At 54.2% G+C, this 68,398-nt stretch overlaps 3 protein-coding genes across 53 annotated transcripts in view; 2 read left to right on the top strand and 1 right to left on the bottom strand.

Moving 5' to 3' along the window:
• Nucleotides 1-13,837: 13,837 nt before the first annotated feature.
• SPI1 (Spi-1 proto-oncogene) lies at nt 13,838-29,041 on the top strand. Of its 2 annotated transcripts, none has more exons than XM_082747960.1 (5): nt 13,838-14,162; nt 16,704-16,803; nt 26,695-26,882; nt 27,721-27,883; nt 28,315-29,041. In XM_082747960.1, the coding sequence occupies exons 1-5, from the start codon at nt 14,118-14,120 to the stop codon at nt 28,632-28,634; spliced, it is 816 nt and encodes a 271-aa protein (XP_082604086.1). In that variant the 5' UTR covers nt 13,838-14,117; the 3' UTR covers nt 28,635-29,041. The 2 variants fall into 2 exon arrangements, with proteins under 2 accessions (XP_082604086.1, XP_082604087.1); XM_082747961.1 differs by having other exon boundaries at nt 13,844-14,162; nt 16,707-16,803.
• Nucleotides 29,042-31,076: 2,035 nt separating this feature from the next.
• On the top strand, nt 31,077-46,600 carry MYBPC3 (myosin binding protein C3). Its single transcript, XM_082747991.1, has 32 exons — nt 31,077-31,170; nt 32,204-32,470; nt 33,015-33,134; nt 33,214-33,306; nt 33,395-33,543; nt 34,319-34,436; nt 34,558-34,606; nt 34,767-34,796; nt 34,954-35,007; nt 35,927-36,090; nt 36,320-36,452; nt 36,850-36,974; nt 37,068-37,173; nt 37,306-37,472; nt 37,784-37,949; nt 38,658-38,764; nt 38,856-38,885; nt 39,998-40,137; nt 40,368-40,448; nt 41,352-41,511; nt 41,840-41,944; nt 42,033-42,221; nt 43,033-43,167; nt 43,305-43,472; nt 44,148-44,236; nt 44,373-44,568; nt 44,652-44,791; nt 45,004-45,163; nt 45,279-45,415; nt 45,702-45,888; nt 46,120-46,153; nt 46,297-46,600. Exons 1-31 carry the CDS (start codon nt 31,146-31,148, stop codon nt 46,128-46,130), a joined length of 3,801 nt encoding a protein of 1,266 aa, XP_082604117.1. The 5' UTR covers nt 31,077-31,145; the 3' UTR covers nt 46,131-46,153; nt 46,297-46,600.
• Nucleotides 46,601-47,896: 1,296 nt separating this feature from the next.
• Nucleotides 47,897-68,398, bottom strand: part of MADD (MAP kinase activating death domain) — a 39,792-nt gene continuing 19,290 nt past the window's right edge. For 10 of the 50 annotated variants that reach the window (XM_082747483.1, XM_082747505.1, XM_082747462.1 and 7 more), the window contains 15 exons: nt 67,814-67,905; nt 67,172-67,255; nt 66,654-66,812; nt 63,504-63,612; nt 62,801-62,921; nt 62,593-62,698; nt 59,689-59,799; nt 57,969-58,076; nt 53,843-54,007; nt 53,541-53,613; nt 53,301-53,407; nt 51,112-51,181; nt 49,188-49,234; nt 48,227-48,874; nt 47,897-48,191 (listed from right to left, as the gene is read on the bottom strand). In XM_082747483.1, the coding sequence (XP_082603609.1) occupies nt 48,770-48,874; nt 49,188-49,234; nt 51,112-51,181; nt 53,301-53,407; nt 53,541-53,613; nt 53,843-54,007; nt 57,969-58,076; nt 59,689-59,799; nt 62,593-62,698; nt 62,801-62,921; nt 63,504-63,612; nt 66,654-66,812; nt 67,172-67,255; nt 67,814-67,905 (1,457 nt within the window). In that variant the 3' untranslated portion in view covers nt 47,897-48,191; nt 48,227-48,769. Of the gene's footprint in view, nt 48,192-48,226; nt 48,875-49,187; nt 49,235-51,002; nt 51,088-51,111; nt 51,182-53,300; nt 53,408-53,540; nt 53,614-53,842; nt 54,008-57,968; nt 58,077-59,688; nt 59,800-62,592; nt 62,699-62,800; nt 62,922-63,158; nt 63,222-63,503; nt 63,613-66,653; nt 66,813-67,171; nt 67,256-67,813; nt 67,906-68,398 lie in introns of those variants that run through there. The other 40 variants (XM_082747470.1, XM_082747480.1, XM_082747481.1 and 37 more) reach the window with 8 other exon arrangements.

Below are 68,398 nucleotides of genomic sequence, written 5' to 3'. Positions count from 1 at the left end.
CTGCCTCAGCGAGGCTTGGGGATCAGGCCCTGTCAGGGTCTGAAGGCCAGGCCCGGAGTCCTCCAGCACCAGCCTCCAGGTCAGATGAATGGCTTCCCTATGACCCCTCACCCCGTATTCTGATTTAATGATGACCAAAGCAGGCCTAGCATAGGCCGGCCTGGGACTAGGCTGAGAATCCAGAGTAAGGCATGAGGCGTGAACCCTAGGAGACCGCGGTCTCCTCGAGGCCACAGCTGGACATTCACCCTGTGGCCTGGCCCAGGGCAGTGAGGGCTGGAGTCCTTCTGTCCAATTTTTCAGGAGGCCTGGCGGCCAGAGCGTTTCTGCCCGCCACTGTGTGGTGCCTGTGGTAATGGGGCTGTTGGCGTTTTGCAATGGGCCGGGGGTGGGGAGGCTGCGCACACACGCTTCCTGTGGTGACTGGGCGCTTCCTGTTTTCTCAGGCGCCGGACTTGCTATTGCCGATGTGGAAACAGGGCAGCTGCGGCCCCGGGTGGCTCTGGGCCGGGCACCCCAACTCTGCCCAGAGGGGCCTAAGCAGGCCTGCCATCCCGGGGCCCAGACCTGGGGGATGGATGGTCCAAGGTGCCCCCACACCAGGTCCCCATCCCTCCCATCCCCAAGAGCGTTGACCAAGTGGAAGGGGCTGGGCGGGGCCGTCACGCAAGGCGAAGCTGGGGCCCGGGAAGTCAGAGGTCTGGGGGTCAGAGCTCTAGGCCAGGAGTCAGGGTGCATCGTTTTGGTCTCAGCTCTGTCCTTTGCTCACTGAGTGCCTTTGGCCATCCCTGACCCACGCCAGGCATTAGCTTCCTCTTTTGTGTAGTGATTGTGGCACCCCCGATCTAAAATCTGTCACCCATTTCTGCTCCAATTCTGACATGACCCTTGAATTTTATATTTCAGGAGCCTCTGCTTTGGAGACAGGCGAGCACTGAGGCTGGGAGCCCCAGAGCAGGGCTTGGCATAGGCCCTGACAGAGAGGGGTCTTGGAGAGACTCGGGGGAAGGAAGGGGCATGCCAGGCAGGGGGCCAGACTGGAACAGGGCTTGGAGATGGGAAGGCCGGGACGAACTTTGGGAGACAGGGTGTTGACGGGACAGAGAGCAGTAGGTGAAAGGGTCGATCAGGAGGATTCAAAGCTGTGTGTCGCGGGGGAGATTTTAGGAACCTCTTTATTTCTGCAAACCTTGGGAAGGGGACTAATGGTGCCCTCAGGTTCTTACTCAGAAGAAAGATAAGTGGTCTTTTGGAGCGGGGGTGGGGAGGTGCGCAAGGCCAGGGCTTCCTGCCCAAGAAGGAGATGGGTGGGGCAACATGGGAGCCTCAGGAGGGCCCCACGTCTTTCCTCCTCCTCTGTCAGCCTCCACCATGAAGGCCAGGCCTTGGGCGCTGGCATTGCCCTCTTCCCGAATGTATCTTGGTTTGTTTTTAAGCCCAGCGATTGCAAGAAGGGGTGGGGAGATGACTCTGCTTCTTGTTGAGTTTGCTGACAGCGCCCGACTTCTGGGCAAAGAGTTGCTTTGCAGGCCAAGGGAAGAGTTGCTTGGAGGCCAAGGCTTGAGCCCCCGGGGAACTGACCAGTCCACTGACTGAATCGCAACACCCTCTCAGTCTAGGAGGTTCTGAGACACCCACCTTGCATGTAGAACCCCTAAACCTCGAGGCCTGGGCAGCCCAGAAAGGACAAGGACTGGTTCCAGCCAGCAAGGCCTTGGGGATCGCAAGACCCTGCGGCCCAGTTGGAGGGGCCTTCAGGCCAGCCTAGCCCCCACTGCTCTGTCCCCTGCCTTGGTGGCCCGGGCCAGCCCAAGTGCTGAGTTGGCGGCTCAGCAGCTGCTTCTGCCCACGGAGGCCCAGTTATAAATAAGCCCCGTGTGGCCAAGTCATCAAGTTCTGTCCCAGCTGCATTACCTCAGTGACCACAGGTCGGGGCTGCCCAGTGCTGGGCCCACCAAACCTGCCCACCCAGGCCAAAAGCCAGGCCAGCCTCCCTGCCTCCTGGGGTCCTCAAACCCAGGGCCTGAGCATCGGCAGCTACTCAGACCTGGGCCTCCAGGACTCAGGCCACAGCTGGGGCAGGGCCCATCCCGCCTGCTTGGGGCCAGCAGCTATTTACAAACCGAAACCGGGAGAAGTGAAGTGGTGGCGCCGTGGCTCCAGGCCCCCAGCCCCCACCCCCACTCCATCCCCGGCAGTCCCACCCCCCTCTCCCCATGGCTTCCTCTTTCCTTCTCCACACAACTCCCCAGCCTCCCGAGGCCTGGCCAGCTTTGTGTCGACAACCTGCAAACACCTCTTGGTGACCCCCAACCCCACAGTCACTGGCCAGAGGGTCCCCTTCTCCTTTTCACCCCCCAGGACCCAGGTGGTCTGGAGTCCTGGGAGCAGCCCCTCCCTCCTGCACCCAGCTCCCCCGGGCTGCGCCAGGCACATTCCCACACTTCTCAGTTCCCCTTGCTCTTGGAAGAGCTCCAATGCCAATGGCCGCCACCATGCTGGCCGTCCATCCTCCTGAGGCCGGCTTCTCTGGGCACCCTTACCCTCCACAGGAACCAGAGAGCCTGGGCGCCTCAGGGACACTCTGGGCACCTGGGATCTCAGCGGGCATCCTTCTGGACAAGGGGACCCAGCTGCGACTCTCCTTGTGCTGAGTTTCCCGCTCACTCTTTGGGCTGGTGGGGGCACAATCCCTCATGCGGTGCAGAGCAGACTGGACTGGGACAGACGGACACTGGGCCTGAGGCCACAGCACAGCCTACTTAGGAACCGGAGGGCCCTGCAGCCGGAGACTGTCCCCAGGAGAGACGACAGGCCACATAATCAATGCTCATTACCCGTAACAGACAGACTCCCTCCCACTGGTGCAGAGCTTCACAGATTACACTAGCTCGTTCCTTCTGACCCTAGAAACAAGCCTGTTCCGCTCTGCCTCCACCATTAAGTGGAAAGCAAGGCTCAGGTGTGCAAGGCGACACAGCTAGAACATGCCTGGATTCAGATTCAAGAGCAAGCCCCTTGTCTCCCTGCCTGACTGCTTGCAACCTCTCCTACCCCAGTCTCCCTGGTGGCAGGACAGACAGCTCCCAGCGCTGTGACAAGGCAGGAGTAGGGCCGGCCTGGTCCTTGAGAGAGGAGCAGGCTCTGGACCGGCAAGGTTGTCAGAAACGGCCACCCGTGGCCACCTGTGCTCTGAGGGAAGAGCCTGTCCTGTTTCTTCTCTCCCACCAAGTCCCTGGTGAGGCAAAAACTACCCCAGATCAGTCAGAGCCGGCTGGCTAAATGCGTTTCTAACCTTCCTGAGTGTCAGAGTCCTCTTCTGTGGAACTGTCATTTCATAAACACCGAGCACCCACTCGGTGCCAACTCTAAGCTGGGGGGCACGCTGTCTCTAAAGCTAGGACGGGGCCCCCTGGCCACCGCCCTGTGGAGAAGGCAGCTGAGTTACAGAATTCGGAGAGCTCCCAGAAGGAAGCTGGGGCCTTGGGACATGAAAAGGGAGAGATGTCGCTTCCTGGGGTGGGAAGGGGTAGCACTTGGGATGGGCCCCGAAGGACAGGAAAGAGTTCCCCAGAAAAAGCATGGGGGACAGACTCTCATGCTGAGTCACACCCCTATGCTTTGGTGCCAACAGTTCCCACGGCCTGAGTGCCCTTCCTTCCTCTGGGCCTGGTGAACTCCTACCCATCCCTCAGAGCCCATGGGCACTCCATAGAATGTCCAGGCTTGGCCTGGTCTGGAGGTTCCTCGCCACCCTTTTCCCACCCAGGGCCTAAGTAGAGCCTGAGGCCAGGAGTCTTTGGTCACAACACCCTCGCCAGCCCCACCCGGCCAGGCGTCTGCTCCCGGGCTCCAGCCCCCGCCATCCCCTGCTCCGAAAAGCACCATTTCCCTTTTCTGGGTGACCACACGCCATGCACAGGGAATTTCCATCGCAGCCTGCGGAGCCTCTGATTCACTCAGGCCCCTCATGCAGTTAACTCCTTCCAGGCCCCGTGCCTTCTGCTCTGCACCCTGGGTTGTCCACACCCCCACCCGAGACCCCTGGACATCCTTAAACCAGCCTTGGGTCTCAGAGCTCTGAAGTCCAAGTTGCCCCCCACCACTACGCCCCCCCAGGAGCCTCCCATCATATGCATAGAGACCCCCTTCCCAAGGGCTCATGGCATATACACTGGGTAGCTTTGGGCTGAGAGCGCGGGCTTTGGGGTGAGACAAGCCTGGGTCCAATCCAGAGTCTGGCCCTCTCTGCCCTGTGACCTGGAAGAGTGTCCACTCTGAGCCCCATTTCTCCTCTGTGAAATGGAGATCGTCCCCATCCTATAGCCTTGCTGTAAAGATCCAGTGTGCTGGGCCCACGATGGCTGCTGTATAATTATTACCTTTCCTTTTTCTTTTCAAAAGGCCCCCTCCCCCTATCACAGGGTCCCTGCTCCAGACCTGGGCTGCTTTTCTGTCTGGATTTCTCTTCCTAGGAGCTGGTTGCTCGCTCAGGGGGGGTGAGAGCCAAGTGTCTTGGGGTAGAGGAGGGAGGGGCATGGCTATCTTGGGGCTTAGCCCCATCGGCTTCCTCGTTCCCCAGGCCCCCACATTTCTGTTTTCCCAAGGAGGCTGTGGAGGAGCTCTGCTGGGATCCCGAGCCCTCAGGGACAGGGCTGAGCCTTCCTCCCGCTGGAGGGACGCCGGGCATGCACAGGGCCCGTGAACATCATACTTTCTATCCGAATTCTCACACCCCTGTGAGGTGTGGCCAAATATTGTCCCCATTTTACAGGTGGGGACACTGAGGCCCTGAGAAGTGACTTGCTCTCCGCCACACAGAGAATGAAGGGCAGGGACAGAATTCCTATCGAGGTCTCCAGAACCACACTCCTAAGTGTGTGTGGAGGCCAGTGTGGGGAATGGGAACTGAATGAATCCTTCTGTGTATCAGGTAAAGACTGACACAAATTCTTTCAGTGCTTTGGCCAGTTCTGGGAAGTGGGTCCTGTTGCTCCCTCTATAGAACTGAGTTGTCGGAGCTTCCCTCTGGGGAAGGAACTTGCGCAGAGGCCGCAGAGCCAACCCTGAAGAAGGATCCGGGGGTACCTAGATAGAAGAGGACCGTGGAAGGGGCTCCACTGAGGAGGGGGCCTGCGCCTGGAGGGGAAGCCGTGCCGTCCTCAGTGAGCGAGCAGGGCAGGGGTGTGGGGGGGGCGGCCCGTGGTGAGCAGAAGGAAGTCGCTGTGGGTGGCGGTGGGTTTGAGGTGCCGGAGGCTGAGTGATGTGGCCAGGAGGTGAGCTCCCGGTCTGCAGCCCTGGTCAGCAGGAGACGGGGTGAGGAGAGGTGGCCGAGATTCAGGCCTCGGAGGAGGTTGGGCTACTCTAGAGAGCTGTGCCTCTTGGCTGCTGGGGCTGGGGAGCTGGCCCAGTGCGGGGGACTGGCACAGGGTGAGAGGAGAGACTGGCAGGGGTGGAGGTGGGGGTGAGAGTGGGGAGAGATGGAGGTAAACGGGAAGGGTGTGTCTCGGGGGGCACAGGAGAGACTGAGGAGGAGGAGAGCCCATGAGAGTCTGAGGCCTTAGGGTGTGGAAGGGGTGGGCCTGTGAGCAAGGTCTGGGAGATTGAGAAAGAGGTTCTGGGAATGTTGAGTCGTGTCTTCTGGCTGGAGGTGGGGGTGGGGCTGGCCCACGTGGGTGGGGGAGGGTGGAAAATCAGGCGGACCCTGGGTGCTAGGGGCTCCCGCAAAGGCCTCAGAGCTTTGGCTTGCACCCTGTGGACAAGCGAGAATTAAGGATGATTTTTAAGTAGGGAAATACCCAGGGGAGAAACTTGAGGTAGGGACAGTGGCCTGAGGCCACTGCAGTCACCTCCCACCCACTCACCAGCTGTGTGTCCTTGGGTGCACCCCCAGCCACCTGAGCCTCGTTTCCCCCGTCTGTGTAGTAGCCCCGGGAAGAAATGCCTGCCTAACAGGACCAAGTGAGGGTGGGCGGAGTGAACGCCAGGAGACCCCAGGGGCTCAACCCAGGCCGGCTCTTTCCCCTCTGTGGGGGCCCACGAGCACCTCCTGAGCGCCTGCTGTGGCTAGGGGCTGGGGTCTCGGGCAGCCCTGGGGGGGGGGCCTCGCCTGTGCCACAGGGGGGCTGAGCCAGGACGTCCCGGGCAAAGGCCACTTCGGGGCCTCACTGGCTTCATCTGCACCCGAGGGAAGATAATGGCACCAGCTTCAGATGCGAATCAGAGAGAAGATATCCTGCCTGCCATGTCCCCTGGGTCTCACTCAGTCCAAATGGAATGTCCACAGGGTTTTCCTCTCGGGCCCCACCTGCCCCAGCCACCAGCCTCTCCCCTCCCCTTCCACCAGCGCCCTGCTGTTCCCCGGCTCACACTTTGTGCAGCCCGGGGTCCCTGCCTGGAGCTCTTCGCCCAGGTGTCTGCTTAGCTCGTTCCCTCGCTCCCTTCCAGAGTTTCTTCAAATAGCCCCTTGTCTGCGAGGCCTGGCCGGCCCACCCTCCTTCTCAGCAGGCCCGTCACTCTTCCTAGAGGGCTCGCCCCCGCCAGCCTGCAAGGAAACACTCCTAAGTACGAGCTCATCCCTGTCTTTCCTGCTCAAGAACAGGCCCAGTGAGGCCAGGGGTCTTGCCAGAGGTCCTCGTGCACTCAAGAGTCGGCCCAGTGCTCTGCCCAGAGCTGCAGAGCTCACAGCGGCCCAAGCAACGCAGGCTGCGGCCCAAGGAGCCTCTCCCAGTGTCTCAACTGTGAGAGGAAGTTGCAAGACGGCCATTTCTGTACACGGGCTCAGCTCTTTTTGGTCAACTTTCCCAGCTCTGGGTCTGAGGCCCGAGTTTTCCCACACCTCTGTCACTCCCCGTGAGGGGCCGGTTGCTGGGAAAGTGGGGGGTGGGGTGGGGGTATGTGTGTGTCAGTCCCTTCTTTTCGAGTTCTCTGAGGCAGAGGTTAAGGGGTCTGCGAGGTCAGGGGTCATGTCTCCCTCTGTGGACTCAGCTTCTAGGACTCAGCCCCCACGTTTCCTGTTGCCTGCTCACCCTGAGATTGCACTAGCACCATGCCTACCCCCTCGGCAGCCCGCCCAGCCCAGTGAGGCCACAGGGCTGCCTGACCATCCACTGCCCAGGCCTGCCTGGCCTCTCTGTCCCTCCACAGAGCTGCCCACTCGTCCAGCAGCGTGGGGAACAGCAACGTCATATGCTGCTGGTGGGAAGAGGGTAGGTTGGTACAATTTTGATTAGGACGATACAACAATATGTCTATCTATCTCAAGACTTAAAATACGGTACCACGAAAACTAGTATAATAGTATGTGTCAGCTATAACTCAGTAAAAAAAAAAAAAAAAAAGACAACTCCTCTGACATCAAAAGAAGAGAGTCAAAAATTCCTGTGCACTTATGCTATAAAATCCAAATAAATTGTCTGGTCTTTTTTCCAATGAGCTAAGATATGAGAGAGGCGTCATTTTCAACATTACTTATAATTTAAGGGCTTTTAAACCTTTTTTTTTTTTTAAGACTTTTTTATTTATTTGACAGAAAGAGAGAGAGAAATCACAAGTAGACAGAGAGGCAGGCAGGGGGGCGGTAAGCAGGCTCCCTGCTGAGCAGAGAGCCCGATGCGGGGCTCCATCCCAGGACCCTGAGGTTATGAACTGATCCGAAGGCAGAGGCTTAACCCACTGAGGCACCCCAATTTAAGGGCTTTTAATGTCAATTTTAGGTAATTACTTTAAAAAATTTTAAAAGGATTTTTGTATATTTATTTGACAGAGAGAGGGAGCAGGGGGGTAGGGAGAAGTAGGCTCCCTGCTGAGCAAGTTTAGGGTTAGGGTTTGGGGAGTCCAATGCCAAGCTCGATGCAGGGCTTGATCCCAGGACCCTGGGATCATGACCTGAGCTGAAGGCAGACGCTTAACTTACTGAGCCACCCAGGCATCCCAATTTTAGGTTATTATATGACACTATTTATTAGTGTCTATAGGGGAGTCACAAGGGTTTTTGACTCAGTGTGTATTTAGTTGTGGTGACTTTCTTTTCAGAACCAATCTTTTTTCATTATTTATTTATTTATTTTGAAAGATTTTAGTCATGGATTTGTCAGAAAGAGTGAGCACAACAAGCAGGGGGAGTGGCAGGTAGAGGGAGAAGCAGGCTCCCTGCTGAGCAGGGTGCTGGATGATGGACTGATCCCAGGATGCTGGGATCATGACCTGAGCTAAAGGTGGATACTTAACTGACTGAGCCACCCAGGTGTCCCCCAGTCTTTTTTTTTTTTTTTAAATTAGATGACTTTTTTCTTTAAAGATTCTATCTATTTATTTGAGAGAGAGAGAACAAGCAGGAAGAGGGGCAGAGAGAGAGGGAGAAACAGACTTCCCATTGAGCTCAGAGCCCAACACGGGGCTCTCTCCGAGGAACCCCAGTCATGACCCAAGCTGAAGTTGGGCATTTTTTTTAAATTTTATTTATTTATTTGACAGAGAGATCACAAGTAGGCAGAGGGACAGGCAGAGAGAGAGGAGGAAGCAGGCTCCCCGCTGAGCAGAGAGCCCGATGTGGGGCTTGATCCCAGGACCCTGAGATCATGACCTGAGCCGAAGGCAGAGGCTTTAACCCACTGAGCCACCCAGGCGCCTCCGAAGTTGGACATTTAACCAGCTGAACCACCAGGCGCCCCTCTGGTACCTATCTCTTAACCATCAAAATTAACCTTGAAAAATTAAGTACAGGAAAAAAAAGAATTTATAGCATTTTAACTTCCCATCAAACACTTGCTTCCACAGCAGTAGGTCTGTCTCCCACATTGTTTTCATTTAAGGCAGAAAAGTGTGTTTTGTTATTTGCTGTCGAAAGGTGCTTTTTTAGAGACAAGCAAACATAAAAGCATGAGAAGAGACATCCCGAGCCAGCATTACAAGCCCATCCTGCCCAGGGGACGTGTAACTCAAACCTTCCCTATATTCCCCTCTAGCTTTCCCTAAAAAAAAAAAGTAAATAAATAAAAATACTGCCTTTGACCCAGCATTTGAACTTTTGGTGAATTTATCCTAGACAAACGCTTGCATGTGTGTAAACTAGCCAATGTTATTGATTGTATTATGATTTGTAACAGGAAAAGACTGGAAACAGCCAGAATGTCCATCCCTGAGACTGTTTAAATCAATTTTTTAGACAATGGGATACAATACAGCAGTGGAAACGGACCGCAGCTACCTACACGTAACACCCAGACGGTGGGAAGAAGGAGGAGGACCCCAAAGAATATTTACACCATGATTCTTTTTTTATGAGATTAAAATCTGTTACAATAAAACTAAACTCTAGAGATGTTTACCTAAGTGGTAAAACTATAAGGAAAATTGAGGAAATAATGACTGAAAAAGTTTAAGGGTAGTGTTATTTCTAGAGAGAGGGAGAGATGTGGAAGGGGACATTTGGAGAATGCTTCTGGAGTGCTGGGTATGTTTTATTTCTTGACCTGGATGGTGGCTATGGAAGTGTTAGTTTTTTTTTTTTTTTTTTTTTTTGTTTGTTTGTTTTTTGTTTTTTGTTTTTTGTTTGTTTTTAATAGGCTCTACACCCAGTGCAGAGCCCAATGCAGGCTTGAACTCACAACCCTGAGATTAAGACCTGAGCTGAAATCAAGAGTCAGATGCTTAGCCAACGGAGCCACCCAGGCACTCCAAGGGTTAGCTTTATGATTTCTCCTTAAATTCTACAGAAATATTTTGTGTCCTCTTTTATATGAATGAGATCTCTCCTAATTAATGAATATCACTATCTAGGGGCATCTGCCTGGCTCAGTGGGTAGAGCACATGACTCTTGCTCTCGGGATTGTGAATTCAAGCCACATGTCAGGTGTAGAGTTTACTTTAAAAAAAAAATCACAGTCCATTCAAACAGTGAAATACTATACAGTCATTAAAAAGAATAAGACAGCTCTCCTTGTCTGGGCGTGGAATGGATTCAAGGGAAAAATAAAACCAAAGGGAAGTGCCATGTTTTTAGTGTGCTACCTTCTGTGTAAAATTTTAAAAATGATGTATCTGCCTTTACTGTGTCAGAATTCTCTAGAAAAATGCACAAGAAGTAGGTAATGGGGAGGAAGCCTATGGCCCAGGAACTGGGCGGCCCTTCCTCTTTTCACGTCTTTGAATTCTGTACCATGTGCATATATTATCTATTCAAAAATAAAATAATTTCAAAAAATGTTTCTTTTGTCTCTCACTCCCTGGAGCTCCCAAGTTTTTTGTTTCAAGTCCATTTCTTTTTTAAAAAGATTTATTTATTAGAGAGAGAGAGGGAGACAGCAAGATGAGGGAACACAAGCAGGGATTGTGGGAGAGGGAGAAGCAGGCTTCGTGCTAAGCAGAGAGCCTGATGCGGGGCTCGATCCCAGGACTCTCTGGATCATGACCCGAGCCGAAGACAGACGCTTAATGACTGAGCCACCCAGGCGCCCCTCAAATCTATTTCTTACTGATAATGAGAGCCACAGCCCAGGCCCAAGACACCGTGGACCCTCTCTGGTCCCCTTTCCTTGGCTGCAGGAGGAGGAGGCTGTCCCGGCACCTCTCTCCTTCCCCTTTGCCTTCCCCTTCCTCCACCAGCCTTGCTTGTTTTCTTTCTTCTATCACCTCTCTCTGCTCCCTTCCTTGACTCTTTCTCCCGCATTTTTTTTTTCTTTCTCTTCCTCTCCAATCCTCCTTTTCCCTCCCAACTCTGTCCACCTTCCCTTCTCTGTGTTTAGTTTCTCCTTCTTCTTCTGCTTCCCTCTCTCTCCATAAGGACCCAGGAGGCAGATCGGATGCCCCAGCTCTCCATGCACACGCTGGACCCTGGGCAAGTCACTGACCTCTTGGGCCTCAGTTTAACAGATGGTTGTCTTGGTTACGTGAGATCTCAAGGGTAGAAGTACCCAGCACGGGGCTGGGCACTCAGAAAAGTATTGCTCACCCCCCTCCCAACCCGCTTTAGGATCTCTTAGCCCTGGGGTGGTGGATTATCAGATTATCAGACCCTTCTTGCTGCTCTGAATTGCTTAGAATCTGGGTGCTAAGATTCCAAAGGCTTTCAATAATAGTGGGTCCCTGGAGGCGGGGGTAGGGGAAGAATCAGGAAGAGGCCCCCCGGTGCATTTTGGGAGGAGGGGAAGTGGAAGGGAGGGTAGGGAGGGCTTGCTGCTCTGTGAATGGACACAGTCACTGGTACTTACTGCACAGAGAGCGATAGACATTGTGCCCATCTTCAGAGAGGGGCGGCCCTGGATCTTTTCTGGGGCTTCATATCCAGGCCCCTTGGGCTCAGCCAGACTTGGGATAATGGAACCTCTTTCTTCTCCTGGGGCGCCTGGAGACTTGGGCCCTGGGAACACATCACTGGTGGGTACGTTGTCTGCATCACACTCCCTGCTCACAAGCAACATGGGCTCCTTGTCTGCCCCAGGGGTGCAAGCTTTGCTTTCGTGTCTTGTCTTGTTTCTTGCCACAGGATGGGGGCTCCCTGTTGCCTTGTTTTCTTCCACCTTTTTGCCTTTGTTCAGGCTGCTTCCTCAGCCAGATGTTCCCTTTTCCTCACATGCTTTCCTACCTGGGAATCTGACCAAATCCATCGTTCCCTGGTGCACCTAGCACCGCTCTCTTGTCCCCTCACCTCCGCAGAGACCATGCTATCTGTTTACATGCGTGTTCTCCTTGCAGGCCCGTGAACTCCGGGGGACCAGGACACACCTTATTCATATTTGTGCCCCCTCACCAGGCCCAGCCCACAGAAGAACTTCAGTAAAGAGTTAGTGATTAAATGAATGAATGAATAGATAAACATATAAACAAACCAAACTAAGATAGGAATGAATGAATGATTGAAGAACGAACAAATGAATGAATGAACAGAAGAAGCAGGACCTGGGTCTCATGAAGTAAACCTAACCCATCGACAGGCAGTCAGCTGGGACATGGCCTTCTTGGTGGGGAGTAGGGAGCAGGGATGGAACTGATGCCAAGTCAGCGGCCTCGCCCCTACCCTGGGAGGGGCATCGGACAGGTTCCTAGGGAGTCCTAAGGGCTTATGACCTGGACCCCTTGGAGAGTCCCAAGTGCAGATGCAAAAAAACCAGTGAAGATGGAAGTGAAATAGATCTAACGGTGAACCCAGACCTTGTGGACCAGAACCATGGGGTTCTGGGATTCCACTGATGGGAAGGAGGCAGGCTAGTCTTAGTGGGAAAGGGATATAAAACAAAAGGTTAGACTACACATGGAAGGAAACCGAATGCTCAAGAAGTTCTTCCCCAGTGGAGTAGACTCACCAGAGATCAATGGATCAAAAAAATGTCTCTAATTGGGGCTCCTGGGGAGGCTCAGTTAGTCGGGTGTTGGCCTTCAGTTCGGGTCATGGTCCTGGGATCCTGGGATGGAGCCCTACATTGGGCTTCCTGCTCGGTGGGGAGCCTGCTTCTCCCTCTCCCTCTGCGTGCAGGTCCCCATTCTTGTGTGCTTTCTTTCTCTCTCTCTGTGTCAAATAAATAAAAAAAAAATCTTTTTAAAAAAGTCTCTATTCATCCCTGTCTTCCAGACTAGATCAGGAGCTCTCTGAGGGCAGGGATCTTGTCCAATACTTATCTATTTTCCCAACACTCAGCATAGAACGTGAAGCTCAGTTATTGGTAGGCTGCATAGATGGATGGATGGTGGATGGGTGGATGGATGGATGGATGGATGGTGGATGGGTGGATGGATGGATGGATGGGTAAGTGGATGGTTGGGTGGGTGGAGGGATGGATGGTGAGTGGGTAGATAGATGGATGGGTGGATGGATGGATGGATGGGTGGGTAGGTGGATGGATAGGTGGTGAGTGGGTAGAAGGATGGATGGCTGGATGGATGGATGGGCAGGTAAGTAGATGGATGGGTGGGTGGATGGGTGAGCCAATAGATGAACAGATCGAGAGCTGGATATACAGCAGATAAGCAGATGAAGATATAAAGTGATAGATCAATAACAGGTGGGTGGGCTAATATATGAGCATATCAATGGCTAGATGGACAAGTAGATGAACAATAGGCGGCTGGATGAATGGGCTAACAGATAAATGGATGAAGGAATGGATGGCTAAATAAAACGATAAAGAAATGAATGTCTGATTGGCTTGACGGGTGAAGAGATGGATGGATAAATAATGGGTAGGAAAATGAATGGATGTGCCCACAAGAAAGGTTTGTAAACCAGGAAGACTAGATTGATTCTCAGGTATCGTTAAGGGGTGGGGAAACTGGGAAATCTGGGTTGGGAATAGAGCTGCTAGGGATATGGAAGAACCAGCGGTCCTTGGGAAACTGGGAGTGGAGGGTGTAAGAACCCAGGATGCCCTGTGGTGGCAGGGAGGCTCTGAGGGAGGGGGAAAGCAGCCTGTGCTGAGCCCCAGGCTGCACAGAACATAGGTGTTGAGGATCCAAGTCCCAGAAGAGCCAGGCGTGGGACTCTGCTAGATCAGAGCTCTCAGCCAGCCAGGCTGAGCCCAGAAAGTGAAGTCCTGGAGAAGGCACCCCGCTTCTGACTCGAAGAAGCTACCGGCTCTGACCCCAAGCAACTGACTGTTGACCACATGGGGATCTCAAGAGCAGTGGGCATCTGTGGGGTTAGGGGGCCTCAGCAGGGCCTGGGGGCAGCATTGTCCCCCTGTGGTAGGGCTAGGCTTCCTCTGTCCCCCTCTTTCTCTCCCACCCCAGCCTCCAAGACCGCCCCTCACAGTTCCAGCTTCCTCTGGGCAGGGGGCCTGGCCCCCATAGCCTCTCAGGCCAGCCCTCTGAGCACCACCTGCCCCAGCCGGCCTGAGACTTCCTGTATGTAGCGCAAGAGATTTATGCAAACGGGCTGGGGCGGTGATGTCACCCCAAGGGGACTATCTCCCAGTGGCAGGCCCTTCGATAAAATCAGGAACTTGCGCTGGCCCTGCAATGTCAAGGGAGGGGGCTCACCCAGGGCTCCTGTAGCTCAGGGGGCAGGCCCGAGCCCTGCGCCCGCCCTGAGTCCGTCCGGCCCCTGACGGGGCGCCCCATCCTGAGGGGCTCCGCACTGGCCCCCACTGAGGCAGGGGACCTGACCGGCTCGGAGCTCGGCTGGATGTTACAGGCGTGCAAAATGGAAGGGTTTCCCCTCGTCCCCCCTGTGAGTACCGGGACTCCTCTACTAGCCAGACCCGCGGCCCTCAGACGACCGCCCGCTGCCCACCAGGCCACCGACCAGCCAGCTGCCCTCCCAGGCTCGCTATCAGTGGGAAGTTGGTGTTTCCTCCCTGGAGCTCCTGGCCTGAGACCCAGCGAGGGGGCCATTAGCTTCTTTGAGCGCGCCCCGGCGGGCTGAGGGCTGGGCCCACGGTGGGGCTGTGATCGGTGGGGCCTGAACAGTTATTTATAGATGGGGCTTGGGTGGCAGGCTGAGCTCCTGGGCAGGGTGCTGGGCTGAGAATGGTGAGGACGGTGGCGGAACGGTGGCGGTGGAGGGGCTGGGGTGACTGGTGTGGGGGGAAGCTGGTCCCCGGACGGTGAAGGCTTGAGGGCAGGAGGCAATAGGCCAGAGGTCTCAGCCCATGGCCTGGGTGCTCCTGGAAACAGAGGCTCATTTATGTCTGGGTCCCCAGTGCCTGGTCTGGGGCCTGGCACAGGGGACAGGGTTGTTGACTGAAGGGTCTGGGCCTGGGGCCGGTAGGTCCCCAGGGGCTGGACGACACCAAGAAATGGAGCGGAGACTAGGACGGCAGTTTTGCTGGGGCACTGGCCAGGGGGCTTGGAGGGGAGGTCAGGGCCAGAGCTGGGCCCATCTGGGGCTGAGCTCAAGGGCGGCATGGTAGGAGCCAGTAGAGTAGAGGCAGGAACAAGGGCGGGGGCTGAGGGTGGGACAAGGACCAGGGCTGGACGTGAAGCCGCAGGAATCCCAGGGGAGCCTCGGAGGCAAGGGCAGCAGCCTGGGCGATCACCGCTGCCCCTCGCTCCGTGACAGTTGCAGCCTCGGGCAGCTGCAGACCTGCGCCCCTCAGAGAGGACCCCTCTCTCTTTCCCGCCCCATCCCCACTCAGCAGGGGTGGGGAGCGCTGGGGGAGCCGGGCAGGGCTTGGCAGGGCCTGCCCACCTGACTCAGCTTTCCTGGCCTAATGGCAGCTCCCTTCCCCCGCCCCACCCCAGCCAGGCCTCTGAGCCCCAGGAGGCACCCCAGGCCTGACATCCCGCTGTTGGAAACCCGGTGCTGGGTTCCTGGCCTTCTTACTGGTCAGACACAGACAGCTCCAGCCAGCCGCCCCAGCCCCAGCCTTGGTCCATCACCAAGAAGCTGGGGGAGGGGGCAGGGGATGGAGGTGGTCCCAGGAAGAGCCAAGTCTGCCTCAAGAAAGCCACAGGCCCAGAAGCTTGGCCACACTGTCTCTGACCCTTGACCTCTCAATCCCTGAAATCCAGACACAGCTAGGCAGGGGACACCAAACCCCTCAGGGACTACTCCTGGGAAGGTGGGCTCCCAAGGGCCCTCGCCCAGCCCCCCCCTGCCCCCCCATCCCGCCCACCTAAGCCCTTAAGGGCCCAGTAGCTGTTGTGCAATCCCTGGGCACACACTGTGGGGGTGGGGAGAGGCCTGATGACTGTGAAGACTGGGTGTGCTGTCCCTCTGCCCCGGGACAGGGAGGAGTGCGGGCTGGAGGGGGCGGAGGGGGAGAGGACAGGGAGGGGTGAGGGGGGCGGAGGAGGAGGAGGAGGAGGAGGAGGAGGAGGAGGAGGAGGGCAGAGGAGAGCAGGGAGGAAGAGGAGGGCGGGGTGGGGGTGGGGAGGAAGAACGAGGGGTGAGGGCAGAGCAAAGGGAGGAAGAGAAGGGAGTATCCCAGGGGGCGTGTCAGGAGGAGGCTGGAGAGCGAGAGGACCAAGGCTCTGGCAGGCCCATGGCCCCCAGTCCTGCCTGGTGACCACAGTGGAACCCATGAGTGTGAGTGGCCATCGGTCGTCATGGGCCCTGAGGGTGCCTTGGGCCCCGGGCACAGGCTGTGGAGACCCTGGCAGGAGGACACGTGTGTGTGCTATGAGGGTGGGCATGCAAGCGATGTGTGAGGGGCCTTGATGGTGTGGGCCTGAGCCTGTGTTTAAGGTGCCTGAGAGCGAGCGTGAAGAGATGTGTGTTCATTCAAGGGGCCATATGTGCCTACGGTGTGAGTGTACAGCTGTGTGTACACACGTGGCCGCAGGTGTGTGGGTGCGAGTGACCTGTGGAGTGAGTGTGGGTGGGCACGTGAGTGTGAGTTCATGTGTGGGAGTGTGGGTGTCACGGGGAATATTTGTACATTGGGAGGTGTAGGTGTGTTGGTGTGAACGTGAGAGTTCGTGCATGAGATGGGGACCTGGGGGTGCAGGTGTGAGTGGGAGTGTGGCTTCAGGAGCCGCTGTGAGGGGAGGGGGTGGAGGGAGCCATGCTCTCCGCTCAGCCTGGGTCCTCTTTTGACCTGTGACCTTTGGAGTCCCTGTCAGCCCCATTCCGCAGGAGCCAAGACTCTGCTCTCTTGGGTCCCCCGTCCCTGCTGTGGCCTCTCGCAGTTTCAGGCAGAGAGAGGGCTGTAGGCCTGACGCAGTCCCTCAGTGCGGGAGGGTGGTGTGGCCCCAACATGCGGGGGGGCTGCCAAGCCGGCTGGGGTCTTCCCGCCACCACCTGAGCCCTGACAGCCTCCTCTCTCAGCAGCCATCGGAAGACCTGGTTACCTATGACACGGACCTGTACCAGCGCCAAACACACGAATACTACCCCTATCTCAGCAGCGATGGAGAAAGCCACAGCGGTGAGTACTGGGCCTTCCCACGCCCCACGCCCCACACCCCCGGCCTGCATTTACCGAGTATCTCCGGTGTGCGCCGGGGCCCGAGGTCCGCTTCACCCAGGTTTATCTTCTGGTCCAATCCGTGTGGCTTTTCACAAACGAGGAAGCAGAGGCTCAGGGAGCGACTTGTGCAAGGTCACACAGCTGGTCAGGGGAGCCCGGTCTGTCTGCTCCAGGCCGGGGACCTCTCCTGCTTTCCTCCCCTGCTCCCCTCACCCCCTTCTTCCTCTCCGGTGTTGTCACCCCTTCACCCAACGTGAATTCCACGTTGGTGTCACCCCCGCTCCCTGCTGTGTTCTCAAGCTCTCTCAGCGTTTGGGGCTGGACAATTTCTTTGCCAAGGGGCCTGCCCTGTACCCTGCAGGATGTCACCCCTGTTTAAGAACCGCTCCCTGAGGGAAAGGCTCTGAGGCAGAGTGGAGCCCTAGCTTGCAGGGGTAGGAGTGAGGATAGAGTACGAGCCAGGTGAGCCTTCAGTCCGAGCTCACTGCCTATCCCAAGGCCCAGCTGCGATGATCCCGGAGCGCATTCAGGGTTGATGGGGACAGGCAGTAGGGGCCTGGGACCTGGGCAGGGCAGTCAGAGAGGCTACCCAAAGGGGATCTTGGTATATTGATGGGGCACCCCGGAACCAAAGGGAGAGGGCCTAGGTAGTAGGTCTTCCCTGAGGAATTCTCCAGGAGTCCGAAATCTGGGCAGGCCAGATACCGGGGTGTCTGCAGCCCCAGAGAAAGGTTTCTCACAGTGAGGCCACACCTGGGGGCCAGCCGCACCTGTCGCTTCATCCTTCAGGCACACCTGATGGCAGTCTCAACCTGAGGGTCCTGCCCGGGGATGGCACAGGCCCCTTCCTTATTAGGAAGGACTCCCACATCTGGATGCCAAATCCTATGAACGGTGGCCCTGGGGTTAACAAGGCTGGCAACGTTGATAAAGGCCAGGCCCGGGAGCCACGTTCAGGGTGTAGGTGCTGGAGGAGCCTCAAGTCCGCATGTGGGAACACAAAGACGTCTCCCCCAGTCCGGGGGCAGGTTTGGCAGGAAGGTTTTAAACATCTGCTTTTTCATCCTTCAAAGCTTATTCATGATTCGGCAAGCAATGTGTCCTCTCTGTGGAAAAAGCTGGACAATTTAGAGAGAAAGTCTCCCTCATCCACCTGTCTTCTCAGCACCCCCAGCCAGGATCAGGGATGGGGTCTCCCTGACCTGGACACCAGCCGTTGGTGACCCTTGCACATAGCCGGTCAGGACCCGGCAAGGTCCCTCGGGACGTAAGGACTGGCTCCCCCTGGTGGCTCCAGGCAGCAGGACAGGCAGGTCCCTGCAAACTCAGCTTGGCCTTGGGCTGCTTAGGGGCGCTTTCCCCTCAGGCCTAACCTCCTCTCACTTTCACTGGGCTTGGGGGCATTTCCTTTGGGCCTGTTGCAGCCTCAGTTTCCCCTCGTGCAATATGAGGGTGTGTTCATACATCTAGAAACCAGTTAGACCGGGGACTGATGGAGTGAGTACTTTAGGGAAACCTGCACTTTCCTGGCCCAGTGCCCAGGCAGGTCCCTTACATCTGGGCTGGGGCTCTAGCAATGACTCCTAATCAGATGCCTGAGTACCCTGTTTTGGTCATGCCCCAATTTCTTCAGAGACTCCTCTGGCATACCCAAGTGTCCCGGCCCCTGCTCCCTGCACCCCTTCTCCTATCATTTCCAATTTGGGCATCTGTGCTGATCTGGGCATCTGTTCATTCTTCCTTTTTTCTTTCTTTCTTTCTTTCTTTTTTTTTTAAGATTTTATTTATTTATTTATCTGTGTGAGAGAGAGAGAACACAAGCAGACAGAGTGGCAGGCAGAGGCAGAGAGAGAAGCAGGCTCCCCGCTGATCAAGGAGCCCGATGCAGGACTTGATCCCAGGACCCTGGAATCATGACCCGAGCCAAAGGCAATGGCTTAACCAACCGAGCCACCCAGTTGTCCCTCTTTTTTCTTTCTTAAAGATTTTATTTACTTATTTGAGAGAGAGAGAGCAAAAGAGCAGAGGGAGAGGCAGAGGGGGAAGACTCCCCACTGACCAGGGAGCCTGATGCGGGGCTTGATTCCAGGACCTCAGGACCTGAGCCAAAGGCAGATGCTTAATGGACTGAGCCACCTGGGTACCCCGTTCTGTCCTTTCCTAATACCTCTTGGAAGGTACTATCTGGAGACTCAAGAGTAGAGACACCCCACATTTTCCAATCAGTTCCTGGACGTCCTCTGTGTCTGCGTTTTCAGATGGTGGTTGAAACTTACTAAGAAGACACTGGGGCTGGACCTGGGGCTGCTCCTGATTTCATCACCCACCAGTGTGTGATCTTAGAGCAAATGACAGCCTCTCAGAGGCCCCGGTCCCTCATATATGGAAGTTAGAGCATGGAAACACTTACCTCGTCATATTGTGGCGATTCACTGAGGTCATGCATGAGATGCTCAAGCTCCTGAATCCAGCAAGGGCCCAGGGAGCTTTCAAGACGTAGTATATTAGCTTTATGACCTCGCCAGGCGGGAGAGAGGAAGCGGCTGGGAGAGTGGGAGAAGCCGGAGGGGTCTGCAACAGACTCACTGCGTCAGTTTCAGCCAACCCAGGTGCCAGGCAACCAGCCAGCCACCTACCCATCACCACCCGCCCTTGTAGCCACCCACTCAACCTTCCAACACGAATCATTTTTCCATATGTCCACTCATTCCTCATTTGTCCGACTACCCAACAGCTCCTGATAAGATGCTGTGTGCCAGGCACTGTTCTAGACACCAGAGGCTCCATGATAAACGAGTTAGATGAGCTCTCCTGACAGCTTACATTCCAGAGAGGGAAGAGGCCATGAACAGTCACATAAGCAGACACACAATACTAAGTCCTATGAAAGGCAAAGTCATGTAACACAGAGCGCCGATGACTACTTTCCCTTGGGAGGTCAGGACAGGCCTCTGAGGAGGGGGCAGTTGAGGTGATTAGGCCAGTGGATGCAGAGGAGAAAGACGCACCAGGCAGAGAGAACAGCAAGCGCAAAGCAGCGCAGACTTCCGACAGAGGGCCAGAGTGGCGGGGGCGGCCCAAGGCGGGGGTCTTGGGGGTGGAGACTGAAGCAAGCCGGAGGGGCCTGCCAAGGACACAGTTTGGGTTTTATCCTGCAAACAATGGGAAGGCATTGCAGGGTTTGAGCAGAGAAATGACATGATCTGAATCATCCTCTGTGTGTGTGTGTGTGTGTTGAAAATCTAAATACATTGTAAATCGTCAATTTTTGATTGTTAGGATAAACATTGCAAAAATTTTAAAATACTTATCACGTAAGATGGTTCCCTCTTCCCGAGCTCCTTCCCCTCTGATAGCACCTTCATCCACCCAGGCAGACGTTTTATTCCGTGTATATATCCTCTTGTATGTCTGTCAATGTGTGCACACACGTGTGTATATTCTGTTCCCGCCACAACGGAACAGTAGCATCACGCCGTCCCGCAAGTTGCTACCTTTTTCCCAAGCTTATCATAGACATGTCTTTGTGACATACATGGCACAGTAGAGACAGAGGAAAGCTATTTTCCCAGGCTTCCTATTCCAATGCCAAGGAATCTAGATTGAATCTTCAATTTGAGATACTACCGAATGGGCCATCTTGTTCTGTGTAAGATAAGACTCTAATTAGAGTCATTCCGAATGCACACACACACACACTCTCACACTTCACAAATTCCCAAATGCTTCTACAGCAATGTTTTCCAGTTTTACTGATGGAACTGACATAGGATACTGTGTAGGGTTAAGGTGCAGGACCTAATGACCCGACGGCCACAGACAGTGCAAAATGGGTACCACGGTAAATTCGGTTAATATCCTTCACCTCATAGAGATTAAATAAAAAGATTTTCTCCTTGTGGAAAGAACATTGAGGATCCAATCTCTTGGCAACTTTCCAATATACCGCACCACATTGTTAACTGCAGCACCACATTGTACGTCGTGTCCTGGTACTTATAACCATAGGGTGTCCCTTTTTTTTTTTTTTTTTTTTAATTTTCCTTTTTGACCACATTCCTCCAATTTTCCCAACCCCAACCCCAGCCTCTGGCAACCACAAATCTGATTTCCTTGTCTATAAGCTCAGGATATATTTTTTTTAAAGATTCTACATACAAGTAAAATAACACAATATTTGTGTTTCTCCGTGTACTGACTTTTGGACTCAGTATCTACATTTTCCGGTATGAGGACCATGTGAAGGTTACTCAGCTGAGCCACATGGGACACTTTGATTACCTGTACTTGCTCGTCCCCGAAAAAGAGGACAAGGGGCATGGTGACAAGGAGGTAGCGTCCTCGTCTGGAGCCAGGTTGATGAGACTCATGCCCCATCGCCCTCCCCACTATTCTCTGGGGTGACCAAGGGCAAGGTGTTTTACCTCTCTGTCTCAACTTCAAAATGCTACCGACTTTTCAGGATTGCTGCAAGGGTTGAGTGAGTCACTGTATGTCCAATCCTTAGAAAGGTGCCTGGCACATGGTGAATGCTACGTACCGCGGACAGGACTTGTTACTCTTCTCGACATAGCGTCCTAAGAGAGGGTGTGTGGGAGGTAGGGTTTTGCTGTTTACTTGTTCTCATGTCTTCATGGTTAACAGTTGGTCGGCCGTGCACAGAAATCTAGGTTGAAACCCACATTTTCCCTTAGAAATTTGAAAGCATTTCTCTATCTTCTGGTTACTGGAGTTTTTTTCTTCGAAGTCGGATCTCTTTTTATGTCCTCTTTTTGGAATGTAACCTTGTTTTTTGTTTTTGTGGGTTTTTCTGCTTGTTTAGTTTCATTTTGTCTCTCTGGAAGTTTTTAGTACCTTCTTCCAATACTCAGGGGTTCCAATGAATAAGCTTTTAAAAAAATCACTCTGGCTGCTGTAGGGGCCACCGTAAAAAAGGGAGAAAGTACTGCGAGGGGAGGGAATAATCCAGGAGAGAGATGACAGTGGCTTGGCCAAGGGTGGTGGCCCTAGAGACAGAAAGGAGTGGACAGATCTGGGACAGATTTTGAAGGCAGGGCTCCTAAAATTTAATGATTGTTCATATTATTTTAAATTGTGGCCAAATATGCATAATATAAAATGGTAGTTCTATTTTAAATTTTTGAGGACCTCCAGATTGTTTTCCACAGTGGCTGCACCATTTTACCTTCCCACCCCCAGGGCAGAGGGATTCCAATTTCTCCACATCCTCACCAACACTGGTTAGTTTCTGGGTTTTGATAGTAGCCATCGCAACAGATGTGATGGGATTTGTTCTTTGTGAGGGGACTGGTGAAGGAACTAGAGTTCCAAGCCATGACTCCTCTCCATCTTTCCATCTTTCCAAGTACTCTTTTATCCTCCCGCTGACCCTCTACCCCGTGTATCCACACACCTATCTAATCATGCACTCATTGACCTCTCCATTTGTCCTTCCCTTCACCCGCCAAACCCTCTAGCAATTTCTTACGGACCTATCCATCTAATCAATGTATACAAAGCATCTCTTGTATTCCAGGCACATTGCTAGGTGCTAAGGAAACAACGAAACCACAAGTCCTATCAGATTTATTATTTTAAGAGGAGAAATAACTAAAACTTCAATAATTAGGATACAAGGTGGAGAGTAACAAGTATATGAAGCCTAGAGCTCCACTCTCTGACCTCTGGTTCCTTTACAGGAGCAATGGGGAGGAGGGCTGGGCTGCAGGAACCCCTGTCCAGTGGTCTGTGATTTCCTAAAGTTTTTTTTTTTTCTCAGCCTTTGTCTTCTTAATTCCTCATTATCCTTCTCTGTCTTGATCCTACTTCTGCTCTCCTGGGGGGGGGGGGAACCCTGAGTTTAAGACTGGGATTTCTGTTCCGAGGAGATAAGGTCAACTGAATGACACTTAGGGCTTAAGTTTTGTGTATGTGTGGAGTTGCTTGGAATATCATTTTGTTTTTGTCCTGGTGACTTACAGGTATTAGGGACACCAAAAATACTAAGTCAGAATAGTGATTGGGTGGGTAGGACTTTGGTCCCAGATTGGGAGCTGGCTTAGAGGGAGGTAATGAAAGATCAAGATGAATGAGTTCTTGCTGGCTGTCTGGAACAGATGGAAGGAATGACGGGTGATGAACGGGTGGCTAGATGAGGGATGGATGGATAGATGGATTGTGATGGATGAGTGGAAGAGGGACCAGTGATGGATGGATGAATGAAGACTGGATGGAGGGAGGACAGATGATGAACCATGGGTGAGAGTGGCCGATGGCAGACACACAGAGAGATAAAAGCAGGCAGGAAAGCTGGTGGCAGCATGGGTCTTAATTACAGCTCTCATTAACAGCCTTGCTTCTCAGAAGTTGTATGATGTAATGATAGGAGTTCAGTCCCTGAAGGAAGACACAGGTGACTTTACCAATGCCTGCCTGAGAACAAGGGACTTAATCTCTTTGTGTCATAGTTTCCTCATGTGCAAAAGAAAGATTATACTAGGGGCATCTGGATGGCTCAATGGGTTAAGCCTCTGCCTTTGGCCCAGGTCATGATCTCAGGGTCCTGGGATCAAGCTCCACACTGGGCTCTCTGCTCAGCAGGGAGACTGCTTACCCCCGCCCCCCCACCGTCTGCCTCTCTGCCTGCTTATGATCTCTCTCTGTCAAATAAGTAAATAAATAAAATCTTTTTTTTTTTTTAAAAAAGAAAGATTATACTAAAAAAAAAAAAGAAGAAGTGTCACACTACTATGGCCACCTGGTCAGAGCTAAGGTGAGATTCAATGAGAAATGTGGTATGAGGACCCAGCATCGCGCAGTACATAAAAATGCATATTAAAAGCTAACTTTTACCAATCATTTGAATATTGGTTAAGGCCCACTATGTGTTGGGTGGCCCGCCAGGCTATGAAAAGGAGGGGTCGAACTTCAGATATGCCAATGGCATCATATTCCTTTGAGGAGCAGAGTCATGCTAAGGAGACATTGTGCAGGATGATCCCGGTAACCCAGTGAAGGGGTAAAGCACTGTGTTCGTGAACAGTCGTCTAGAAGTGAGGTCCAAAGAGCCCAGGACTGCCGACCTTTGCACTAGGAAGGATTCCTTGCATTGTGTTCCTTCAGAGGGCCCCATGCTTAGAACGTCTCTGCCTACCAGGCAGCGTTTATTACATAATTGCCTGAGCTCCCAAATCAAGGGTAAAGGCGAGGTTTCCGTTGGGCCTTTTGAAACCTTAATGGTAGCTCGAGTCCCCTTTGCAGCTTTCAGGGGACCCTGGGGCAGGGTTCCAGGGTTTCAGTGAGCAAAGGAACCTCTTTAGGACCTGGTTAAATTCCAATTCCCAGCTCCTCTCTCGGTGCTTCTGATTCCCTGGGTCTCCAAGTGGAGCCCCAAGCCCCCCAGAGTGACTCTGATGAAGGTGTCCTGAGAATCCCATGGGAAATGCTGGCCTAGGCCGGGGCCACTAGAGTGAGCTGAGGGGTCTTCTGCAGAGCTAGAACAGAAAGGGTGAGCAGGAGGGAAAGAGAGCCATCGGAGGACCTCACCCTACGCCTGCAGCACTGCACACAGGCAGGCTCCTCCAAACCCTGGACCTGAAGTGGGTGTGCAGGTGGGGGTTGGTAGGCAAGATAAGGCATTCTGGCAAGATCTGGACGGTTCAAACTGAGTGTGGAAGGCAAACATGGGAGGGGTCAGGAGTGGGGACAGGGGGGCGGATCTACCCCTAAAGAGGACCTGGGATTGGCTCACCAAATCCCAGAGCCCCCCAAAGGGCCCCATCTCTAAAGCACAGAGCCAACTCTCCCAGGCCAGTGAAGAGCTTCTGGGTCCTGTTAATCTGCTGCAAGATGAAAGTACCAATGAAACATTGTTTTGTTTTCCTGTCAGATTTGGATAATTTTGTGGAGGAGAGTCAGAGAGAGTTTTCAGGAGGCTAGGGTTTATTCATTCATTCCTTTGTTCACTCCTTTGGGAAATGTTTGTTGAGTGACTACTGTGTTTAGCCTTGGGGGTGAAGGGAGACCAATACCAGTCACTGTCCTCATGGTGCAATGCTGAGGCCCCAGATCTAGCCTCTGGGAGAAAGAGACACCTACTACCCCCCCCCCAAAAAAAACCTGATTTGAGTGGTCCACTGACTGATTAGCAGGGAGTGGGAGGAAGAAGAGGAGATAAACATGAATGAAAATATCTGTCATTTGCTGAAGTGCTAATCTAGGTTCTTTAGAATAACACAGCGGTCCTAGTAGTAGTAATGTTTATTGAATGGAATTTTGTGCCCGGCTCTCCTCTAGACACCTTGCAGACATTAGCTCATTCAACCTGCACAAGACTATGGGATATCTGTCATTATTAGCCCCATGTTACAGATGAGAAAACTGAGGCTTATAGATGTGCAGTGACCTGCCCAATGGCAGAGGCGGGATTTGAACCCAGCTCTGCCTGACTCTCAGATCATGTACTTTCTCTCTTCTGTGCCATATCGCTTTGCAGAGGTGGGAGCGTGGGCTGCCTGGATTGTGGATTTGGGTGATTTCATGTGTGGACACGACCTCTGTTAACTACCCAGTCGGGTCTTTGACTTTTAGATTAGGGAATTGGAGGCTCGGGGAAATACAATGTCTTGTCTAGGGTCACAGAGCAAAGCCATCACAGAGCGGTATTAGGAAGCAAGTCTTCTGAGAACCCGTCCAAAGCCAAAAAAACGCATGTCATTTTTTGGGGGTGTGTGAATGAATGACTATGTGCTTTTGTGAAAGCAAAAAAGACAGACAGACAGACACACACACACACACACACATACACACACACACACGGGGTTGGTATTTGTCTCCATGTAGCATCCCAGAGAGGCTGCCTTGGCCTAGAATCTTGGACACTCCCTCTTGGGTCACATGAGAAAATCCCTCTTGTCCCTTTATCACCACATCTTCTTTTGGGCCCCAGATTGTCCCCAGGAACTCCACAGACGTGTGGCAGGTTTTTGTTTTGTTTTGTTTTCTTCCTGGAAAAGATGTTCAGCGAAATCATGTCCTAGTCCCAAGACAGAGCTCCCGATGGCACGTGGCTGTTCCCCAAACTCGAATCCCCCCCACCACAGACTCTGAAAGCACCTATGGGGAGTTTCCAGTGCAGCCCTGTGTCCTGGCATCCTGGCTCGGAGACAGACAGAGCCGCCCAGAGGCATGGCTTTGGAGGGGCAGTGCCATGGGCCGGGACAGGTTCTGGTGGGTGAGGAACGTCAGCCGTGTGACTTCACGATCACACCTTGACGGTGGGACAGGACCATGTGTGTGTGACTGTGGCCTCAGGAACCACTCTGTGGTTTCCAGAGAAGCAGAGGGGGAATCAGCATTCCCCGAGGGCCTCCTCCGGGGCTGGGAGTTTTTACAAATGTGAACTTATTTGCATGCTCCCAATAACTACGATCCCCATTTTATTAGTGAGCCAACAGCTGAGAATGAAGAGGTCGGTGCCCATGCCTGAGGTCGCACGGACAGCAAACGGCTGAGCCAGGATTCAGACTCTGGCTGAGCCAGGATTCAGATTCTGCCCATGTCCTTGTGCCTGCGGGGAAGGCAGGCTAGAATGGTTGCTGGGAGCGCAGGCTTTGCCTCGGACCCGGGTCTTAGCTCAGGCCAGGGCCTCCAACTGCCTGGCCAAGCCTCAGTGACCTCATCTGTAAAATGGGGTGGTACCTAACGAGGCAGGTGGGGAGATCGTGGGGAGCCCAGCCGGGTGGGCGGTCACCGCCCCTCCACGGCCCGGATGACTGTGCTCTGCGTCACCACGAGCTCTCCCTGCCCGCGCACCCCGGGCTCACCACACGCCACCCCCCGCCCCTGCAGACCATTACTGGGACTTCCACCCGCACCACGTGCACAGCGAGTTCGAGAGCTTCGCGGAGAACCACTTCACGGAGCTGCAGAGCGTGCAGCCCCCGCAGCTGCAGCAGCTCTACCGGCACATGGAGCTGGAGCAGATGCACGTGCTCGACACCCCCATGGCGCCGACCCACGCGGGCATTGGCCACCAGGTGCGTGCGGCCGCCGGTCCCGCGGGACCCGGCCTGTGGTGAGGCTGGCGCTCCACAGGAAGCTGACACAGGCTCTTACTCAACTTGGCTTCCTGCCCCACAGCGCCAACGGCGGCCGGAGCCCCAACGGCTGCCTCCTGACCCTCCGACTGACCTCGTGACCCTGCACCCCTTATCGGCTCTGGCCCCACACCAGACAGAGCCCCGATAATTCCCACCCTCCTCTGATCTGCCTGACCACGGTGGCCCTCCCGACCCCAACCATGCCTCCCACCCCATCCACGGGCCCCTCACCGACCCGGGCCCCATCTCACTGGACACTGATCTCCGCTCCCCATCTCCACTGACCCCCTTTATTGATCCTGCTCAGCCCCACGCACCTTAATCCCAGTCAGTGACCTCCGTTAACATCTACCACCCCGCGCGGACCTCCACAGACCCTTCCCTCATGTCTCACCAACTTATTAGAAACCGCATTCCCTCCCTTACCCGACCCCTCGGCCCCTCTGCTCTGCCCCCTCTGACCCCAGGAATGCCAGGCCATATAGTACCTCTGTGCATATAGGGAAAGGGCGCCCTTTCCCTGGGCCATGCAGCCACCAACTAGGAGGCCCACAGCGGGCTGGATTTCAGCAGCCCCTGGCCCCCCACAACCCACGCCATGTGGGAGTTCACCCTGCCGGACCCCTGTAACCTGACTGACCTCCAACTTCCCCAGTCCTCTCCCAAATCTTTCTGACCCTTGCTGGCCTCGCCACCCTCTCTACTTCTCTTACCAGCAGTCCTGAGCTGGGAACTGGGCCTCGCTGAACTTGACCCTCTTTCCCTGTCTTTCTAGGTCTCCTACCTACCCCGGATGTGCCTCCCATACCCTTCCCTGTCCCCGGCCCAGCCTAGCTCGGACGAGGAGGAAGGCGAGAGGCAGAGCCCGCCGCTGGAGGTGTCTGACGGGGAGGCTGATGGCCTGGAGCCAGGGCCTGGCCTCCTGCATGGGGAAACAGGTAGGGTGGCTCAGCCGTGCACCCCGGCCCCGGCCATTATGTGCCCCCGGCACCCCAGCCAAGGCCACAGCGGTCCTGGCACAGAGCTGAGTGTGTGTCCGTATCTGTGAGCGCGTGAACGTTTGCCCACGTGTGCGCTGTGTCAGTGACCGTCTGTGCTGTCCGTGTGTCGATGAGCACCAGAGCATGAGTGCGGTACAGACACGCACAGGCATCTCTGCGACCGAGCCTGGAACCGTGCATGTGCGTCTATACCTCTCTGGGTTGCGTGTGAGTGGGTGTGAGCAGGTGTGAGTGCCAGGGCCCTGTAGACCACCCCCTCCTTCCAGTCCTTCTCCAGGGAGCACTCCCCCCCACGCCGGGGCCCCTACATCCGGGGGAGGGGAGGGTGGGTGCCTGTGTGGGGGTGGCTGACCGCCTCCCGCCTGCAGGCAGCAAAAAGAAGATCCGCCTGTACCAGTTCCTGCTGGACCTGCTCCGCAGCGGAGACATGAAGGACAGCATCTGGTGGGTGGACAAGGACAAGGGCACCTTCCAGTTCTCGTCCAAGCACAAGGAGGCGCTGGCACACCGCTGGGGCATCCAGAAGGGAAACCGCAAGAAAATGACCTACCAGAAGATGGCCCGCGCCCTGCGCAACTATGGCAAGACAGGCGAGGTCAAGAAGGTCAAGAAGAAGCTCACCTACCAGTTCAGCGGGGAGGTGCTGGGCCGCGGGGGCCTGGCCGAGCGGCGCCACCCGCCCCACTGAGCCCAGGCCCGCCGACCCCACTGGGCCCGCCAGGCCTCCCCGCTGGCCATAGCATTAACCCCTCGCCTGGCCCGGACACAGGGAGGCAAGCTCCCAGGGGCCGGGGGCAGGACTGCGGCGGGCCGGGCCTCGCCTCACCCGTCCACTCCCCCCTCCAAGCCCGCTACCCACACCTCTCCTCCCCTCCCACCAGGACTCCAGCCCCGGCTCCAGGGGGCTCCCTGGGCGTCTGACCCCAGGGAGGGGTCGGCCTTGCTTAGTGTGACCCAGGGTGCTACCTTGGAAGTTGGAAGTCATCATATTTGTGTACATGGAACCTTTCTTCTTAAGTGTCTCTCCTTTCCCCGACCTCTTTCTGCCCCGTTAGCTTCCTCAAGGAGCAAAGTTATTAAAGTTATTCTCCGTGAGTTCTCCTGTAGCGCAGAGTCTCTTTTACGATTTTTTGTGCATCTTGTCTGAGTGCCCCTATCTGATCTCTCTTTTTCTCGCTTGTCCTTCCGGGTGTTGCCGAGGACCTCACCCGGGGCTGGGCGCTGGGGACATCAGAACAAATGACACACGGTGCCAAGCCCAGAGTTAGAGTTGGTGGAAGAAGTCCTTGGTTGTTCTTAGGGGAATAAATCAGTAAGAAGCCCTCTGTATCTGATAAATGGGCTTTTAAAAAATGCCTCAGTGAGGCTTAAACTCTAGGTCACGGCCCCCGTGAGGATGAGGATCGTAATCGAGGCCACGACACTGGATTTTCCGGCCATTTATTACACGTCAGGCTTGAGAGGCAAAGTTAAATATCATCCCATTTTTACAGACTGGGAAACTGAGACTTGGAGAGGTCACGTGATCTGTCCAAGGTCACACAGCTGGGTGAGGGGCAAGCAGATCTTGCCGCATGCTGGCTGCTAGGTCAGCATAAGGCAGGAAGCCCCCTCTCCCGCCGTGTCTGGAATGGGGAGCTGGTGAGCAGGGACCCCCAGGGTCCAGCTCGTGTCTTGATGCTCTCTGGCTTCTGGTCCACGACAAGGGAGACCTAGAAAAAGAGGAGCCTGGAAGCCTCCAGCATCTTGCTTCCAACAGTAAGCAGCGAGGTGTGGTGCAAGACAGCCTGGGAGTGAGGAAACGTCCCAAGGCAGCCAGCAAGCCTCAGAGAGCCCAGACTTGGGGGTGGGGGTGGGGTGGCATCAGGGCAAACACCCCCAAACACCTGCTTGCCCTGAGGGTTGACCTGTGACCTCCTTTCTCAGGTCTCCAAGCCCCTGGAGAGAGTAAGCGGTGCTCAGTCCTCTTTAAAGAAGGTTAAGGAGGGCGCCTGGGTGGCTCAGTGGGTTAAGCTGCTGCCTTCGGCTCAGGTCATGATCTCAGGGTCCTGGGATCGAGTCCCGCATCGGGCTCTCTGCTCAGAAGGGAGCCTGCTTCCCTCTCTCTCTCTGCCTGCCTCTCTGTCTACTTGTGATCTCTGTCAAATAAACAAATAAAATCTTTAAAAAAAAAAAAAAAAGGTTAAGGAGCAGGTGATTCAGTAGTTGAAAAGCTGTGGGCTTGGCCAGAGACCAATAATCCTATTCCTAATCCGGGTGAAAAGGAATGGTAGCAGCGATGTCTGTGTAGAGAATCCTTCCCTCCTGCCGTGGGGGGGCTCATGAGCATTCCTGATACTGGATCTTGCATGGAGAGATTCCCGCATAATTTTCTTCTTTCCGTGCAGCCACTGATGACCCAGATGTGGGGCAGGGAGAGGCAGAAGTTCATTAAGGAACAGTGTGACGGGGGGTGCACAAAATTTTGGCAGTATTTTTTGTGTGAATCTGACTTCCACTTTGGGGTGTATTTAAAGATTAGCCCCATGTCCTCACCTGCAGGCCCAGCCCCGTTCCCTCTGGGTGACACCAGCACCCAGTATTTTGGGTGCTGCCCTCCTGGCCCTGGCCTGAGCCCACCCAGGACTCCACGTGGCCAGTCCAGGGCCCCGCGAGCCCCAGTGGCAGAGGCATTGTCATCCAGCCTTTTCTACGTGCCTGACACCTGCTCTAACATTTTCATTTATAACCCACTTCACTCGGAACAGTCCTACGCGGTGGGTGCTGCTACCATCACCCCACTTTACGGACAAGGGAACTAAGGTCCAGAGGTGAAGGAAGGGGCAGTGCCAGGACTTGGAGCGGCCCAGCCCCAGGATCTGGGTGCATACCAATCCGTCCCACCATTTCTCCGCCAGGTGGACATACAGACAGGCTGTGGGGTACCCCTGAGGCTCACCAAGGTTTGGGGGGCAGAAGCCATCGTATTGGACTAGAGGGGGAAGGGCTGGGAGCTATCGGGGAACAATGTGGCCCCGCTATCTCCCTGGAGAGCCTTGCTCCCTGGAATTTGTCTATATTTAGCAGGTGGCCGGGCAGGAGGCAGATAAGAAATTCTGGGGAGGGGGAGGGCCCTTTATATAGTGTGGGGGGACGGTCCTGCTCAGATCCTCTTCGGGTGGCCTGTGTCTGCTCCGTTCCTGGTGTGACCTCTCTCAAGATGCCTGAGCCAGGGAAGAAGCCAGGTAGCTCCAGGCTTGGGGTCGGGCCCGGGTGTGGGGCAGGAGGGCTGGGACAGCTACAATTGGGACGCAGGCTTCAGAGTGAGTTCCCGAGAGTGGGGGCTGTCTTCCAGGTCATTTCCTGTCTCTTAGTTTCTCTTTTCCATCCTTCTGATAGAGTGAGGGCACACCAGAGGACCCTATCCCTGTCACCAAGATTAGCAAGATTAAGCCCGGGCTTGCCTTTTGGGAAAAGGCTGCCACAGGCAAGAGCCCAAGTTCAGTCTAGATTGGAGCTCATCTCGCTGAATGCTCTTGAGCAGGGCCGTGACCTCTCCCGGCCTCAGTTTCCCTCTCTGTACAAGGAAGCGTTGGGCTGGTTCGACTCTCTGCTTTACGAGCCTGCACCCCTGCGGCCCCCACACCAGGCGGGACTCCCACATTGAGGTGATGCAGCCCGTCTGTTCTGGGAGAGGACGGTTAAGAGGCCCCAGGACCAAGGCCATCCTGGGCCAAGGGCAGAGAAGTCATAGCCCAGGGACCGGGTCCTGGCCTGTGCTCTTACAAGGTCACGCAGGGCAGGGATCCAGGCCCCCAGCCCCTCCCAGGCCAGCTTTATCTCAGTTGCTGATTCTCAGCCTGAGGCCCTTGGAAAACAAATTTAGCCACATTCAAGTAGGCAGAGTACCTGCCTCGTGCTAAGGGCCCTGGATTGTAGGGGAGAGAGGGGGCTGGGCTCCCCCATGCCCCCCTTGGCAGGGAGTGTGGGGTATCCAGAGACACATCTAGTAGAATTCTTGTGTGGAGGCTAGGAGCACAGCTCTGGCTCTCCTGCGACCTGGCTGTGTGATCTTAGATAAGTCACTTAACCTCTTTGAGCCTCAGTGTCCTCATCTGAGAAATGGGCATAATAATGGCATCTACTTCACAGAACCGTGGGACCATTCAATGAGGTGATAGATTAAAGTGTTTATCACCGTAGTTAGGAGGAGAGGCTGCAGGGGCGGGGTGCATGGGACAGTCAGGGGCTCCTGCAGCCTCCATGGGCTTGTCTCAGTCTCAGCCTTCAGCAAGAAGCCGAGGTCAGCAGAGGTGGCCACCGGAAACCCTGCCGTGTTCGAGGCCGAGACAGAGCGGTCAGGAGTAAAGGTGCGCTGGCAGCGAGGGGGCAGTGACATCAGCGCCAGCGACAAGTACAGCCTGACCGCCGAGGGCACGAGGCACACTCTGACTGTGCGGGACGTGGGCCCTGCCGACCAGGGGTCCTATGCAGTCATCGCCGGCTCGTCCAAGGTCAAGTTTGACCTCAAGGTCAAAGAGGCAGGTAAGACCCTGGCCAACCTTCCATGAGGTTTCAGCATCTGGTGGCAGCCCTGCCACCTCCCCATGGCCCAGCGTGCAGGAAGTGCTTTTCACTTTCTTGCCTTTGCTTTGGCTGTGCTGTCTGCCAGGAATGCCCTCCTCCTCTTTTCTGTAGCAAGACCCCTCTGAAGGCTCCCATGTGGCTCCTTGGCCTGTTCCAGCCTTGGTGGAAGTAGGGGCCATTTGGGGATGACGAAGGCACAATGTCCTCAGGACACCCACTCACAGATGGGGACTTGGCGGCTGTGTGTGCCGGAGGGGAAGCCCTGGTTGCTGGGGGTGTGGAGGGAGCCCCAGCCCCGCCTGGGGATGGAGAGGAGGGACGGAGCTCAGAGCTGCTGGGGCAGACCGGCCAGGACGTGGGCGCAGGGCCTGCAAGGGGGGAAGAGAAGGCAAGACGCATACTGTTGATTCCGTCAGCCCGCAGAGATGGAGGGGGACCAGGGACAGGGGGAGGGCTCTCTGGTGAGAGGTGGCCCCACGACCGCTGCTCCTGCCCCTTCCAGAGAAAGCAGCGCCTGCACCGAGCCCTGCTCCTGCTCCTGCCCCTGCTGAGGCTCCTGGGGCCCCCGGAGAAGCCCTGGCCTCAGGCACTGAGGAGAGAGGAGGCTCCCCGAGTCCCGAAGGTGAGAGGGGCAGTGCAGGGGAGGCCAGGGCCGTTGGATGGGGTGTCCCAACACAGATCTCAAAGGCCTCCACCCACAGGGTCAAGCTCAGCGGTCCCTGATGCCTCCGGTGCCCCTGATGATCCCATCGGCCTCTTTGTGATGAGGCCACAGGATGGCGAGGTGACCGCAGGTGAGTGTGGGCTGAGGCACCCGGGGGTGGGCTGGGGAAGGGGACAGCAGGGCATCCCCCCAGCCCAGCCTGTCACCCCTCTGTGTAGGTGGCAGCATCACCTTCTCGGCACGTGTGGCCGGAGCCAGCCTCCTGAAGCCGCCCACGGTGAAGTGGTTCAAAGGCAAGTGGGTGGACCTGAGCAGCAAAGCGGGTCAGCACCTGCAGCTTCACAGTAGCTACGACCGCGCCAGCAAGGTGGGCCTGCGGGGCACGGGGCTGGAGGCACGGGGCGGAAAGAGGGCAGGGAGCCGCTGGGAGGCCCCAGAGACACAGGCGGTGCTGGGGCTCACCCTGACACTGAGGGCACACGGGACATGCCAAGAAGAAACCTGGGGAGGCTGGGAAGTAGGTTGGAGGGCCGGGGGTACATGGGGAGAACGAGGAGGCCCAGGGGACCTGTGGGACCTGGGGGACTCACAGGGCATGATCATGTCAGGGGGGTGTATAAAGCTAGGGGGCAAGGAGCTCTAGAAGGCTGGGGGGGAGCATCAGCCAGTGAGGATGAAAAGCCAATGATAGATGTGTGTCAGAGCCCAAGCGGCCCTTCATTATATATAAGAAGATACCAGAGCTTGAGAGGTTGTTTTTGCTGGTCTGAGGTCACTCAGAGCCATGCCTTGAACTTGTGCTTTGACTCCCTGCTTCTGCTCCTTCTCCCACTCTTCCACAGTCTTGGCCCAGGCAAGTGGGCTTCTGGCAGGGCCAGGGCCAACATGTTCAGTTGTGTGGATTGTGCACTGCACAAAAGTGCCTTATCTTAAGTGAATGTCATTTGCCTTGTAGGCATCACAGATTTATATTTTATCATCACCCTGTGCCAGCAGATGGCAGTCATGTCTTGAAAAGGGGTTTCCTATTTACACAAAACCCTCTGGGTTAACTAAACCCTGGGGGCTGAGAACGTTGGTGGCCATGCCTCCTTCAGGAGTGAAGGGCCTCCCTGGTCTCCCCTGACAACTCACTTCCACAGGTCTACCTGTTTGAGCTGCACATTACAGATGCCCAGGCTACCTTTGCAGGCGGCTACCGCTGTGAGGTGTCCACCAAGGACAAATTTGACAGCTGCAACTTCAATCTCACTGTCCATGGTGAGGGGAGCCTGGCATCTGTCCTGGGATCAGGGTCCCCATGGGTCCTGTTCCCCATGTCTGCCCCCATGCCTGCTCCCCTGAAGCCCCTTCCTGGACTCACCTCCCTCTCTGCCCCCAGAGGCCGTTGGTCCTGGAGAACTGGACCTCCGATCGGCCTTCCGTCGCACGTAAGTGGTTCCCTCTCCTCAGGGCCCAGGGGAGGCCAGCGCTGGGGTCTGAGGCCCCTCGGGGTCAGGGCTGGGAGAGATGTGGGGGAGGATGAAGTTGATAGGCATGGGGGACAGCAAGCTCCCCTGGGCAGTGAGGAACTTGTTCTAACCCCCACAGGAGCCTGGCAGGAAGTGGTCGGCGGATCAGGTACCCTGTCCCAGCCCCTACTTGTCCAGGACACAGACCCGGGAGCTCCCATCCAGCCAGTGCCCCTTCCTCCCTCAGTACCTCCCCCCACCCCCACCATCCCCAAGCCCATTCCAGTTGGCTCCACTGCAGCCTTACTGGGTGTCCCTCTCCACAGTGACAGCCACGAGGACGCTGGAACTCTGGACTTCAGCTCACTGCTGAAGAAGAGGTGAGCCCCTGGGCAGCAGGGCCTAGGGCAGACAGCGAGGCCCCGGTTCAAACCCCAGCGAGGCCCCGGTTCAAACCCCAGCCATGCGGTTTTCCAGCTGTTGCGGCCCTGAGCTGGTCTCCTTGTCAGTCGGACGGGACCGTCCTGGTGTTGGGAAGAGCAGAGGGCTCTGTGGACATTGTACCCCATGAACTCACATCCTCACGGGGTCACCCACAGCCCCCGACAACTTGAGTCTATGATAGCTCGGCTCAGTAGGCTCCGGGGGACCCAGAGAAGCTGGGAACGGCTCCCCCAGCTCCCCCAGCTGACTGCGTGTCCTCTCCCTCTCTCTCTCCCGGACCCTGCGTTATGGCTGGTGCTGCTGCGGCCCAGAGAGTAAGCTCCGCGGGTGGGCGCTTCGGGCGGCAGGGGGCTGGTGGGACTTTGTCAGGCTCCGGTGAGAGCCAGGGCTGGGACCCACACGGACCTGGTGAGGAGCCCCACTGACCAGGGCGTCTCTGCACCTCGGGTTCTCCTGACACCCGCCTGTCAGAGCTCAGGAGGAACAAGCAAGGCCACGTGTTCGGGGCAGTGTAAATGGAGGGACAGGGTGTGGCAGGGAGGGAGGAGGCTAGGGCCCCAGGTCCCTGCGGGCAGGTGGCCACGCCTCTAACTGTCCCCTGCTTTTCTGCCCTGCCTGGAGCAGCAGTTTCCGGAGGTGAGTGCCTGATGATGCCTGCACCCCTGTCACCCGTCTTCCTCAGGGACGCCCCCACATTGGACTCAAGTCCAATGCCAGCTCAAGTGGCACCACCAGAGGGGAAGGGGCAGACAGCCTGGGGCCGATAGGGCTCCTTGGTTGGGCCCCAGGGGAGGGTGGGGTGCCCCCCCCCTCCCCGGGTATCCCTTGAGGCCTCTTGGCGGGACTGGGATGCAGGGACTCAAGGCTGGAGGCCCCAGCTGAGGAAGACGTGTGGGAGATCCTGCGGCAGGCGCCCCCGTCGGAGTATGAGCGCATCGCCTTCCAGCACGGGGTCACTGACCTGCGGGGCATGCTCAAGAGGCTGAAGGGCATGAAGCGGGATGAGAAGAAGAGCACAGGTGAGCCCGCCCCTGCGGCGCAGAGGCGAGGCTGAGCGGCACACACCGGGCAGGCTGGGGTGGGGGAGAGCCCAGCTTAGCAAGAGACCACAGCGGAGAGCACAGGGGAGGTAGGAGGGGGTGGTGGGAGGACATAGCTCTCTGGCACAGCCACCGGCCCCCAAGGTGGGTGTGAGCCTTCGGGGGTGCAGGGCGGCGGAGCAGTGGGGACAGTGGCGGTGGTGCTCAGCCTTTCAGAAGAAGCTGGAGCCCGCCTACCAGGTGAGCAAGGGCCACAAGATCCGGCTGACCGTGGAGCTGGCCGACCCCGACGCCGAGGTCAAGTGGCTGAAGAATGGACAAGAGATCCAGATGAGCGGCAGGTGCGGTGGGTGGGGGTGGGGGTGGGGGCAGGTGCAGGAGCTCGGGGACCCTGGAGGCTCCCAGCCTGCTCTCCCTGCCTCTCGCTGCCTGTGTTCTCTATCTCTGCTGGTTCCTGCTCTGTCTCTCCCCATGTCCTTCTTTCTGGCTCTAACTTCCCATCTTTCTGTTTCCGATCTCTGTTCTTCTCTTTTTTTCCCTTTTTTTTTTTCCCCTTCGTCTGACTTCCGCTCCCCGGGATGCTCCCGTGACCCCTTCTGCTCCACAGCAAGTAAGGCCGGCTCCTGGAGGGAAGGCTTGGGGTGGGGGCACGGGACCCCAACAGGGGGTTGGATGGGGCACCCAGGGCCCAGGGGGTGAGTGTGGCTGAACCTCCATCCCCCGCGGCCCTGGGCCCAGGTACATCTTCGAGTCTATGGGGGCCAAGCGCACGCTGACCATCAGCCAGTGCTCGCTGGCGGACGACGCAGCCTACCAGTGCGTAGTGGGCGGGGAAAAGTGCAGCACCGAGCTCTTTGTCAAAGGTGGGCCTGCACCCAGGACCCTGGGAACCTGCAGCCGGGATGGGGGGGGCGGGGCTGCAGAGGACAGACTGTCATGTTCTCCCCATGGGACAGAGCCCCCTGTGCTGATCACTCGGCCCCTGGAAGACCAGCTGGTGATGGTGGGACAGCGGGTGGAGTTTGAGTGCGAAGTGTCCGAGGAGGGGGCCCAGGTCAAATGGTGAGTGCCAAAGGTCACTTGTGTCCCAGGACGGGGTCTGGGTCAGTGGGGGCATGGGCAGGGCCGGTGGGGGGGCACACTGGGGGCCTCCCTGGAGGAGGCCACAGCGCTTCCTGCCCACCCACCGGCCAGGCTGAAGGATGGGGTGGAGCTGACCCGGGAGGAGACCTTCAAATACCGGTTCAAGAAGGACGGCCGGAGACACCACCTGATCATCAATGAGGCGACGCTGGAGGACGCCGGGCACTACACGCTGCGCACCAGCGGGGGCCAGGCGCTGGCCGAGCTCATCGTGCAGGGTGAGGCCGCTCAGCCCCAGTGCCCGCCCCAGCTGCAGACGGGACCTGGGCAAACCCAGGATGATGGCCCTTGTGACCTTGGGCAGTCACCCGGCACACACGGAGCCTCACCATTCTCCTCTGGAGGGTCCCGTGGGCCTGGTTAGCGTCCCCCCACCCCCCGAGACTCCCCGCGGGCACTGTACGCCCGGAGGCACGCTCGCATCACACCCAAGCCTGCCCATGTGTGTTCCCCCATATCCGCGTGATCGCCGCGGGGATTCACGCCCACGCCCACCGCCCGCAGCTCACAGCTCTGCCCTGCCCCCCAGAGAAAAAGCTAGAGGTGTACCAGAGCATCGCGGACCTGACAGTGGGCGCAAAGGACCAGGCAGTGTTTAAGTGTGAGGTGTCTGACGAGAACGTGCGGGGCGTGTGGCTGAAGAACGGGAAGGAGCTGGTCCCCGACAGCCGCATCAAGGTGTCCCACATCGGGCGGTGAGTGTGGGGGCTCAGCCCCATCGCGGAGGGGGAAAATGGGGGGGACACTGAGACAGAGACCGAGAGACAGGGAGAAACCGAGACGGACAGAGAGAAGAGCAGACAGAGACAGTGACTGAGAGAGAGACACATGGAGAGACAGGGAAAAACAGAGACACAGAGAGAGCTAGAAACAGAGAGACAGAAGGACAGAATGGCAGACACGCAGACCCAGGACAGAGACTGCGGTAAAGAGACAGAGAGACAGAAGCATACCGAAGGGGGTCTTGCCGAGGCAACGGACAGACAGGGAAGTGGTGAGAGAGACAGGCTGGGAGCGCCCCGGCCTCCGGCCCCCAGCTCATGACCAGGGCAGGGCAGGAGGCCACCTGGACGCCAGCCCTGGCCAGGGGCCCTCACTCTCTCCCACTCTCTTACTCATGCCTCGAGCATCTGGGTTGGCCCGTGCTGGGCCCAAGTTCACAGAGATTAGTGAGACCAGCCCCTGCTCAGTCTGCAAGGGCCCAGCCAAGGGGCACTTGTATATTGTCCACCTCTGAAAACACGTGAGGGACTAGAAAGTCAAAAATAGAGAAATAAAGCATTTAAAATGCCAGACCACCACTGAGCCAGGGGTGGGCCAGGGGCCCTTGGAGCCCTGACTATGGTGAGGCTGCTGGGGGATGGGTGGCCTGGGGGGTCCCCTGAGCCCCCACTTCTCGGCAGGGTCCACAAACTGACCATTGATGACGTCACACCTGCGGACGAGGCTGACTACAGCTTTGTGCCCGAGGGCTTTGCCTGCAACCTGTCGGCCAAGCTCCATTTCATGGGTGAGCTGGCACCTGGCCGGGGTGGGGGCCCTGTGGCTGGGCTCTGCCTTCGCTTCCTGCCCTGTGCCACTTGCTCTTCTTTCTCTCACAGAGGTCAAGATCGACTTCGTGCCCAGGCAAGGTGAGTGTCGGGACCTCTTCCCTGGGCCACCTCCACACATGTCCCCCTCCCGTCCCAGACAGAGGGAAGAGTGAGGAACCTGGAGTGAGGACCCCAAGACCCAGCCCAGCCCTACCACTCATAACCATGGGCCAGTTATAATCTCTAGAAACCTCAGTTTCCTCATCTCTAAAGTGGGAATCCTAAAAAAAAAAAAATAATAATAAAGTGGGAATCCTGAAAGGGCCTCCTCCATGGGGGCGGGAAAGGAGAAAAAAAGATGTGAGACTTCATTATTAAGTCTTTCTACCTTTATTTTATTATTATTATTATATTTTAGAGGGTGAAGGGGCAGAGGGAGAGGGGGAGAGAGAATCTCAAGCAGGCTCTATGTCTGGAGCCCGACTCAGAGCTCCATCTCCACCATGACATCATGACCTGAGCCAAAAGCAAGAGTCACATGCTTAGGGCGCTGAGCGCCCAGATGCTCCAAATCTTTTCTGCTTTTAGACATACCCCTCCCGCTTGTAGATTAAACACCCATCAGGCATTTAGAATCCTAATGTCAGAACAGTCCGAGGCTGAGGCATGCTCGAGGCCGGTGCTTTCCAAATTAAGTTCACGGACTAGGTGACTCCATCTTAACAGGATTCCCTGGTGAAGTAAGTTTGGGAAACACTGAACCCTTACTCAGCCTCTTGCTGATTTAGAAGGTGTGCCAGCATGTCAAAGGCTCTAGAAAGTCCCGTGGTAAAGAAATGTGCTTAGCTTTGTCTATTCCGGGTTTCCTACTTGATTTGGCCGCGGAAACATCTTTTTTCTTTCTTCTGGCGGGACGTTGGTGTTCCCCCTGAACACAGTGTAAGAAATGTTACAGCAGGCGACCTGAGGTTACAGACCTTCCCGGGAACTTCCTGGGGAGGGGGGGTGGAAACGTTCTACATCTTGACTGAGGCTCAGGTGTACACATTGGTCAAAACCCATCGAGATGTATGCTCAAATGATGGCATTTTGTTGTGTGTAAATTATACCTCAGAGTGACTGAGAATCAACAACTAGGGACACATGCTCCTTCCAGGATCCCCCACTTTCAGGGGGCTTTCTCTGACCTACACCATCATCCCCTCCCCCAGAACCTCCCAAGATCCACCTGGACTGCCCGGGCCGCAAGCCAGACACCATTGTGGTTGTGGCTGGGAACAAGCTACGCCTGGATGTCCCTATCTCCGGGGACCCGGCTCCCACCGTGATTTGGCAGAAGAGCATCCCACAGGTACTCCCTCCTGTACTTCCCCAGCTGCCAAATGGGTGCGTGGGACCAAAGGATGTTGGCGTCTGTTCCCCACCCACATAGGCAGGGCCTACAGCTAGCTGGTCCCTGGAGGGAGGTGGGCGAGGTGGGCAGCAGAATGGGGGTGGGCAAGGGGAGACAGAAGGGCTGCTGGGCAGGGAGTCCCTCCAGGCCAGGTCAGCCCCACCGCTTCCCTCCTGCTCTGTTCCCAGAAAAACAAGGTCCCGGCAGGGCCAGCCGCTGACGCCACAGGGGATGCTGGTGCCAGTGACGAGTGGGTGTTTGACAAGAAGGTGAGTGCGGCTGATGGTGGGCTCAGGCTTGTTGACCTTCTGTCGTTTTCTGCCCACACGGTTTCCACCCTTCAGTGAGGTCTCCGTGAAGGCACCACATCTGGCCAGCTGTGCTCCTGCCCGGGCATGGTCTCTGGGGGACCCTCATGCTGCAATCAGGCACAAGTCCCCTTAACATTGCTGGGGCACCCTCCTGCCTGGGGTGTTCCCTGGCTCCCGCCTTCAGGGCTGACCTTCATTTTGTCCTTCTTCCCGACCAGGGAGTGGGTTTCCCTGTAAGACTAGCTGCCTGGGCACCACTCAGGCCGGCTTTTCCAACATAGTCAGCTCCTCCACCTACCTGAGTTCTTTCAGGACCCTCAGCTCTGTAAGGTCACGTTATTCCCATTCAGCAGATAATAAAACCGAGGCACAGAGAGAATAGGTGATCACCTGAAGTTCCTTTTTTTTTTTTTTAAGATTTTATTTATTTATTTGTCAGAGAGAGAGTGAGTGAGAGCGAGCATAGGCTGACAGAGTGGAAGGCAGAGTCAGAGGGAGAAGCAGGCTCCCTGCCAAGCAAGGAGCCAGATGTGGGACTCGATCCCAGGACGCTGGGATCATGACCTGAGCCGAAGGCAGCTGCTTAACCAACTGAGCCACCCAGGCGTCCCAGTGATCACCTGAAGTTCCACGGCAAAGCTGGAGCTAGAGCCCAAGAGCCTCGCCCCAGTGCTTTGCCCCCCGCGGGCCCCACATCGAGGTTTTTGGACTAGGCGCTCACATGAGTGGTTTCCGCTCAGGCCGCATTTGCTCCCCGCACCCTGCTCTGAGCTCTGTTCCCACCTCGAGCCATTGCAGACGCTGTCAAAGCCTGCGGGGTCCGACTGGGGCCCTTTTCCCCAAGTTCCCCTCCCCGCACAGCTGCTGTGTGAGACCGAGGGCCGGGTCCGCGTGGAGACCACCAAGGACCGCAGCATCTTCACTGTCGAGGGGGCAGAGAAGGAAGACGAGGGTGTTTACACTGTCACGGTGAAGAACCCTGTGGGCGAGGACCAGGTCAATCTCACAGTCAAGGTCATCGGTGAGGCTGGCTGGCCCAGGGCCAAGAGGGGAAGACAGAGGGGCAAGCAGGGAGGACCCATCTATCACTCAGTTACGCCTTTGACAAACATCATAGGGCGTGCTCTCAGCTCTGTTGAGAGGACTGGGATTAGGACACAGGGTGGACATGGGCAGTGGGGAACCATAAAGCATCAATCACAGGCTGGTGACATGATCAGAGCTGCATTCTAGAAATGTCCATGGGGCAGAGGAGGCAGGCACTAGCTGTTGGTTGGGGTGGTGAGGGAACTAGCAGCGCTGGCCCTAGGACTGGGGAAGGGCTGATGTGGGTCCACCCCCCCCCCCAGATGTGCCAGACGCCCCTGCGGCCCCCAAGATCAGCAACGTGGGTGAGGACTCCTGCACGGTGCAGTGGGAGCCCCCTGCCTACGACGGAGGCCAGCCCATCCTGGGTGAGTGGAGGGCATAGGGCTAGAGCCGAGGGCCAGGTTGCGGGGGTGTCCAGGCTCCAGACCAGAGCTCCTGCCTGGCCCTCCTCAGGCTACATCCTGGAGCGCAAGAAGAAGAAGAGCTACCGGTGGATGCGGCTGAACTTTGACCTGCTGCGAGAGCTCAGCCACGAGGCCCGGCGCATGATCGAGGGCGTCGTGTATGAGATGAGAGTCTACGCGGTCAATGCCATCGGCATGTCCAGGCCCAGCCCAGCCTCCCAGCCCTTCATGCCGATTGGTGAGGCTGCCTGGCCTGGCATGGCCCACGCCCTCCCTGGTCAGGCTGCTCTGTGGGCGGCCACCATACGAGACCACATCAGGGTCCCCTTTAAGCCTCAGTTGGGGCTAAGCATCTTCGTTTCACAGATGGAGAAAGTGGGGTTCCCAACAGTTAAATGACTTGCTCAAGGTCACCTAGCTGGTAGGTAGGGGTGGAGCCGAGACTCACACCACTTTGACTGCTGGTGTCACTCAGGCCTCACTTTCCACATCTATAAAATGGGAATGATGACAATATCTACTTCATGGAACTGCTGTTAGGATGGCATACAAGAGGTGCTCAATAAATTTCAGTGGACCCCTCTTCCTTGCTCCCTTCAACCAGGGAGGGAGGGTGATGCCTATGGGGAAGCAAGCTGCAGGCCTTTCCCTTTAGGGACTGACTTCCAGTTTGCTTAACTCTTAGTGGACTCATCTAACCTCACAGTGCCAGGAAATTCCCAGTTTTTCCCGAAATGCTACAATTTGTAGCATTTCCTCCATTGTCTAAGGAAGTGGCTCCTTGTAAGCATGTTCCTTCTCTGGGGTATCTTTTCCGATTTACAGCTCTCTTGCGCCCGCTGCCTCTGCTTATGTCTTTAAGCCTGTGCAGAGACAGGTCTTTTCCCGGAGCAGAGCTCTTTCTGGCAGGGCTTGGAACCCAGACAGCACGGGGTGGAGGGAGCGCCCCCGTGGGACCAGTGGTCACTTGGGGGGCTGGATCACGGCCCTTCGGTCTTCCTGGTGGTGCAGGCCCAGTGGGGCCCCTCTCGGACTCCCCCTGTGCCTAGGCCCCCCGAGCGAGCCCACCCACCTGGCGGTGGAGGACGTGTCGGACACCACCGTCTCCCTCAAGTGGCGGCCGCCGGAGCGCGTGGGAGCGGGCGGCCTGGACGGCTACAGCGTGGAGTACTGCCGCGAGGGCTGTGAGTGCCCCGGGCCGCACCGCCCCTGGCCCAGCCTCCAGGCCCACCGCCCCCGCACTGGGTCCCAGACAGCCTGGGGTGGGGCGGGAGCGGGGGTGCGGGGGCCGCGGACGCCGACGACGCTGCTCCCCGACCAGGCTCGGAGTGGACGGCCGCCCTGCAGGGGCTGACGGAGCGCACCTCGATGCTGGTGAAGGACCTGCCCACCGGCGCGCGGCTGCTCTTCCGTGTGCGCGCCCACAACATGGCCGGGCCCGGAGCGCCTGTGGCCACCAAGGAGGCCGTGACGGTGCAGGAGATACTGCGTGAGTGGCCCCTGTGCAGTCACGGGACAGACCTGCCACGGACGGCCTGGCCCTTGGGGTTGGCGGAAGGGGGGGCACATCCGGAGAGCCCCTGCCGGGAGGAGGGGACAGGAGAGCCTTTCTTCATGTCCCAGGCCCAGGGCAAATATTCGGAGAGGGCTCCCTGCGGTTTTCTGGCAAGGGTTCTGGGACAGGAACATGTAGGCCACCACACCATTGTCCTTGAGCTCTGTTGAATGAGCCTCTCAGTTCAACGGGTATTGTCCCTGTGCCCCTGACTCGGTATCAGATTAACTCCTCTGGGATCCACTTCTCATTCCTCTATTCCCAGCAACGGCTCAATCACGTAAAGATTGGAAAGTGGCAGCAGCCTGGGGTGCAAACAGCCTGGGGGATAGGGTAGAGGCCAAGATCCTGCGTTTGCATTCTGGCCTGTGACTTGCTAGCTGTGTGACCCTGAACCACTAGCTCACCCTCTCCGATCCCTGCCTCTTATAGGGTGTGGTGAGGCCACGGTGGAAGCAGGGATTTTGTAGACTCTCTGGGGCTAGGCTTGGGGAGCTAGGGGCAGGGCCACCTCAGCAGCCTCCTGGCCCCGCCTCCGTGAAGGGAGGAGCTGTGGCGCTCCTGGGGCGGGGCTTTCCCCTTGCTGAGCCACCCACTCGGTACCCACAGAGCGGCCACGGCTCCAGTTGCCCAGGCACCTGCGCCAGACCATCCAGAGGAAGGTTGGGGAGCCTGTGAATCTCCTCATTCCTTTCCAGGTAGGGCCGGCCACCCTCCCTGTGCTCCCGCCGTGTGTCATCTATGCCTAGCGGGGAGACGTGTCTCGGGGCTGACCAGATCCTGAAATGTCACCCAGTCGTGCCAGGCTCGGGGGTGAGCTGTCCCTCCCCACAGGGCAAGCCCCGGCCTCAGGTGACCTGGACCAAAGAGGGGCAGCCCCTGGCAGGTGAGGAGGTCAGCATCCGCAACAGCGCCACAGACACCATCCTGTTCATCCGGGCTGCCTGCCGTGCCCACTCTGGAACCTACCAGGTGACGCTGCGAATCGAGAACATGGAGGACAAGGCCACGCTGGTCCTGCAGATTGTTGGTGCGTGGCGCTGGGCCCCTTCCTCTGGGGTGGGGGGAGCCCCCCCAGCAGATGGCACCTTCCAGCTGGACTGTCTCCTGCAGACAAGCCAAGCCCTCCCCAGGACATTCGGGTCGTGGAAGCGTGGGGTTTCAACGTGGCTTTGGAGTGGAAACCACCCCAGGATGATGGCAACACAGAGATCTGGGGTTACACAGTACAGAAAGCCGACAAGAAGACCATGGTGAGCCTGGGGTTCTGGGCGCCCCATATAGACCCTCCCTAGGGCCACTCAGACTCCTTCCCCTGATCTTAGAAAGGGTCTGCTGCTCATCCTCCCTGTTTGACCTGGTTCCCGCCACAGGTGGGGTGCAGACACCAGGGGCCCCCAAAAGAGGCCCCTGACGGGTAGTAGGGCCAGGCCCCCGAGAGCCTCCCTTTCCTCCACACCCCCAGGAATGGTTCACTGTCTTGGAACATTACCGCCGCACTCACTGCGTGGTTTCAGAGCTCATCATTGGCAACGGCTACTACTTCCGGGTCTTCAGCCATAATATGGTGGGACCCAGTGACAAAGCCGCCACCACTAAGGAGCCTGTCTTTATCCCCAAACCAGGTGCTGTACCTTTACTCTCACCCCTAGGAGGATCCGGGCCAGGGGGAGGGGTGGGAGCAGGGAGGGGGGCCTAGTGTGGCGTGACACTCTTGGTACAAAGTCCTATCACCAACAGGCATCACATATGAGCCACCCAACTATAAGGCCCTGGACTTCTCTGAGGCCCCGAGCTTCACCCGCCCCCTGGTGAACCGCTCAGTCATCGCCGGCTACAACGCTATCCTCTGCTGTGCCGTCCGGGGTAGCCCCAAGGTAGAGAGCTTGGGGCCCTGAGCCAGGCAGACTCAGGAGGCAGGGTTCAGAGGCTCCAACCTCCACTGGTCCTCGCCCCAACCTTTCCCTGCATTCTGTCTCACGGGGGCTCACAGCGAGGCTCCTCTCCCTGAAGAGGGCCTTGGCAGTCTCCATTGGCTCCCTGGTCATTCCCTGCTTGGGCATCATGTGGACCCTAGTGGGAGCCCGTAGAATAGAAACAGGTTCTCTCCAGGCCTCCCGTCAACCTGAGATGGTCTGCCTTCCTCCCTTGACCTGATTATAGCCCAGGATTTCCTGGTTCAAGAATGGCCTGGATCTGGGGGAGGACGCCCGCTTCCGCATGTTCAGCAAGCAGGGAGTGTTGACGCTGGAGATTAGAAAGCCCTGCCCCTTCGATGGGGGCATCTATGTCTGTAGGGCCACCAACTTACAAGGCGAGGCACAGTGTGAGTGCCGCCTAGAAGTACGAGGTGAGGAGCCTGCGGGACTAGGGCGCAGGGTGGCGGAGCAGGCAGGGAACCAGCTGGGACTCTGCTGGCCTGGCCCCTGCAGCTGCTCTGGCGGAAAGAGCAGTGACCCCATTGCGTCCAACATGGGCACTGGCTTCTGCTGCCACAGCTGCTCCCTTGGGAGGCTGGGGGAACATAGAAGGTACTGGGAGGGGAAACACTCATGTGGCACGGCCTCCTTCTCCCCTGCAGTGCCTCAGTGACCGACTGGCTCCCCAGAGGCCAGGTACGTACTCCCAAGTCACCCCAATGCCCCGGCCCGAGTCAGAGGCCAAGCCCTGGCCCTTGGTTTGGGGACAGCCATCGGGAAATGGAAGCGCCTCTCACAGGGCTCAGTCCAGCACATTCATAAGGGAACCTGTCTTGCAGGCGCCAAGGGATGCCGGCCGGTGTCCCGGGAGCCTGGAAGGACGCTGCCCAAGCCGCCTTCCCACTGTTGGCTGTGTGTGCACGAGTGTGTATCCGGGGCTGGGCTGGGAGAGCGTCACTGGGGCGGCGCCAGGAAGATGAGCAGGGGGTGCTCTGCACAGACCGAACCGCCTGAGCTCCCCCCGGAAGTTCTCAGGTCTTTGGAAAAAAGTTGGTGGGCTCAGGAAATGGTGGTTGGGGACAGGCCTTTCTGGCCTGCCACATCTTCTCGGTGGATAAGGACAATAAAAGATGAGTGCAGTCACAGCTGGCTCTTGTCCGAAGTGTTGGTTTTCACAAAAAGCACAGGGAAATACACTTGACCTTCTGAGCAAACTGGGGCAGGTGTTCTGTCCCCCAGATGAGTTAAAGGAGGCTGAGAGGGGAATCCCAAATTCATAGAACACTAGAAGAAACCTCCATCATCCCCCCCGCGTATGTTCTTCCAATGAGGAAAGGAAGGGGCAGTGACGAAAGTGCATTAGCAACAGAGCAGTAACCCAGGGCGCTCCTGCCTGGTACCTTGTGCTCTGTATGGTCTTTGACCTGCTGACCTGTGCTCACAGCAGCCTGGATGTGGGGCGGAGCTGAACCTCAGCGTGGCTCTGTGCCCATACGGCCTGGAGAGGAGCTGCCCCAGGCTGCCCTGGGGTCCCAGTGCACAACAAGCCCATGACCCTCCCACACCTGTTTCCCAGTAGGAGAGGGTGGTCCTGTCCAGCATGAGATACTGGGAACCAGGGCCTTCCTCTGCTCCTCCCTGCTGGAAGCCTAAATCCAATCACCAGTTTACTTTTGGGAAGGGGAGGCCAAGGGGTCTGAGATGCCCTAATAGAATGTGGATAGTCTGGGGCGCCTGGGTGGCTCAGTCAGTTAAGCACCTGACTCTTGATTTTGGCTCAGGTCAGGACCTCTGGGTGGTGAGATGGAGCTCCACGTGGGGCTCTGCGCTGGAGGTGGAGCCTGCTTCAGATTCTCCTCCTCCCCTCACCCCCTGCACTGCTCGCTCAAGAACAGCGGTTGGTCTTCTTGCCTAGAGAGTGTCAGAAGTTTCCCAAGGGCATAGAAAAAAGAATTCCAGGAAGGCTGGTCCTAGGGTTGCTCCTGTCAGAGTTCTACTCAGCCCAAGGCACTGTTGGCCAAGAGCTCAGAGCCCGGGGCTCCAGGCCCTGTGGAACTCCCTGGCCAAGTCATAGCCCAGCTTGACCCCGCCCATGAGGGGCCAGAGGAGCCTTGGTTCTCCTTCACAGCTACGGGACTCTGCTCAGGTGTCTTAGCCCCATTTGGCTGCTTTCTCCAGTGGCCACTTCTTAGCACAGCCGCTCCCTGCAGGGCGAGGGGGCAGAGGGCAGGAAGCCCCTCTCCTAACCTCTCCGAGTGAGGGGCCCTGCTGGGTCAGTGGGGTGCGAGGCTGGGGCTTCCGCATATCAGGACTCAGAGGGGCATGGTCTCATCTTTCTCCTTCGAGGCCTGAGTGGCCTTTCTGGAGTCCATGGACAGACCTCCTCAGGCCCGGGCTGAGAGGAGGCATCGTTAAATACAAGGCAGTCAGGAGCCCAAGGAGAGCTGAGGATATTTATTTCACATTCACACATCTGTACATTTTCTATAAATAATGTAGCACTGAACTATGTACAACCATCTCTTGCCCACACCCGGTGCCAGGAGACGCTGCCTGCAGACACTGGCTGTGTTCACTGACCTTGGCCCCATCCCACCCGGCTTCCTGGGCCTGGTAGCCAGTGGTTGCTGGGACTCTCCAAGCCCAACCCCTCTGCTCTCTCAGGCCAAAGGCAAGGCAGACCTTAGGGAAACTGCTGCTCAGCAAAAAGGAGCCCTCGCTCCCTGCCCCCCCACTGCCATGACAGGGGCCACAGCGGGCAGCAGCCACCAGCCTGGGAAACGCGTAAGGACGAGGGAGGCTGCCACTCACTCTGCCACCCCGTGACTCTCCCTGCCTTTCCCTGCCCACCGCTTGTCTGGGCAGACAGGCCTCAAGCTTCCCTCCCTTGGTACCAAGTGGGACTTCGCCCAGCACCCAGTCATGCCGGATCCCGGAGGACGGAGAGCCAGAGCCCTGCACTGGAGGGTTAAGAATGCCAAGGATGAGGAACCACAACACAACTCTCAGGGACACGCAACGGTGGGCTCCTACTCTACTCAGAGTGTTTAGAAGCCACTGGCCCAAAAGACAGACAGACATCACTCCTGAGCCCTGAGGGAAGAGTAGACTGGTCTCCAGGGAATGGAGAGGGAGCAGGTAGAGGAAACCAGCGGAGCCCTGTGACAGACACTAAGACACGTTGAGACACACAACTGTGAACCAACTAAGCCACGGCTAGGGGCTTGCAGAGAACACACGCGCAGCATTGTGTCCTTGCGAACAGAAGACGCAAGGGCATCCCCTGGACTGGGGGGCTCTCAACCCCTCCCATCAGCTCGAGACGGGCCGGGGCGGGGTCCTGAGGTCTTCCTCCCTGCTGCGGACTGCAGCCACGTATGAGAAGAGACACAACACAGAGTAGCAGATCTCATGGGCCTAGAGGGGAGAGGAAAACCAGACCGATCAGATTCCTGAGACTCCGACATCACCACGCGGGGAGATGCGCCCAGCAGGAAACTGCCCTCGCGGCTGGCCGGTGGGACAGGGCATCTGAGTGCGTGGGTCTCTCCCAGAGCTGAAGACTTGTGTTGGCTTCAGCTGAACCTGCGGCATCTAGACCAAGCTCAGCTCTCCAGCCATCCCTGGTCGGCCTGCCCCCGTGCCCTCGGCGGGCCCGCCCCACTCCTGTGGGAAGATCCCCGGGGAGCCCTGTGCAGACCGGCCTGCCGGACTTGGGGGGCACACTCACCATTGGTGTCTTGTACTTGTGGCTCACCACTTCTTTAATTTCAGGAACTAAAACCGGACGGGCAAGAGACAAAACAGAAAGTTCAAAACTAAGAGCGATAGTGCCAGGCTCCCCCAGGCGGCAGCGCCCGGTACCGGGGTCCCCTTCCCCACGGTGGCCTGTCCCAGTGGCTGCAGCGGCTTCTGCTCGGACAGCTCCTGCCCAGCCGCTGCCGGGTGAGAGGACACGGCCCCAGACTCCTCGGCCAGGCCTGTGCGCTCTGTCGTGGCTCCCTGCTCGACGGCTGCGACTCTAGCCACTTCTGTGAGAGCCTCAGCACGGGAGCAGGCTGGCCTTTCACCACGGCCCCGAGGAGCTGCTGTGGGGTGTCCCCCCGTGTCGGCCGGGTGAAGAGAGTCGTCTCTAGCCTGTGCCATCACCTGAGACGCCCGAGAACTCCTCCCCGTTCCCAGCCCGACACTCTGTGTTCAGCATGGTTCCCTGTACCCCCAACCCCTACGCAGAGCGTCCTGAGGCTGGACGGGGAAGTGGCATGACCCTAACACCCAGCAGACTTGTAAGCGTCCTTCCCTGAGTGGCAGGAGAGGCCCAGGCCTGCCTGTGTGAGGGAGAGCGTCAGAGGGCTCTGGAGCAGACACACCGAGCAGAAGACAGGCGAGTACAGCACCCGGGGAGGGAGGTGACAAGGACCATCAGGCAAAATACACACATGTCCACAGCCCAGAATGCAAGACTAAGTCACCCCTGCCCCGGCCATGCAGGGGTTCTGCTTGGCCAGAGGAAGGAGGAAGGCCCCCCAGGGGCTCAGCCATCCTGATGGCCCCTGGAGGTAGGAGCAGAGGGGCGTGGTGTCCCGCTGGGGGCCAGAAAAGGTAGGATGAGAGCTGGCCACACCTTTTTACTGACCCTGGGAGGTAGAACTTGTGGGGGGATCCAGGGTTACCAGGGGATAAACTCATCATAGGTAGAGCAAGAAGCCCAGGTCCTTCTCCTGAATTGAAAGATTCCCCCAAACATCTCTCTGGCAGAACAGGGAAGGGAGCACACAGAGGGGAAAACTCAGAACCAGTAAGCCAGCACAAGGGGGGAGGGAGGCCGGGAGGAGGAGGGTGGGGAGAAAAGGGATGGGACAGACTGGCGAGTGAGCAGCTAGTTTGCTTGAAGGGGCCCATCCCACCCACAGCGGGGCCCAGGCAGGGTCCTGTGGGAGGCAGCACGAGCCGAGGTCACTTTACCTGCTGGAGAACGAAGGTTTTCATAGCAGCGATGAGGGGCACAAAAGAATGAAGCACAAACACAGCAGGAACTCAAAGCCCCAGGGTGAGAACCCACTACAGCACCGCTCAGCAGCAGCGCCTGGCTGCGGGGAGGCCGGCTCCCAGCCTCCGGCGACAGCTGCCCTGCCTGCCTCAGAGGCCCATGGGGCTTCCCTGCCCTCTAGAGTGGCTACCCGGCCCCCGCACGTCCCTCTTCCAGCATGGAGGCCAGGTGGATGCCAGGGGGGCACTGGGGTGGCTGGAGGGAGCCCTGGGCTGCTAGGAGGAGCTCAGCAGGCGACATGAACACAGCAGAGCTTGAAAACTGCCCGTCTGCTCTGCCCCAGAACTTTCTGACCACCAGCTGGCCGAGAAGGGGGGAGGGGCGCCCACTCACGGAGCCTCCACTGGAGCGTTTCTGAGCTCTAAACCCATCTAAGGCCACTTGCTCTTCTGCGACCCCTTCCCTAGCAGCCACTGTCTCTCTCTTCTTTCTTCCTCCTTCCCCTGGCACCTCGCGGCTTCCCTTTGCTTCCCTGTCACTCCTAAGCCTCCTGACCTCTCTGCAGAGGCGCTTCTTCTCTCTGCCTCTAGTCCCTCCTCTGGAGCGCCGAGGTTTGAGTTACTGCCATGTGAGTCCAGACCTAAGAGCAAAATAGTGTAATTACCAAATTCCTCCAGGACAAAGACGCCTCGGACTGTATTGCACTTTTTAATGTGATTCAGCTCTATGAAAACCTGCAAGAGAGGGAGGGAGGGCGGGGTCAGGCCCAGAGGCTCTCCCCCGGCCCAGGCTGCCCGCTCCCCCAGCTACAGCCCCGCCCCCCGGCACAGAAGACCTAGTTCCCAGAGGGAGGGCCGCAGAATCCACACACACACAACTCAAAGCGCTAAGAAGCGAAGACAGCAGAAAGGGCATGTACCTTCCGCTCCTGGCCGGAGGAGAAAGCATGGGAGAGAAATGAAGGCGTTAGTTTTAATGGTCAGACCCCACCCGAAGGCCCCTCTGCTGTCCTGGGCTGCCCGCCCATACCCTCTGCCCAGGGCAGCGCCTGGAGGACACGGTGCCCCGGGGGTCTCCCCCGTCAGCCCATCAGCTCGCTACCCTTCCATGCATCCTCCTCCGGCGCAGAGGGCTGGCACGGGCGCAAAGCTCCCCTCGGACTGTCCTCGGGGTGGGAGGTGTTGATATCATCCTTGAAACAAAATCCAGGCTCTCCCAAGAGGTACGCGGCAGAGAACAATGGCTATCGCTTGGGAGCACCGACTGCGAGTTCTACAATCCTATCTGCGAGCCTCACATCCATGCGGCCCAGTGTGCAGCACGACCCTCGTTTTACAGAGAAGGACACAGGATCAGGCAATCTATCTGCTCACGAGTAACGAAGCTGGGCTCTGAGTCCAAGCACATCCTGACCCGGAAGATCCGTTTGTGACCCCGCCCTGGAGAACTCCACCAGAGGCCAATGCGTCCTCAACTCCAACGGACCCCACGGCCGTTCTCCTGTGATCAGTCAGGGCCTGACTCCCCCTCTCAGCAGGATCTCTCTTCTAGGGCAAAGCCTTAAACTACAGACCAGCAGCTTGTACCTATCCATGGACTGGTTAGACACTGGGTCGGTCCGGGTGGGGGGGGACCCAGGAGGGGGCTGGCCGCTGTTTAATAAGACCTCCTCTTTAGAAGGTGAGGCATCAGGGGAAGCCACAGCACTAAAAGGCGGTCAGAAGCCTGTTCCCCAAGAAGTGCCAGCACCTTCGTGCTCCAGGAAAGAGCTTCACTAAACCTCTCCTTGGGCTGACCCTAAGGTCTCAGGTATGCTATTTAATATATTAAAGTCACAGGCAGGAAATATACTGCTGGAAATAGACTGCCTGAGCAGCTGTTTCCCATCACACCAAAGCTGCCCGCTTGGGTTCCTGAAAGAAGAAACTACAATGGCAAGGGGAGGAAGAAAGCCACGGAGTCCAGAGGGCCACCTCCCCCGAGTGTGTGCAGCCTGGCCCGGGGCTGTGGTGCTCGCACACTCCGACCCGGCTCACAGCCTCAAGGGGAGGAACCAGGATGTCAGGGAAGGGGTAGGGAAGGCACTTGTGTGAAGAGACAGAACTGGGAACGGACCTGGGATGACGCGCTGGCCTCAGAAAGGAATTAGCTTAAGGACTGTCCACTGAGAGAAAAAGTAACACTGTGTTAAAAGACCAAGAGAAAAAAAAAGTCAGCTCCTATGGTGGGATCACAATGAGAGAAAGATGGACTCTGAAATGCTCCGCAGCCAAAAGAAGGGGAATGGGGCCTGTGGAGCAGGGGACAGAGTGGGGACACTCAGAGGAACGGAAAGAATAGGAAGAAGAATCAGCAGGAGAAATGGGCAAATAAACACACATACTCCAGGTAAGACAGACACAAGCTCCACACGCGCACACGCACGCACGCGCACGCACACTAGCTTCGTGCACACCGGAAACACGTGAGGAGATCAGCTGGTCTAGACTCTCAAAGCAAAACCACCAAGCAGAAGCACACCCTGGGAACAAGGGAAGGCAGACACTGTGCGAAGAAGGGCCAAGTGAGACGCTCCCACTCACACTGTGCTGGGTCTAATGGACGGAGGCAGCCTAGCCACCAAGGCTCCCTCTCTTTCCCCACCTCCCACGGAGGCTCCTCCTGCACCTTCTGGGTGGTGGCCAACGTCACTGCGCCCTCCCTCTGATTTCTGTCTCTGGTCCAGCTGCTCCCAACCTCCCACTAACCCCGAAGGCCCCGAGGCTCACTGGGAAAGCACTGGGACCTGGGCACTGAGCCTTTCTGCAGATGGAAGAACAGGGCCAGGCAGCCGCTGCTGCCCCTCCCACCTACCTGGCTGTGCATGAACTTGAGATTGATCCCTTCTAGGGTGACCTGCAGCAAGCCGCCCTCACCAGTCTTCATGTCCTGCACAGGGAACTCGCCACCCAGTTCAGGGCCTGCGGTGGGGGAGGAGGTCATCAGCTAACTGGGGCGGGGACCCCGGGCCTGAGCTCCTGGTTAGGCCTCTGACCCTCAGGACGGACAGAACCAAGCAGAAGGCCCTTGCTCGGGGAGTCACTGTCTTCTCACCGGGTTTGATGCTCTGCTGTCGGGCCGCGGCTCTCTCCATGCTGTCCTTCACGCAGTAGTACAGTTCCCGACACTGCGGCACGGGGGACAGAACATCCCGTCATCCGGGCCTCCCAGGGTCCCCCTGCTCCACTCTCTACCATCAGCCAGGGCCAGGCCACGGGGACAGCCTGCCGTGTCCCACATGACAGCCAGACATAAAGGGGGCTCTCGACATGGATCGTGGAACTTCAACTTCCTTGCAAGAAGCTCGACGCTTCGCCCTCAGCACCCACCCCCGTCCGGACGGAGCTCCTGGGTACCTTCTTGGTATAGAACTTGTTGAGCTGAGTCTCAGAGCCATTTCTGCGCCACAGGCACAGCACCTTGGTCTTGGGGCAGTAGGTCATGTTGATGAGCTTCTCGTACCACCAGCGCTCGTACACCGTCCCGATGTTACTCCGCAGGACCACGCAGTCATCGCACACCTGCGGAGGCCATGGGGAGCCTCAGCGGGCCTTGTCGCCTGGACTCTCCGTCAGCCCAGGCTGCATGGCCCTGTCTCTGGGGGGAAAGGATAGGACGGCTGGTCCTGGGAGCAACCCCACGGTCAGCTTCTCGGCCTCCTGCTTACCGTCTTCCTTTGTAGGGACACAGACATTGACCTGCCAGACGTACTGTCCGCTAGAAAGGTTACTGAAACAAAAGAAATCATGGAGAGGAGCCTGTGGGCAGGGAAGGAGGCGCAATCGGTGCTTCAACTTTCACTTCAACTCACGTCTGTCACCTCTTATATGCTCTCAACTTAAGAGGATCTCATGCCGCCACGTGCCACCCTGAGGAATGATCTCTGTGGACGCGCAAAGGCAGGAGACTACAGCAGGCTTAAGCAAGGAGGGAAAAAGGGAATCAATGATTTTCTAATACTGGTTTAGCCTTAGTTCTGCACAAATCTTTTAAACAATTAATCACCTAAGTGACGCATGGGCAATGCTTATTGCAAAAAATATAATACAGGGAGGTATAAATTAAAAGGCAAACTTCTCCTTCACATTCTCTTTTTAATACTCTAAGTATTTAATTAACTAATTAACTAATTAATTTATTTTGAGAGAGAGTGTGTGTCCGTGCATGCAAGTGAGCGTGAGTCAGGGTGGGGAGGAGCAGAGGGAAAGGGAGAGAATCTTAAACAAGCTCCACATCTGGCGTGGAGCCCGATGTCGGCTCGATCTCATGACTCGAGCCAAAATCAAGAGTCAGACGTGCGACTAACTGAGCCACGCAGGTGCCCCCTTCACGTTCTCTTCTTATTCAACATTCTCCCTCTCAGATCAGACTGCATTAGGTTCCCCGCTTCCCGTTACTTAGCTGGGTCACCTTGGACAAGCTGGCCTCATCTGCATTTCCTCATATGGAGATTAAATAAGTCAATGTGCATAGAATTCTTCAAACAAAGCTGGGCACATAGGAAGTCCCTATAATTAGATGCTATAACATTATAATTATAATATAAAAAATGTAACAATGATTATCACAACCCCATTGATGGTTCTCAAATCTTTCTCCACATGTGACCCATTTTCCTGAGTTCCTGAACCTCTATCTGGATGGCTCACAGGCAGCACCTTGCTCTCATCACGCCCAAATCTGAAGTCGGCATTTTCTGCTGGGCAGATCCTCCTTCCGAGTTCCCTGTCGCCATTCACCCAGCGGTCCAAGCCAAAAATGAAGGAGTGATGTGAGACTCCTTTTTTCCTTCTCACTACACTAAGTTCTGTCCATTTCACCTCAAATACCGGTGGAACTGTCCCCCTCCCCGACTCCATACTTCTTTTAAATGTAAGCTCCAAGGTCATTTCCAAGGGGTCATCCACTACTCCTAGATCCTCTGCTGTGTATTCCTGCACTGCCTGCCCCTCTGCATCTTCTCCCATAATGCTCATCATACTTCCTGACACTTCGTTTCCTTAGCTGACTTCCCCAATGGCTTGTCAACCCCATACGGGCAACAGAAACCATGTCTCGCTTACTCATTGCTACAACCACATATCCACAGTACCTTGGCCTATAGTATGTGCTCCATAATTTAAAGTGAATGAAAAAGGAATATGCAAAACTACCAGGTTTAGTCTACTATGTAGAAGTTACAGAGGCTCAAAAGCCTTATGAAGAACAAGGTCATATAATAGCTGAGTAGAAACTAGAAATCTAGTCCTAGTCTGAATCTAGTTTTCTCAGGCTAGAGAGATGACAGTAACAATGTACCTGACTCATCTATGCTGTTGGTGGAGATAGAAACTGGTATAGTCTTTCCGATGGTGTTTGGCTGAATCTATAAAAATTTAAAATCTGTATAAGTTTGATCCAGAAATTTCACATTAATAATCTATGAAATTAAGAAGTCTATAGAAATTCTCATGTGAGGAGCACCTGGGGGGCTCAGTTGGTTGAGCGTCCGACTCTTGGTTTTGGCTCAGGTCATGACCCCAGGGTCCTGGGATTGAGCCCCGTGTCAGGCTCCCTGCTCAGTGGGAAGACTGCTTCTCCCTCTCCCACCCCCCTGACTTGTGTTCCCTCTATCACTGTGTCTGTCAAATAAATAAAATCTTTTAAAAAATAATAATAAAATAAAAGGAAAGGGTGAGAATCAGCTGCCACCTCTTTATGGTGCAGATATCCCGTTAGTCCTCGGCTCGAGGAGAGACCTAACCAAATTCTAAAACTTCACAGTGACATGAACACGACTCTCTTCTCAGCTACACCAACACGTGTGTGTCGGCTTCAGGGCAGAACATCTGCCCCATACTTGATAAACCACTCATTCAGAAAGCTGTGGGTGTAAAAATCAAACTCAACTAAACCAAAAGGAAACAGAATACTTGTAAAATTACTTAATTTTACTACTTTATATAGGAGTTATACTTGGTTCCTTCATTCATTTTAGAATTAAAAATAACCGGTATTTTAGAATTAAAAATTAAAAATTAATTCTAGAATTAGAAATAAAGAAACCAAAGCCAATTTCCTTTACAATCTTGGAATAAGGAAGGGTTTTTCTACCTATGACTCAAAATCCGAAGCTATTAAAAAAAAAAGACTAACTAATTCAACTACGTAAAAGTAAAAAGATTCTGCCAAGGGCTGGGGGGAGGGGTTAAAAAAAAAAAGTAAAACAATTCTGCATGGCAAAAACCCATAGGCAGATTCAAAGGACTGATGAGGAACTTCACAGGGAACAGGTCAGGCAGCCCGTATCTATACCCATTGATCTCGAAGAGAGAGAGGTGAGCAAGTTGGGCAACAGGCAGTATGCACACCACCCTTGAAGTATTCTTGCCAGAATACTGAATCTGAAACTCACCCGACCCCTAGAAAAACTACTAGTGTTTATAAAAAATACCAGTGATGAAGAAACGTGTTAATAATACTAAAGAGATGCAACCAGCAGAAAGTCTAGAACGTGAGGTACTCCGTGCGGCACTTTCTTCAATGAAAGAAATGGCAGAGTGGAAGGGGAACTGTTAGATGTTAAGAGCTACTTCAGAGTCCTATCAGCCAAAGCCATCTATGCATTTTTCCCTTTGGTGCGGTGACAGCCTCTGCGAGCTCTTCCAGCGCCTGTGCGTGTGTGGAGGGAAGCAGGTGCGGCCTCGCGCACGACGGCACGGTGAGCGACAGCACGGACGTGAAGAAAACCAAGGGCACGTATATACTGACCGGTGAGTCAACTACGGTACAACCACACCATGGAACACGACACAGCCGTAAAAAGAATGAGAGCCACAGGGAAAACAGCAGATGACATCATTGAGATGTATGGTGACAGATGGGGACCACACTTATCATGGTGAGCACTGCACAATGTACAGAATCACCAAATCACTACGCTGTACACTTGAAACTAATTCAACATTGTACGTCAACTCTTCTTCAATCAAAAAAAAAAAAAAAAGAACTTTCTTTTTGTACTGATATAGAGATCTTCAGGATATGTTCAATGAGAAAAGCAAGGTACAGATCAGTGGATATGATGTATTACCTTTCTGTGAGAAAAAAGAAAAGGAACTTAACTTTATATTTTTTGTGTGTTTGTATAAAATACCACTGAAAGATACAAAGGAAACCACAGAAGTGGTTACCTACAGAAGGAAGTGGTGAAGGGGAGGGGAAATTGAAAGGAAAGGGATAAGAAAGAGAGCGAGACTCCTAATGCCTACTGTTTCAAGCTGACTTACCGACAATGTGACTACATTATCTATTCAACACATATGTAAAAGAAATGATGGTGAATTATCCATTATATTACTTGCATAATAGCCTGACGATTTTATGATAACTGGATCATGAAGATGAATGAGATTAAGTGGGAGAAATATTCCAGTATCCGGTCTAGGAGTTCTTCCCTGTGACTCTCAAATGTTCCTGTGAGACATAGGAACTAGCATTTACCTCCATGAAGAAGATATCTCCATTTGTGTCTGTCCCTGCATGTACCACAAATGTTTGCTTCTTCATGTGCCGGCTGCCACTGGACCGGATAGCGAGATCACGTCCATTCTGAGGAAAGAGAGATCTGTTAAGGACATAGGTAAATCTCTCTCACAGAGCTCTCTGGACCAAGAATTCCGGCCCCATCCCCCACTTCAGCAAGTAAATTCCTATCAGCTTACTGAGCACAGTGCCATCTGCTGGCCACAGGCCACGAGGGAGGGATGCGTTCTCAAACTTTTTGGCCTTGGGACTCCCATACCTCTTAAATATTATTCATGACTCCGGAGAGCTTAGGTTTCTGTGAGTTATATTTATGGATATTTACCATATTAGAAGTTAAAACTGAAAAAAGTAAATATTAATTTTGAAGTCATTAAGAATTCTATTAATACACCCATTACATGGTAATATACGTAATTTTTTTAAAATAACGTATTTCCCAAAACAAGCAAAAAAATGAGAAGACTGGCATTGTTCCACATTTTTGCATATGTTTGTCTTTAAAAAATATCTGGATTCTCATTTCTGCTTCTGCATTCAATCCACTGTGTTATGTTGGTTTGGTTGAGTTATATAAAGAAAATCTGGTCTCACAGACATATATTTGGAAAAGGGAGGAGTATTTTAATAGCTTTTCCAGATAAATATGATCATTTTTCTTTGGTAATTATAACAAAACTTGAGAAGTAACAGTTTGTCATAGTTGCAATATGAAATCTGAAAACCCATCAATGAACATTTCATACTTTGTGGCATGAAATCCTTTTGTCTACCTTGCATTTTGATTGGATCTTTACTCACACTTGAATTTGTAACACCACATAATGTCCTTTCAAAAACTATGGGTTTAAGGAGTAATGTAGCTCTTCTAAATATTGACACATTTCATTACAGAGTATCAAAAAATCACACTGATTAATATCATCAATCTTGTTACAAAAGCCTTTAAATATCAGGAAGCTTCAAGCTTAAAAGTCTGAACAAACAAAGTTAGTCAATCCTCCTAGTGAAAATTATGTCCCATGAATGAAGCTGACAGTTCACCTTGCAACTCAAACTGTTACAATCACTTTTTCTTGAAACAATCATATTTTGCTCTGCAGCACAATACTTCCTGTATATTTCTCATTTGGTCACATAAAATATTAAAAAGATGTATCAACAATGATCAGATTAGTAAAATTAATGATTTGAATGCTTTCATTGAGAACATTCATAAGTGCAACTATTCTTCTTTCTCTTTTTTAAACTGAGAGTGCCCCCTGCCCCATGGCTCCCAGCACGGCTTACTGCCACTGCCTTCACTGTGTGAAAGTTACCAGCAGTTTTAGCTATCACTGCTTTTGTACCATCAGTGCAAATGTCAACCCAGGACAAAAAAGCAGATTTTAGTACTATTATGGAAATAGTTTTCAGCTCATGGATCCTTAGGAGTCCACAGACCACACGCAGAAGTGGTTGTGCAGGATGGTTCAGTACAGAGAATCCTGTCACAGAACAGAGGGACTAACACCTCATCTAGACTCAAAGCCCTATTTTCAAAACTGGGGGTCTTAAAAATATACACACCAACAAGTGACCCGTGGGGAAGCCTCTGCATTAGGTGACAAGGCCCTAGCCTGGAAGGTGACAAGTGCCAGGGGGAGGGGAGCCTAGGGGACAGCCCAGACATGCTTACCAGGTTCGCCAGCTGATCAAGCACTTCGTTGATTTGCTGGCTGTACACAAGCCCAATATGCGACTTGCCCATTAGGCGCCTCACCTTCTTTCGGATGTCATTCTTATTTACCTGCGAAGCCGAATGGGATCTTAATGAGGGCTCTGCTCTCTTTGCAACTGACATAGACATAGACATGACATAGACATAGACATGACATAGAGGGGAATGTACGAGCAAGTTTCGTACCATGTGAGACAATTCTGAGTCTACATCACTGAATATGAGAGAAAACATTCAACTGTTCTGCCAACAGGCTGGGAAGGAAAACCCTGGCTGTCTCTGGGTGGCTGCTGTAGATAAGTAGCTTTTAGAGCAGGTCTGGTTCAAATGGACTGGGGTTCAAGGAGACACTTCCTCCCTATCCCCAACTGTAACACTGAGCCCTGACAGGGCCATAAGAACTCGTGGGGCTCCTTGGAGTATGGTTCAGAAACGAGACTTTAGAGGAGCAACATTCTGGCTCGGCTGTAGCAGAGACATGTTCCCGGGGTTCAGGATCATCACCCTTTCCCAACCAGAGTTCACCGGGACCCCTGGAGTTCACCAGAGAAGAGAGATGAAACAAACTAAGTCAGCCTGTCAGGTGTTTTCTGTGTCGGATCAACTAAACCCTGCATGTTTAGAGAGGAGAAAGAGAAGAAACCTAGGGACTCACTCGCAAAACAACTCTCTTCTACCCATCAACCCCAAACTTATGCTTCCCTTTCAAAGCAGGACTCTTCTGTTTGATAACATAGTTCTTCCACAGCTATTACAAGTACAACCAAGTCAACCCAGAACGTGCCATTAATTTTTAACGAGTAGCTCTTTTTACACCTATGGAAAATTCTATATGATAAAGGGCTAGTGCTGAAAAATGAATTCTGACTATCCGAAGATTTTAGAAACTATTTTTTAAATTCATCGTATTCTGTATGGAGTTCTACTGGCATCCTAAAACTACTTAGCAAAGGAAGCCAATTTAAAATTCAAAATAGGGGGTGCCTGGGTGGCTCAGTCAGTTAAGCGTCTGCCTTCAGCTTAGGTCATGATCCCAGGGTCCTGGGATTGAACCCAATGTCAGGCTCCCTGCTCGGTGGGGAGTCTCCTTCTCCCTCACCCCTGCTCATGCCCTCTCCCTCTGCTCACATAAATAAATAAAATATTTAAAAATAAATAAAAAATGAAAATAAAACTCAAAATAAACAGGGTGCCTGGCTGGCTCAGTTGGTAGAGTGTACAACTCTCTTTTTAAAAAGATCTATTTATTTATTTTAAAGATGTATTCATTTATTTTTGAGAGGGAGCACACAAGCATGTGTGAGTGAGGGCCGGGGTGGGGAAGGTGGGCAGAGGGAGAGAGAAAGGGACAGAAGCAGACTTTCTGCTGAGTGGGGAGCGCGATGTGGGACTCGATCCCTTGACCCTGAGGATCACGACCTGAGCCAAAACCAAGAGTCAGATGCTCAACTGACAATGCCACCCAGGTGCCCCTGTTTATTTGAGAGAAAGAGAGAGAGAGAGAGAGAGAGAGAGAGGTGGGGAGAGGGAGAGGGAGAAAGTCCCACGAAGACTCCACGCTGAGTGCAGAATCAGACACAGGGCTCAACCCCATGACCCCAAGATCACCTGAGCTGAAACCAAGAGTTGGATGCTCAGCTGACTGTGCCATCCAGACCTCCCAAGTGTGCCACTCTTAATCTTGGGCTTGTGAGTCCCAGTCCTATGCTAGGCACAGAGATTACTTAAAATTTTATTTTTTATTTTTTATTTATTTTTTTAAAAATATTTAATTTATTTATTTGAGAGAGAGAAAGAGCTAGAGAGAGAGAGCATAAGCAAGGCGAGGGGCAGAGGGAGAAGCAGGCCCCCTGCTGAGCAGGGAGCCCAAAGTGAGGCTGGATCCTGGAACTCCGGGATCATGACCTGAGCTGAAGGCAGATGCTTAACTGACTAAGCCACCCAGGAGCCTTCCAAAAAAATCTTTTTAAATAAGAAAATAAGGGGCGCCTGGGTGGCTCAGTGAGTTAAAGCCTCTCCTTTCGGCTCAGGTCATGATCCCAGGGTCCTGGGATCAAGTCCTGCGTTGTGCTCTCTGTTCAGCGGGGAGCCTGCTTCCCCCTCTCTGTCTCTCTACCTGCTTGTGATCTCTCTCTCTCTGTCAAATTAATAAATAAAATAATTTTTAAAATAAATAAATAAATAAATAAATAAGAAAATACAATTCAAAATGAACAAATGGAATAGAATCACCAATCATCTTTACAACATTCCTCAGTACAACAGCCTGGCAGCTTTAGACAAACAGAGCATGTGTGAACTGTAGCAACCTCACACTTTCTTTTTCTTTTCTCTTTTTTTTTTTTTAAAGATCTTATTTATTGGGGCGCCTGGGTAGCTCAGTGGGTTAAAGCCTCTGCCTTCGGCTCAGGTCATGATCCCAGAGTCCTGGGATCGAGCCCCACATCAGGCTCTCTGCTCGGTGGGGAGCCTGCTTCCTCCTCTCTCTGCCTGTCTCTGCCTACTTGTGATCTGCCTGTCAAAAAATAAATAAATAAATAAAAGATTTTATTTATTTATGACAGAGATAGAGAGAGAGGGAACAAAAGTAGGGGAGCTGGAGAGGGAGAAGCAGGCTTCCCACTGAGCAGGGAGTCTGATGTGCGGCTCGGTCCCAGGACCCTGGGATCATGACCCGAGCCAAAAGCAGACGCTTAACAACTGAGCAACCCAGGCTCCCCGAGACCTCACACTTTCAATCAGGAAGAGAGACCTAGTAAGATGCTCTGACAGCTTCCCAACTGCTCCAGAATTTAGGTCATAGGAACAGGCCTTGTCCTTCCAGCATCAGCAGTAGCTGGGCACAAGCAAAGTCGACATTACCTTCATCAGTAGCATGTAAGAGATGAGGTTGTGCAAAAGCGTGGCCAACAAACGATCTTCATCATCCTCCAGGCGCTTCCGGTCATGCTCTCCCAGGGACAGGTACCTGAGCAGGAGACCAGCAAAGTCAGCTCTTAGGCAAGAGACCACAGAACTAACTTGGAAGAGGCTGAATTTGCATTTTTCAAGCATTCACTAAGTCTCATACCTGTCGATCATTTCCTGGGGACCCTGGTCCATACCCATTCCTTCTCTCTCCAACATCACAGCATCTAAGAACGCGTCTTCCCAGAACTGCATTTGGTCCCATAAAGTAGAACGTTCTTTGCCTGTGTGGAACAGAATTTTTCTAGGGGCTTATTTAACATTAACATATGAAGAATACAGCTGCCAAACCAAAGGAAAGAGTAAGCTCTAGATAAAAAGGACAAATTCTAGGACAAAGCAAATGTGAGCCTCTCCACCCAAAAACTAACATTCCTGCCACCAGCCCCAGCTCCTCCAAGTGAGGCCCAGCCCCTCCCAAGGAGGAGGGATGAACACAGCACACAAAGAAAGGTGGTTACTTATAGAAAAGGTCTCCATAGCCGCATCCTCTAACTGGTCCCACATCGATCCTTTGTCCCTTCCTGCCAATTTGTGAGCAGGAAGAACCATGGTTGCAAGAAAGGAAAGACAGACAGACAGAAAGACAGAGGCTGTTGATTAAAACCAAAACCTAGTCTCTTCCAGTGTTCACCTACTGCCTTTTCCAGACCCAGTAAGTCACCTTCTGCAGATATAAACACACCCTCTAACATCAGCACTGAGATCAGCCCAGAGCTAAGCAGCTACATGTTCAGCGCTACCCTCATCCCCAGCTGAGTCCAGCTTTCTTCCAGTGCAAGAGGCCTTCCCAGTCTGTGTCTCACCTAGGAGTCCCTCGTAGAGATAGACTCGCTGGCTTACATCCTCAGACGAGCGAACTGGGCTGCCCACCAGCTTCTCCTTGACACTTGGCTTCAAGCTGTGGGCTTTCCCCTACAAAGAGGTGACAGGTTAGCTGCCCGAGGTACCAATGGTCAGGGCAACGTATATATTTTCTTTATACGTTGTCCACACAGCGCATTAAGAGGCCCACACACCCATTAACCTCTGCTAGCAACATGCACTCAAGCAGTCCTGCTTGTGCTCGATGCTCGCCTCAAGGATTGGACCAGATGTCAATCTCATAATGCTGTTTTGGGCTGTTGCCTCCTACAACATGCAATCACATTTTCATTTTCCTTGTCTTTACCCTAGAGTCTCTGTAAGACACTTTGATCTTTAAAATGAATAAATAAGAAGCGAATCCTCTGTAGCAGCATGATGCAAAAGAAGAGAACACTGGTTCTGAAGACAGACTGACCAAGATTCAGATCCCTGCCTCTTACTAGCTGTGTGACCTGACGCGTAAAATTTAGCTTCTCTGAGTCTTGTTTTCCTCACCTGTCAAAGGAAGGGTAGAATATATCTACCTTGTAGGACCATTATGGGAATTAAATTAGAAAATACATATAAATGCCTGGTACATGGCTGGATGGGATAAATGTTAATTTCCTCCTTCCTACCATCTCTTAGAAATATCTGCCCCTTAGAAAAATCACGAACTTTACCTGCCGTTTCTGCAATATTAGACTCTCTATTCATTCAAAAAAGATTTCAAGTGGGTAAGAGGCAAATTTCATGCCCATTTCACAATTCATGCAATAGCATGAGCAGAGAAGCGACTGATCAAAGGTTATGAGGCAACACCTAATTAGTGTGTCTACACGCCAGGCTGGGTTCATAGCCCAATTCTTTGTTCAATGGACCATACTGACTTAATATAACTTATTTCTTGCTAAAACAGCCTTCTTTTTTTGAGCCAAGAAATTTAGATAATTGCTCTTGGCAAATCAAACTGTACAAAAACAGCCCTTGCCCATCAGCACAGAACAAGCATGAATTTGTCCCAGGAAGGTGCCAGGAAAGGCCACACACAGCTGAATGGCTTCTTGCAAGACCTCTATCCCATAATGTCTATTTTAACATCCAGAATGGAGGCACACTAGAAGGATTCAAAATACTCTCATTAAAACTTCTATTTAGACTCAAGGAGAGTTAAGGCCATTAATTCAAATGGCTCTGATGACTCTCAGTCCCATTTTCTACCTTTGCTCAGGGATGTCATTTGCCCTATTAGAAACACATACTCGGAAAGCCCTGAGGGTGGGAATGATCACTGGTGTTAAATACTTCATTTCATTTAAATTTCATCCTCCCTTCTCCCCACAAACCAAAGATAAGGACCTTTAAGCTCCTATATGGAATACCATTCTCAGGGCTCCTGAGTGGCTCAGTAGGTTAAGTGTCTGCCTTCAGTTCAGGTCAGGATCACAGAGTCCTGGGATCAAACCTTGCATGGGGCTCCTTGCTCAGAGGAGAGTCTGCTTCTCCCTACCCCTGCTCACAATCTCTCTTTAACTCAAATAAAAATTTTTAAATAAATTATTATTATTTTAAAGATTTTATTTATTTGACAGACAGAGATCACAAGTAGGCAGAGAGGCAGGCAGAGAGAGAGGGGAAAGCAGGCTCTCTGGGCTCAATCCCAGGACCCTGAGATCATGACCTAAGCCGAAGGCAGAGGCCTAACCCACTGAGCCACCGAGGAGCCCCTAAAAAATTTAACAAAAAAGGATATTCATTTTCAACTCTAATAAGGTGATAAGTGTATCAGAGTGCTTAATGCTGCCTCAAGAGCCTCGCATACACCAAAATGCAGTGTGTCTAAAGGCAAGGACTAAACAGAATTACTTTAATCCCAACTGATCACTGCCTTTTGGTAGGATGTAGGGAGAGTTCTTTTTTTCCTAAAGCTTTGTTCCCCTCACCTGTCAGAAGAGATGAGTACAGCAACATGCTCAACTCCAAACTTCTTGAGAGTGAGAATATCTTATTCACTCTCTTTCTTTACAGAATATAGCACTTAGTGAATCACTTAATAAATATTTATTAATGAATGAAAATATCAAATAACTGTTAGAAATATGAGAAAATAAAATGCTATTTTATTTATTTATTTTTAAAAAGATTTAATTTATTTATTTGTCAGAAAGAGAGAGAGCACAGGCAGGCAGAGTGGCAGGCAGAGGTGGAGGGAGAAGCAGGCTCCCCGCTGAGCAAGGAGCCTGATGCAGGACTCAATCCCAGGACTTTGGGATCATGACATAAGCTGAAGGCAGCCTCTTAACCGACTGAGCTACCCAGGCATCCCTAAAATGCTATTTCATTTTATTTTATTTTATTTAAGATTTTAGTTATTTGACAGGCAGGCAGAGAGAGGAGGAAGCAGGCTCCCTGCTGAGCAGAGAGCGTGATGCAGGGCTCGATCCCAGGACCTCAGGATCATGACCTGAGCCGAAGGCAGAGGCTTAACCCACTGAGCCACCCAGGCGCCCCTAAAATGCTATTTTAAAGTGCTATATAAAAAGGGGCGCCTGAGTGGCTTAGTCAGTTAAGCGTCAGCCTTCGGCTCAGGTCATGATCCCAGGGTCCTGAGATTGAGCCTTGCATTGGGCTCCCTACTCAGTAGGGAGCCTGCTTTTCCCTCTCTCCCTGCTTGTCCTCTTTCTCTCTGTCAAATAAATGTCTAAAAAAGAAAAAAAAAGTGCTATATAAATAGAGTAGTGACCAGAATAAAACCACACTTTTGGCAGAATGACACAAAATGAGAGGCGTCATTGCCCTGACATTGCCACCTCCTTGTCTAACTGTAAATATGGGAATAATTGCTACATAGGATTTGAAGCCCTAATGTGCCTGGGAGGGGAGTCCAACTCATCAGTGATCCAAGAAAGGGTCCTTAAAGCCCCAGATCGTAAAGTAAAATAACTGTGAAAAAAGCCTTAAAAACATTTTCTTTGAAGCCAAATACATGGGGATAATCCATTCCTTACTTCCTTTTTTCCTTCTAATTGTCCCTAATGTTTCATTCTTTTCTAACCCACTCCCCATCCCATGAAAGAAATGACCTCCTTTTGTTAGTAAACAAAACTTACAAAGATGGTGCTGGTAGCAGAGTTGGTCTCAATTTCACTATCAGACAAGGTGCCCCGAGAGCTGGCCAAGTGGGCGCTGCCCTCACCGCCTGGCCCATCACCTGCGTTGCTGCTCAGGTCACTGTCTGCTCCAAGGGTCTCTCCAGAGCTATTACTCACCTGGAAAGGAAAGAAAGGTAATAAGGGATATTCCCCAGCAAAGGGCTCCCAGAAATGCCCAGCTGTTAGAGCTCTCTACTGCCATCAAAAACAAAACAAAACAAAACCAAAAATAAGCAAAGCACTGCACTTCAAAGGTGTGTCAGAGAGCCTCTGGTAGTACCTTCTTTACGAGATGAGAAGCCCTGGGTGAAATCTCAGGGTCTGATCCCGCACACACAGACCTATGCCAGGTGAGCATCTCCACCGTGAGAACCAAGCTGACACGAGACTAAGAGCCTCCAAACGAGAAATCACCCGCCTTTCCCAAAGGGGGACTCACACCCCACCCACACGATGCCAGTGTGGTGTTCCCCTACCACGGTGCTAACTTCAGAGTCCTGACTTGAGCTTCGGATCATAACGGCTGGACTCACACCAATGACAGAGTCTGGATCAGTCCTCTGAAACGACACGGGGACTCGGACACATTAGAGGAGGTGCCCCACCCACTCTCAGTTTTCCTAAGAAATACTGTACTGTCTTCCTTCTCCTCAACCCCAACCTACTATAGTCATCCCTAAACAGGTCATGAGATGTTTATTTTTTTCCTCAATATAAAATATACATGACTTGCATCGATGAAAAATAATAAACACTAAAGAAATACATGCTCACTATAGAAAATACACGAAAGAATGAGGAAATAGAAATAAGCCGTAAACCACTAACATGAATCACTGGTAAGGTTTTAGTATACTTCCTTTCAGTCGTCTCTACAAACATTTTAAAAATAAAATGGGAATCATACTGCACATAGCCTTGTAAAACATTTTCCCGTGTCACTAGATTTTTGAAAACACAGTCTTCAGTAGATACTAATGTAATATTCCGTGTATTACTACACTTATTTCATCATTCTCCCATCACTGGGCATGCATGTTTTTTTTTTTTTTTTTAACTTGAAGTATTCTGAGATTGCAAATTTAATGCTCACAATTCCCAAAAAGGTTGTCACAAACCTGGGAACCAGATGTCAGGCTCACGCCACTGTCCGCACTGATCTGGGACTTTTTCTCCTCTGTCTCAAAGACGGATTTGATGACTTCGGGCCCTGGGTAGGGGAAAACCTCTGTCACTCCATACACAAAGGCAAGGGGCAGGCTGGTGAAGGGAGTGGGACAGCACACAGCCAGGTCACACACCTCAGCATGTCCCAGTCACCTTTCCAGGGACTGCCCCCATATCAGGCCCCACTGGAAGAAGTCCCCAGATGCCTTTAAGAACCAAGTAGGACAAATGAAACCTGGCCTCAAGGGGTTCTGCAGCCATCTCCACAACCTGAGAAAATTCTCAGCAAATCATTCTAAAACAGAAAGCTCCACAAGTAAATGTCTAAACCACATTCCCCCATACTCAGAGTCGGAGCTTCACTGGTGTGTGAAACCAATTAAGGGTCCCCAGGCCACTCAGTGCTTCCCCAACAAATGTGTCTAAAGGAGCTAGAAAAGGACAGGCCCAGCGAGATACAAAAACACCAGCTGTTTCCGTGGATACTGACTACCCCAACCCTACATTTCTCTACATTTGAGATAAAAACCACCCTC

This window comes from Mustela nivalis (assembly GCF_964662115.1).
Source record: "Mustela nivalis genome assembly, chromosome: 9".
NCBI lineage: Eukaryota > Metazoa > Chordata > Mammalia > Carnivora > Mustelidae > Mustela > Mustela nivalis.
The sequence above is the reverse complement of the archived record's forward strand: the minus strand, read 5'-3'. Positions and strand labels throughout refer to the sequence as shown.

What these genes read in the sequence shown, in the direction of transcription:
- SPI1 (XM_082747960.1), top strand. Translation starts at nt 14,118, where the DNA reads ATGTTACAGGCGTGCAAAATGGAAGGGTTTCCCCTCGTCCCCCCT. An exon ending in ACGCGGGCATTGGCCACCAG is followed by an intron (nt 26,883 to 27,720) that starts GTGCGTGCGGCC and finishes CTGTCTTTCTAG; the next exon opens with GTCTCCTACCTACCCCGGAT. An exon ending in CCTCCTGCATGGGGAAACAG is followed by an intron (nt 27,884 to 28,314) that starts GTAGGGTGGCTC and finishes TCCCGCCTGCAG; the next exon opens with GCAGCAAAAAGAAGATCCGC.
- MYBPC3 (XM_082747991.1), top strand. Translation starts at nt 31,146, where the DNA reads ATGCCTGAGCCAGGGAAGAAGCCAG. An exon ending in GGCAGAAGAGCATCCCACAG is followed by an intron (nt 40,138 to 40,367) that starts GTACTCCCTCCT and finishes CTCTGTTCCCAG; the next exon opens with AAAAACAAGGTCCCGGCAGG. An exon ending in ATCTCCTCATTCCTTTCCAG is followed by an intron (nt 44,237 to 44,372) that starts GTAGGGCCGGCC and finishes CCCTCCCCACAG; the next exon opens with GGCAAGCCCCGGCCTCAGGT.